The 72089-nt window shown below is 39.2% G+C and overlaps 2 long non-coding RNA genes across 2 annotated transcripts; one reads left to right on the top strand and one right to left on the bottom strand.

The window, feature by feature from the left end:
• The first annotated feature begins 2666 nt into the window (after positions 1 to 2666).
• LOC142105725 (uncharacterized) lies at positions 2667 to 10515 on the top strand. Its single transcript, XR_012679718.1, has 2 exons — positions 2667 to 2716; positions 10247 to 10515. It is a non-coding gene; the product is annotated as an uncharacterized LOC142105725 (long non-coding RNA).
• A 21096-nt stretch (positions 10516 to 31611) lies between these two features.
• Positions 31612 to 58903, bottom strand: LOC142105714 (uncharacterized). The gene is made up of 3 exons (XR_012679717.1): positions 58841 to 58903; positions 31792 to 31871; positions 31612 to 31692 (listed from the first exon to the last, which is right to left on the bottom strand). It is a non-coding gene; the product is annotated as an uncharacterized LOC142105714 (long non-coding RNA).
• Positions 58904 to 72089: the final 13186 nt, after the last annotated feature.

Here is a 72089-nt window from a genome sequence, read left to right as displayed (position 1 = left end):
CCAAAGTCTGCTTTATTTTCAGTGCACTCAACATACACCATAGAGTTTCAGCACTAATCTATATAAAAGAGCCTTAAACCTTTCAATACACAATGTGGGCCTATGTGAAAAGTTTGGTCCATATTTTGTATTGAATGGCATTAATGATAAGACACTTTATTGTAGCTTATTTTGTGTTTGGTACTTTACTACTCTTTGCAGGTGTGTTGTATATCTTTGTCTTTTTTGTTTTACACTTTATTACGATTGATCTGTAATGTTCGCCATGTAATATTCTTTGTACAACATTACACCTAAATGGTGGTTTCTATTTTGAAACATTGTTACTAGCTAGTCATCCTATCTCCCGTTCTAGCTCCAAGGAATAGTTCAATAGCAACTTATCCTGCAGTCCGCGGATTGGATCTTTTCCACATAAATTGCTATATTTTGTATATTTTATATTACATATGGTACCATATGTTATTTATTGTTGGCCAATTATCCTGATTGTGTTCCAAAGCCAGGTGTTTTATTATTCAGCTGTCTGATATCAATTCCATTAGTCTAATTGGTTATGTGCTTATCATATGTTCTATATTGTTTTTATTCAATAAATTGTTAATTTTTTAAGTACTTGGTGCTTTGCGCTCTTCTTTCTGTGGCCAGTTGTTTCTATGTAATATTCTTTATCACTAGCCGTGAATACATTTTGAGCACTGTAAAGTTTTGTAATTTGCAGGTATTCTGTTTAATGAGGTTTCATATTTTTAAAGAAATATTTGTAGATGTAATACATAACAGAAAACAAAAATATCTATTGTGCGTGGTCTTTCTCTCCCCATTTTTCTTGAGGGTTCAGTCATCCTTTGTCTATCTACTTGTCTAAATGCCTAGAGATGTTGCTATCTGCCTAATGAGCTCTGATTACCGCCTCTTCACTTTCCATGATGCAGGCTTTCTAACATTAAAAATATTGTGTCTATGGTCTTTGTACCACCATTTTTCTTCTGGGTGCAGCACACCTTCATCTATCAACTTGTCTAAAATGACCATCCTAACAGCCAGTGCTCTGACACTATGTTTCACAAAACCTGGTTGTTCATAATTTCTTAAAATAATGAAAGGTCAGTGCAGAAGTTGCTGTCTGTGACTCGTAAAATTTCTTGCCATTTTTGTCATTCAGCGACCGCATGTAGATCATTGCAGCAGTTACTAAAAAAATGACCTGCCCTGCCACCAGCAAGAGGGTAGGTGGTCGACGGCTAGACATTCATTTGGTCAACATTGAGAAAGTTGACAACATTAAGTCAATAATTCAAGTGTCGGCAGTATTATTAGGTTCACAAATCACATGGTCGACAGTATTATTAGTCGACAATTCAAATGTAGATTACATGATTAGTGCTAGGGTTAGGGTTAGAGATATTATTGTCAAACTAAAAATACTGTTTACATTTCAATTAATGACTTAATAATACTGTCTACAGTTCAATTGTCGACACTTTATATTCTTCTGCGATTTTCTTCAACCCTTTGGGGAGGTCGTTCTGAAAAGATCATTAGAATATAGACTGTAAATAACTGTAAATGAATGTTAATGCTATAAATAGTTTTCTCTCACAATAGTAATGTAGGAACAAAAACAGCTCAAAATCACATGATTTTACCTATTTTTCACAACTTTAATTAAATTCAGATCCAAAACCAAAACCAAAAACACATGAAGATTTTTGGACAAAACCAAAACACAGAGATGGTTTTAGAGCCAAAACCAAAACACGGGAGTCAACGTACAGCTCTACTCAGTATAATAATGCAACAAAATGTCATATACACAAGAAAGAATCTTGTCTTGACAGTTGTTCAATTGTTAAATTTGAAAGTTGCATGTCCCACACAAAATGTAATTACATACAAACACAAATTAAATACAAACATCTGTTGCCTGCTACCTGTAGTAGCCCGAATGGAAATGTCAATTAAGTAATGCGAATAGATGGACACACCTTCATATAATACATAATATAATGCTAATGAATTAAGCTGTAGAGGTAAATACACAATCAGAAATGTCTAGATAGTGCTGCTGATAGTCATCATCATCACCATATTGTCTTGTTGAACCTGATCTCTTGCAACTGCAAGAGATACACCTCCTAAAATGCATATCTGCGGATGCTTTAACTTCTAACTGTGTTGCAGTTTTGTGAACACCCCATTACTGTACTCGGTCTTGGCTTTTATGTGCCGGCCCTACCCCACTCCACCTCTCCATAAGATGATGCAAATCTATATGAGATCTATATGAGGACACATGCGCAGGCATTTTTGGTGCAGATTCACAGTATGGTAATGTGTATCTTGTGAAAAAAATAGACAGTTGTCCACTTCTAAATAATCCCCAATTTGAATAAATATAAAATTATTGAAACTGACAATAATAAAGAAAATAACTGGACCCTTCATCTTTACTCTTCCCTGTCGGAGACTCCTCCTCCAGCAATACATATGCACATTTGAGAATTATAGGACCCATAACCATTTTGCAGGGTCATCGGGGGGGGGGGGGGTATTACAAAAATTGGTGGTCAGTGGAATGCAACAGGCAATCGAGATGCTGCCTGTTGCTGAAAGGGGTCCCACAATACTGTGTGCTCAGACAGGAAGTATTCACTTCACTTCCTGTCTGTTTAATCTGAGGAACGATGCAACAGAATGGCCACAGCACCTAAAGGTAAGTGAGGGGGCTGCACATAGAAAATAATGGGGAGGGGGTGCTGCACATACAAAACTATAGGGAAGGGGGCAGCATATACAAAGCTAGAGGGAGAGGGGTTGCATATACAAAACTATAGGGAGAAGGGCTGCACAAACAAAACTATAGGGAGGGGAGTCCATATACATAACTATAGGGAAGGGGGTTGCACATACAAAAATATAGGGAGGAGGGCTGCACATACAAAACTATAGGGAGGGGAGTCCATATACAAAACTATAGAGAGGAGGGCTGCACATACAAAACTATAGGGAGTAGAGTCCATATATAAAACTATAGGGAGGAGGAATGCACAAACAAAACTATAGGGAGGGGAGTCCATATACAAAACTATAGGGAGGGGGCTGCACATAGACAACTATACGGAGGGGGGGGCTGATATAATGTGTGAAGGAGAGGGGGGGACTGCTATAATGTGCAGAGGACAGGAAAGAGGGGCTGTCATAATGTGTGAGGAAAAGGAAGACTGCTATAATGTGTGAAGGACAGATAAGCAGCTGCCATAATGTGGGAGGGAATGGGGGGCTGCTATAATGTGTGAAGGACAGGGGGGACTGCTATAATGTATGAAGGACAGAGGGGGGGCTGCCATAATGTGTGAAGGAAAGGAGGGTGGCTGCTATAATGTATGAGGTCATGTTCTTTTATAATATAATATGTGTGTCTTAATAGTACATGGGTGGGAGGTAGACTTTTAATTTAATGGTGTTTAAGTGGGGGCTAATTATTTAATGGGTGCTATTTTATTTGTGGGGTGATGATGAGGCAATTTAATTTATTGGTGGGCTATTTAATTTAATAGTGGGACCTACTAAATTAATATGGGGTGACAGGACCTTTAATTTAATGCTGGTATGGATTGGGGCTATTAATTGAATGTATGGCTGAGTTTGGGAAGGAGGATTATTTACTAAATGTGAATATGGATAATTTAATGCCTGGGATGGTTGTGGGAAATGGTAATATTAGATGTAAATGCAATTCATTTTTTGCTGGGTCTGGTTGGAGGGAAATTGGTCTATGTATAAAATGTGTGCTCTATTAATTTAATGTCAGTGCTGGTTGAAGGGAAATAGATCTATTTATCAAATGTGAGTACTACTTTTTTAACATTTGGGCTAGAGCGAGGCCTAATTATTAAATGTGGGTGCTATTGATTTAATACTGTGGCTGGTTGGCGTTTTCTAAATTTCATGTACCCATTATTTGTTTCCAAATAGGGTCTCCAACATTTTAGCATCCAGACAAGCAGCAACTAATCTAAAGACACCAGCAGCCACAAGTGGTGAAAGTAACAAGAACAGTTATGAGAGAGCAGGACAGTCTGCCAACTGTCCTGAATCTGGTGGGGCAGTCCCAAATTTGGGTTACTGTCTTGCTTAGTCAGAATTTGGTCTGACTACAAGGACAGTTGGGAGGTATGTCCTGCTTCACACTGTACTGCTTGTGAAAATGTCTTAAGTGCCGTGGGCCCCTCAGAGCCTTATTCCAGCTCTCGTATTTCTTGCATTGATTTCATTGGCTGCCTTTTACCCTGCACTGGTCCCATTCTCAGATCACTTTGTTAAACATATGGCCAGCCCCTATTGCACTTACAATATCATTAATCCTGACTCTTTTGTATTTAGTATATCACCAGCAAACCATTGGAATAGCTCTCACCTTCACTTATGACCTTGTCTGCTAGCCCTCCCTGCACTGTTCAGTGAAGCCATCCCCAATCACTAGTCACATTTATTGCTCTTACACAATTGTTACATAAGAAGTGTTTTCTTACTGATGCTATTTCACCTTTGTGGTGATCACACCTGGACAGTCATTTATTTTAAGGATTATTTTTAATGCATTTTTGAAACACACAGTACACATATTTATATATTATAGAGAGAGATTTAACTGGTAGTTTGCATTTCATGTCGTCAAGTAAAGATGCAACAGTGCTGTTAGGTTCTTATATACTGCTCTGGCAGATTGATCAAATATGATTGTGCCAACATGTTTAGTAATAGTAAAACTTATTAAACAAGTCAGATATGTTTCTATGCAGGATATATTGGAAGGATGTGTTAGTAGGCAACTAAACAAGTTGGAGCACAGAGACATAAACCAGTCGTAAGATAATGCAAAAGGATTAAGGTAATTTTATAGCACAGGACTGGCAGTTTTTTCCCTGTATTGCTTTAAAGATGACCCACTGTGTCTTAAGTCATTACATCCATAGTTTCCTAAACGTTACTACAACCAAATTCCAGTAGTTCTAAATCCAGCCTACTTTTGTGTTGGCCTCACCTAAAGTTGACTTGGTCCCATCCACATGAAGCCACTTCAATAATTTTGTCCAGGGCCACTTTAAATTCCATATCCGCCCCTGTATGCAGTGTGTAGGTAGCAAACCAAACATTCTACATAGCTCCACAAGAGTAGCCCTTTTAATTTTATATTAGTTTCAGCCTTGATTGGCTGCTTTCCTTTACTTTCAGTTAATGCACTCTACTCCATTCTCTCCACTAAACGAAGAAGTCATATAGGCCCAGGTAAAATGTCAGGACAACAAGATGCCCTTCATTCATCATCTTACTATATTTTTTCTTATGTATGCAGGGTGCATTACATAAATCAATGGCCATTCTATATTACTTGTAGAATATACTTGTTTATTTAGTATAGATGGTCTATGGTAGTGATGGGTTTATGGAGCTCAGCAGTAGTGAGGAGGGAGGTCCAGCAAAAGTGGCCATGGTAAAAAGTTAAATCCACACATGCACCCTTATTGAGGGGAAGGGCATTCTGGATTATTTTTACCTGACTTCATTTTATATAACATATCTTTTATATGCATGTAAAATTATTTTTAGCCCACGGCCCATAACTTCCTGGTAATATAACCGTTCGCATAACATATCGTGCTGCAAATTTGTATTCATTGCAGTTCTTGTCAGGTTATTTAAATGCAATAATTTACAATTACTTGGGATACACGTGAAGGAATTATTTACTGAGTTATGCCCATATCCGCTGCCAGCAAATATTCTAATAAGTACAAACAAATTTCTATAAAATGAGATGCCAAATAGACTTATATGACAGACTGGATTTCATTAGTTTTCTACATGAACTGATTAAATTTCCAGCCCTATTTATTTCTTTTTTGGCTGAATTGATTGGGCATAATAAAGCCCTGCATTGTACAAATACATCACCAAGTTCACAGCATTTATAACCTGTATTCTAGATCATTTCGATGAGTTTATATTTGTTTATTAACTGATAAACAATTTTCTATATATATTATTTGCTAATTGATGACATTGAGGAGACATTTTTATTGTAGAAGAAAAGGTTCATTGCTGCTGTTATGAGTATTTAAATATACAAAGATGTTCGCAGTCAGTCATGTTGTCATTGGAGTCAAAGGCTTGGTTGTCTTAGTCTATATTAGAAAACAAGGGCCATGCGCCAAATAAAAAATGAAAAGCAAGTTTACTGGCCAAACACCAAGGTCAGACAGCCGGCATTTTCCCCAAAGAAATCATTCTTTGCAGTTTTTGGCCAACTTAAAAAAAATTAAAACAAACTGTAATTATAGAGAATGTTGAATATGTTGTTAAATTAATGGCAACCACAAAAAATATATGCTACATTGATGCAGCAGAGTGACTCTTTTATAAAACCAATAAGATTAGTTGTTAACTTGGGTAATTTAAGTTATCATTCTCACCCGAGTGTCTTCCTTTTATTTGAGATTGCTATACTGTTCCTAGAGGCCTAAGGGGTAGATTTACTACACTTTGAAAAAGTGGAGATGTTGCCTACAGCAATCAATCATTTTCTAGTTAATATTTATTGAGTACATATACTCCATAGACTCGAAAATAGTTATCAATTGCAATTGCCACTTCTATAGTTAATCGCCGCTTATGTTTACTCAATGTTCAAGAACTCCACTATGTCATGATCTGCATTCTGCAACTCCTGTCTTCCAGGAACGATGTCGGAACTTTTTGTATATATGTTTGTGTGCATATATATATATATATACAAGTTAACCCGTGCATGATACTCATGCATTCTAGTCAAATCAAGCTACTTAAGGTGTTAAAAAGGTTCTTGTCATGCATTTGGGCCATAGCCCAGGCCTCAACCACCAACCACTCCCCACTGTCACCCCCGGCAACCACCAACCACTCCCAACTGTCACTTCTCCTTCAAGAAATATATATATATATTTTTTAAATCTTTATAAACACTTTTAACAATTAACAAATTAAATTAACAAATTAAAAACATCTTAGTATACCAAATTTCAGCCCTTTCTGAATTTTTGTTTCCACACACACTAAGAATTTAGTAGGTCAGTGTATAACTCCGACCAGCAGGTGGCGCTGCAGCTTGGTTTTATTTTTTCCACACACAGACAGACTAACACATGCCACTAGCCATTTATATTATATTTATATATATATATATATATATATATATATATATATGCATATATATATATATATATATATGTGTGTGTGTGTGTGTGTGTGTGTACATCCTGCCTGTAGTACCACTGTTCCACCAAAGGGGCCACTGTGGCACTCAGGCTGGTGTCTTACCTGCCAGAACTGCTTTGTTACTCCAGGATGATTAACACCTGTCCTTGGCCTACAAATGCCTGCTTTTCCCAACAGTCTTGGGCAGATTGCCTGTTGTCATTACCTGTCTTGCTGTTTCTGTGTGCTGTCCTGATTGATCTTCTGGAATTGACCTCTGTTCGTCTGTAACGCCCCCTGCGGGGAAAAGACAGGGACAGACGCAACACAAAAGAACTCACCTTGAAAACGATGGTCACCTCCAGTCCGCTTCCGATTTCCCAGCTGCGATCCAATCCCACAGATCCGCAGCCGCAGTCACCTCCAATCACGTCCCTCTAAGATAGAGGCAGAGATTACGGCCGTGCCTACCAGGTAAGGGCTGTCCGAGACTACGGCAAAGGACAAGGACACGGTCAGTCCAAGCTCCTTGCCGCCTCCTCACTTTGTTCTTGCCAAGACGCGGGGGACTACAGGCACTGAAGGCCAAGACTAATCCGAGGACTAATCCCGCCTCAAGTGCCTCACACACCTGCCGGTGAGGGCCTAACCGAAAGGGGGAATCGAGCGTGATACTCACCGGGACACTCCCACTTCCGATCCGGTTCTCCTGCACCTTCCCGACTCCTGCGGATGACAAGAACACACAGCCTCCCTCTACGCTCCCCGTGAACTAAGATGGCACCCACAAAACTGGACTAACTACAATGGCGACCCGACCCTAACAACGTTCTAATGGTCGGCAACGCAACTAAGTCAAACACTAGGACTAACTAAATGTGGTGCACTAACGGAACTACTAGTTACACGCTACGGGGAACACCAGCCGGTGTTCACAGCCTAAACCGGAGGGCGGTTCCTAACCCCCTCACCCAGGTCGTACCAAGAAGCTGCCTTCTTGCTATGGAGTCACACACAGGCCCTAAGTACGGGTTCTTTAAGCCCGGCTGAGGCTCAGTAAAACAGCACACTAACCCGCGGGCCGACTGCCGCACGGAACAGCCGATCGAACTGAACCGCCCGACTGCCTGTACTCGGGTATCTCACACGTGTCCCTACGTCCGGAACCACAGGTCCACCTGCACGGAACCGGCCTTGAGGACCCTTGATCAGAACCACGGCCGCCCCTGGAACTGCCTCAAGGTGTGCTGTACTGCCACCAACTCACTCAGCCACCCCCCTCTGGGTACCAGTGTGACCCCGGGGACCTAAGGGACAGGAAAACTACGCGTGTTCTCCCCTGACTATGTGTATGCTGGTACTTACACTTGTCCCCCACAGCACGGGTTAACACAGGAAAACCACAGGAAACAAGAGCCTACCTTTAATGGGGGCCTGACGTCTTGCCCCTGGACACAGTTAGAAAGCACACCAAAATACTGTAATGTAAACTACACTCGCCACACAGACAGAATAAATAGATACAGTACCTTGCCCGCTACTTACCCGAACACACCGCTGCTAGCCAACCAGCAGGTTGCTACAGCACCACAGGAGCCTACGCTCGACCGTACCTCCTAACCACGTGTGCTCACCTCACACAGGACCGCGCCTACACTCACAAGGCTCTCACGCCTCTACCTCACACCACCAGGGCCTTATGCCCTACACACCATGGGTCTCTGCCCAGCTACACACAGAGCCTTCTGCTCTGACTAATGGGCCTCAGCCCCCTCTCTAACTCAGGGCTCTGAGCCCACTCACTAGGGCCTTGTGCCCTACTACCTAGGGGTCCTAGCCCCTGCCTGAGGCCTGTGGCCTTCCTAACTAACCGAGGGCCTTGTGCCCTTAATAGCAGATGGGCTACCAGCCCCTAACCAGGCCCTCTGGCCTTCCTATGGCCTCTAGGCCACTAACTACCTAAGGGCCTTGTGCCCTTGTACCTCTGGGGCTCAGAGTCCCCCTCGCTATCTAACAGGGGCTTGTCCCCTTTTATATCAATATACTAATGGCCTACTGGCCCACTACCTTCGTTGGGGCCTAGTGCCCAGGTCCCTGGGCCTTGTGCCCCTAGTTTAGCGTGCCACGGGCCTTGTGCCCGACTGTGCCCACGGGCCTAGTGCCCGACGTTATTGTTGAGTCTACTTACCTGCTCTGCGCGGGATACTCAACTTGACACGCCGTCTTCTGTTTCTTTCTTCTCCGGGTCTTCCAGACCCTCCAGCCGGCGGCGCCTCTTCTCCTCTTCGGCGCTGTTGAAGGCTGCTTGGCGGGGGCGCTCTCAGCCCTGACATGGGCTCCCCGCCGACGATCTCCGCTCCGGCGGCTTGCTTGAAGTCTTCTGGCGGCAGGGTAGCTCACGGCCCTTACAAGGGCCCCCTGCTGCCGCTGCTGCTGCCTCAGTTGCTGGACGTCTGGACGAGACGTCCTCTCTCTTCCCCGCCGACGGACTTCTGCCAAAATGGCGCCACCCGGCGACTTATATAGACGCCGGCGTGACGTCATTTGCCGGCGCGAGCGCTGATTGGCTCGCGTCGGCGCCAATCTTTTGAATGGCCGGGCGCGAGCCGCGATTGGCTCGCGCATCCGGCCGCTGATTGGCCAGCGGGGAAAGATGAGCCCTGATTGGCTCATCCTTCCCCCGCGCACAGGACCTGCAAGAAAGAAGTTATACTCACCGCCGCTGGATCGATGGACGGGTAAGTTCTTCTTCTCTTCTTTCTTCCTGCTGGGCACCATCGGGGACCTCTTCAGCCCCTCCAGGGGCACAGCGCTGCCGGATATCTTCGCCCTCTTCACGGGCACCGGCTCTGGCATCTTCTGTCCCTCCACATTCCCTCCGTTTTTGCACCTCTGCGTGTGACCCCTGACTCGGCTTGTCTGTGACTCTGTACCTGCTTTCAGCTCTCCAGTGTTTCTGCATTATCCTGTTGCAGAGTATCATAAACAATACCTGTTTTCTGCTTTCCAGCTTTAGAGAGGGCTAACCTGTTGCAGAATGTTACCAGCAGTCTTCACTACCTCGTGGTAAAGTCTTACAGATCATTGCATCCTGTGTGCATTGCTCCGCAGACCATTCCACCTTGTGTGTTATCTCCACTACTTTGTGGTAAAGTCCTGCAGACCATCACATTCAGCATCTGTTGTTTACTGAGTTCTTGTGCTAGTACTGCCATTCCCTACCGTACTGCATCTTGAAACCTGTGTAACCAGTGTTTAATAAAAAAAACACTTTGTTAACTACTCTCTCTCTGTGATTTCATGTTGGGAATCCTGACACATTATACATTTAAAGGTTTACTTTTTATTATTTTAATTTGTTGCAAATCTTTCACTTTACTTTTCACAATGGACTGTTAAAGAAACATTTTTTGGCAGATTCACTTTTAACATTACAACAGCTTGGTTGGTATACATAACTATTATCTTCTGCTCCTGATTAATTCTCTATCCCAAAAAAAGTCATATGGCTTTCACTAGAAGACATGTGGCTGAAATGCCTTAATGTTCACTTAATTAAATAGTCCATGTCTTGAAACAGACATATTGGAGACACTTCATATAAACAGTATTTCAAGGATAACTCTAAATGCAGGAAAAGTTGTACTTTATGCCATATAAGTAGAAAGCTATAGATGTAGTAAATATAAAGGCTTGCCTCTGAAAGCACAAAGGCTATGTAAGTCAATGAATGGAAAACATGTATTTGCAAACAGAAATAATTTTAAATAAAATAAAATATTTTAAATAAAGATCAAGTGAAATGTATCTAACACCTTACTGGAAGTGTAGAACTGGCTTAATAGTTGCTTTTCTCTAAAGAATCCCAAGCAAATGCAAAGAGATATAAACAAATAAATAAACAATAAAATAATTCCATCTAATACAAAAAGATACCTATGTATATCTATTGTTAAATACAGACTATGTCCCCTTGGAAATCAAATAACACCTTAGTCATTTTTACAAGATCAATATGGCTGAAACAAAGGCCTATGTAAATCAATTTTATAGTTAATGTTTTCAGAATAAAATTGCTTATTGTGATTTATCTATTGGTATGTATGTATTTTATTTATTGATTTATAAATTGAAGTCATCTGCAAATTAAACCCAGAACAAAATATTAATCATGGTAAATGAAAAGTTAATAAGTATTCTTAGCAAGACCCATAATACATTTTTCATAATCTGGTGTGTCTAGTAAACATATCGTTAGCACTTTGCTGTTGCTGTAATAAATTCCTAAGGGGAAAGCAAATGTGGTAACTTCAGGAAATTTTAGATTCCCTTTCTTAGTCTTGCATCCTTTTATTCTCTTTTACCCCTTATGAACTCTCTCTCTCACCCTTTCCTTCTCTTTTGTTTTTACATTTCTATGTTTCTCTAGTCATCTATTTTTGTTTATTTTTCATTTTTAATAAAGCTAATTAATTGCCACCATGAATGCCGTACCTGCTAAAAGTCATCACTGATAAAAGTGGGTAATGTTGTTCATCTTTTTGTTTTGTATTAATAAAACTAAATTATATTTCATTGCAAATGATTTACCACTTACAAGAAATCAATGCTAAAGTCCACACATTATATTGTTCAGTCTATGCAGGTTGCTTTTTTTTCTATTTAACTACAAGTGGAGAGGGGGGGGGGGCTATAGAGACTGACACCAAACTGCCTTTGTCCATTTCTATTTACATTCTACAGTCTATAACGGCTGAATAGTTTTCTATTTTATTAGTAGTGGTGAGGGGGTCTGATACAGACTGCCACCAAACTGCCTTTGTCCATTTCTATTTATATTCTACAGTCTATAACGGCTGAATAGTTTTCTATTATACTAGTAGTGGAGAGGGGGTCTGATACAGACTGCCACCAAACTGCCTTTGTCTATTTATATTTATATTCTACAGTCTATAACGGCTGAATAGTTTTCTATTTTACTAATAGTGGAGAGGGGGTCTGATGCAGACAGATACCAAACTGCCTTTGTCCTTTTCTATTTAAGGTACAGTCAATGCAGGCTGATTTTTTTCTTTTTAACTACAAGTGGAGGGTGTAATATACACTCAAGGACGATGGCTACATTGCCAATAGTCAAAGATGGAGGGGAAGACAACCAGGTTTGTCTGTATAATTTGCAGGCAAGTGATGGAATTAAGGACGGCCTACCTGGAATTAAACTGTTTTTTCATAATTTATTAGCTTTAGAATTACCTCACTTATCCAAGAAACTGGTGGAGCACTAAATTAAGTTATTTTAGACCCAAAAAATTGTATTTTTTTCAAAAATAGCAGAACAAAACCAAACAAAACCAAAACCAAAACACGAAAGGGCGGTTTTGCCAAAACCAAAACCAAAACACGAAGGTAATCCAGATCCAAAACCAAAACCAAAACATGGGGGTCAGTGACCATCTCTAATTAAAATAAGCTACTGTAAAAGGGAAAGGAATTGGGGAATAGAAAAATAAGCACATTAGGAAGAGATGCAGGTTTAACATGGAAACAAGTATCCTAAGATGTGTTTCACTGTGAGCTTCAATAGAGCATTTATTTGTATATTAGTAGGAAGCATATTTAAATCAATAATTATAAAACCACCCATTTGATTACTTTCACTTCAGTAAAATAATGCTCTGGAACTGTGAAATCTTAGTGATGTCATCAGCATGTTTTGAGTTTTTAGTGAGTCTCAGAGATATGGAGGATTACCAACGCACACAATATTTGTTAATAGGTTATTGGTGTACCGTGCATTTGTTTCACATATGTTCTGTAAAATGGAACATAAGTGTAACATATAATTTTGTCACATGATTGATTTGCTCTTAATAATGAGTTTTTGAAGCACGGACTTATAACGCTGGCATTTATATGATGTTAATTTATATGACAAGTCCTCAGCCGGCAGAGCAGTGCCTTTATATTGCCATGGTACTGCTTGGTGACTTATCCTTATAATTACAATAGTGTGTGCATTGTTCCCTATATCATTTCTGCTTCACAAATATGCAAGAGAAAGTGTCATGGGACCATAAAGCTCAGCAGCTATATAATTACTTTATTCATACACAGATGTTCATGAATAAGGACCCAAAACAGATTGTCCATGGCTTTGTAATAAACAAATGCTGAAGTCATATTCCATGGCAGAACTTTGTTTACCATGGTACATTATCTTGTCTACATAAAGGACATATAACTCAGCAATTGAAAAATAGACTTATATATATACTTACCCCCAAGTAGCACAGCAAAAGCAACCCCCCAACCAATCATCAGCAAACTAGCCCTGAAACAGGGGCTTAACATTCCATCATGGGCATCAAGGCAAAATTTGGTGTATCCTCCATAGGCCCCCACTCTGCTCTTCTGAGCATGTGCAGTAAAGCTAAATTTTCACTTTTAAGTGGGGAGAGTTTAAAGGGGCTTCACTGAGTATGCACCAGCCCCTGCTCATGCACTGCAGAGTGGGGGTCTAAGTAGCAGATTCACACACATCCAGGCCCCTTAGCCAGCGCTCCCCCTGTAACCACTACCCTGAGACATGCATTATCCTATATAAGTTCTGCTTTCTGGAAAACACCAAAGATCCTGATAGCATGTACATATTATTTTTTACGCCAGCTCCCATTTAATAAACTTTAAATTTCAATATTTACATGATTTTCTCTGTATGATCTAAAAAAATATCCACAAGAACTAGAATCTTGCTGACTGGAAGGAATAATATAAATTAAGTATTAATATTTATTACTATTTTCATATTTCAATACTATCTGGGTGGAGTGACTACTTATAGTTGCTATTCTACTAACCACAGGGATCAGTAATTGCTGCAACTTGTCTTGTTTCTGTTTTTACAGGTGCCTGTTGTTTCTTTCATGGTGTGCTATGTAATAGATCTATGTATTATTTCTGATAGAACAGTGTGATTTTTACAGTTCTTCAACGTACTTTAGTTTAAAGTGCACATTCATATGTTAATATAATGTTGTATAATACATGAGGAATAAGCTACTACAGATGTGACCTACAGTAATTGCTATGTCATTATGATAGGAATGCAGATAGTTGATGCTTGAATACCCAGAAAACGCTTATGCATTGACCACATTTAAAATACTACAAAAGGCCATTTGAATAAAATATAATATTTCTCTTGAAAGTCTTACATCTGAGCAGATACCTTAGATATGTAAAAAAAAGCAAGACAATTACTATGTAATTAATATTAACTATTATGTGATGAGGGCAATATGTAAGATACACAATGTTTTTTCAATATTATTGATGCTGCAAACTAGTTGTGTATCATGTAATATATGAATAATGTCAGAGAAATAACTCATCTACAATTATTTTGTTGCAATATTGTTCTTATAATACATTTTGCACTATTGTAAATAAATATAAATGTACAGTAGTATAGTATAATATAGAATTAATGTTTAGAAAAAAGTACAAACACATATCTTTTTATATGTAAATTTTTTTGCAATTATAGTTTACTTCTTTTGTTCGTTTCTCCACCCTTTGTATTGTTGTTGTTCTTCTTCTAGATCTTCTTCTTTTTTATTATTATTACTATGATTTTAAAATGAGTTTGTATGTTACTGAGCAGCTCCTCATTCCTAGGTATGTTAGAAAAGATTATTTAACAAAAGCAAAAATTTGCTGTGTGCCAAGCATGTGCGTTTTAAGTGAAACTTTTTTGATTTTTGCCATTGAAAATGTATTTTGATTTGGATTGCATGAAATACTTTTAGGACTCATGAGGCAGGGAGTGAGAGGGCACGGGGGAGAAGTGGTGTGAGAGCTACAGACAAGGTAGGCAACCGGAGGGCCAGGATGGCTGGTAATAGTGCGACAGCGCAGTTCATACAGATCACATGGCTTGGAGGAGTCAAACAGAGCGCGTGAGGGAAGTGCATGATGTCATTTCTGTTACACAATTTCATCTCCATGAACGCTTTTCACCAGGTCCCAGCATAGAAGGTTCACTTCAAATCCACACAAAGAAACCAACCAAATGAAGCAATGTTTTTTGTGAGCTGCAGGATAGCATGCACAATCCAATAAAGTTGCAAAAATCACTTTAATAAAATGGCAACCTTACATTCTTTATTATTGCAAACTATTTAAAGTGTAAATCTAGGATTACAGATTTGTGCCCAATATTCTAATTGATTACTTGAGTGCAAGTAAAATTAAAATGTATTTAGTGTTTCTTCAAAAAGGAACTTAAAGTATTTTATATGTGTAGCAAAATGTTATAATATATATGTAGCATATCTACAACAGAGAAGAAAGAACAGGGTGTCCAATAGTGTGGTATGTACAAATAAATGTCCAAGGTGATGTGATTAAGCATACCTAATGTAATAGTGAATGATGCTCATCTATGTAGGGGTCCTAAGTGTTCAAGCTCCAATCTTGAGGGGATCCCAGACATATGGCCAGGGCCGGACTGGGACTAAAAATCAGCCCTGGCATTTAAAGCACACAGGCCCACGTGTTGTGGGCTTCATGCACTATATTGTTGCACACTGATGCTGGGGTAGTGTGCGTTGCTGGTGCAGTACAACATGATGTAGTATGAGTGTATGTGTGGGGGGGGGTATTTATTTCTCCTAATGACCCTCAACATTACATTGTTAGCAGCCATATTACATCAATAAATACCATGACAATACATTATTTGTACCAAAATTACAGCAGTAAAAAGCCCACACACACACTCATACTACATCAATACCCACCCCCATTACAGCAACCAGCATCACTCCCACATTACAGCAACCAGCAGTACCCCCCCACATTACAGCAACCAGCATCACCCCCACATTACAGCAACCAGCAGTACCCCCCCACATTACAGCAACCAGCATTACCCCCCCCCCACATTACAGCAACCAGCATTACCCCCCCACATTACAGCAACCAGCATCACCCCCCACATTACAGCATCCAGCATCACCCCCCACATTACAGCAACCAGCATTACCCCCCCACATTACAGCAACCAGCATCACCCCCACATTACAGCAACCAGCATCACCCCCACATTACAGCAACCAGCATCACTCCCACATTACAGCAACCGTTGTCACCCCCCACATTACAGCAACCAGAATTACCCCCCCCCCACATTACAGCAACCAGCATCACCCCCCGCATTACAGCAACCAGCATCACCCCCACATTACAGCATCCGGCATCACCCCCACATTACAGCAATACTCTCTCCTACTTATTAGCAATACTAAGCCCCAAACACACTACAACATTGTCACCACTATGTCACCTCATACTACAGCAATGCCACCAATTATACAGGCGCCACTGTAGGAAACCAATGTTTTGCTATTTTCAAATCTCCCACAAGATAGCAACAACAGAATACTTACACACATATAGGTAACAGGTACCCTTTTCCCTCAATTAAATAGTAATGGCAGAATTTTCATGAATCATTCCACATGAAATAAAACTCCAACAAATATATCAGAAAAAACATAACTATTGAACGATCATTTGAACCCACACGGCCGCATTAAAAGTATTTCCATCTACAGCAAAATGTCAGAGAAAAATATTTTTTTTCCTACAGTAACTGGATATGCGTCTTTTCTAGTCATTTTAAATAACACAGTATATAAATTAAGGGGGGTAAAGGAGGTGGGTGAGAGATAATTGGATGTGATCCATCAGTTTGATTAGATAGGAAACATTTAGATTATTTACCTGGAGACGTCTACCCCCTTGACTCACAGGCAAGGCCGACAAGAGGAATTTTGGGCCCCGGTACAGCAACTTCTTTGGGCTCCCGTCATATTCAACAATGAGAGACTTGCCTTTGGCAGAAGTTCATATTATGCCACACCATAGTGCCCCCAGCTCATAATATGTCACATTGCAGTGCCCTCAGGTCATATTATGCCTCATAATATTACCCTTAATTCATATTTGGCCATGCAGTAGTGCCCACAAATCCTATTATGGCATAGTAGTGCCCCCAAATCATATACCATACAGTAGTGCCCCCAAATCATATTATGCCACAATTGTGCCCACAAATCATATTATGCCACAATACTGCCCACAAATTACATTATGCCATACAGTAGTGCCCCCAAATAACAGTATGCCATACAGTAGTGCCCCCAAATAACAGTATGATATACAGTAGTGCCCCCAAATAACAGTATGCCATACAGTAGTGCCCCCAAATAACAGTATGCCATACAGTAGTGCCCCAAATCTATAGTAGTGACCAGACAAAAACTCATTCACAAATAAAAATTGGTACAGCATATCAGATACTGAGAGTGTGAGTACCAGGAGCAGCTTAATACCCGATTTACAATGCAAAGAATAAATAGATATATTGACACAATCACAGATAAAATGTATGACAAGCAGCGTTTTTTCCTCTTAATTAAAAATCTCTGGACAGATAAATATGCAAGAAACATTACAGCGCAATAATGAGCAATACATAGTGTTTTAAACATCATTGGATACACAGTAGTGCCCGCAGTTCAAGAAAGAATGGTGAAAAACACATTGGACATGAGAAAATATATGAACTTACCTGATTATGGCATCCTGTGTTCTGTTTTTCTACTGGGCATGCTGGGCAAGGAGGGATCAGCAGCTGTAAGCTCCCGGGAGCAGGGGCCGAGGGCAGTGGTCGAAGTGGGGGTATAGAAAATATACCTGAATGGAGTATGAAGGCTTGATTTTTTTTTTTTGTAACACTTGTCCCCTCTGTGCATTCCCATTCTTCATTACTACTTGTGTTTTATGATGGCTGCATCCCTGACATTCCCATTCTTAAGATGTCTCTCCCTTTACACTTTCTTTTAGCTATGCCCCTGCACCATCTTATCCTTTGTCCCTTTCACCCCTCTTCCTGCACCCCATTCCCCCTGGCTCTCACCCCTCTTTCTGCACCACCTTTTCCCCCTGGCTCTGTCACCCCATTTCCAGCACCCCTTTTCCCCCTGGCTCTCACCCCTCTTCCAGCACCCCCTGGCTCTCACCCCTCTTCCAGCACCCCCTGGCTCTCACCCCTCTTCCAGCACCCCCTGGCTCTCACCCCACTTCCAGCACCCCCTTTTTCCCCCTGGCTCTGTCACCCCACTTCCAGCACCCCTTTTCCCCCTGGCTCTGTCACCCCACTTCCAGCACCCCTTTTCCCCCTGGCTCTGTCACCCACCTCCAGCATCCCTTTTTTCCCCCTGGCTCTGTCACCCCACTTCCAGCACCCCTTTTCCCCCTAAATCTGTCACCCCACTTCCAGCACCCCTTTTCCCCCTGGCTCTCTGTCCTTTTCCTGCACTCATTCCACCCTGGCTCTCTCACACTCCTGACAACTCCCACCCCTTGCAAAAATCACGGCACCCCTCCCCCCCCCCGAAAATCGCGGCACCCCCCGCAACCCCCCCCGCAAAAATCGCGGCACCCCCCGCGACCCCCTCCCTCATTCAGAAAAATACCAATCTGCAAACTGTGTCCACATTACAGGGCACAGCCACAGTGCAGAGTGATCCAGGGCAATGGAGGTGGCTGGTTCCTGGGGAGGAGCCAGCCATCAGAAAGCCAGGGGACGTGTCGGCCGGCCCATCTAGCCACCGGCCCTTCTGGCATTTGCCAGAAGTGCCAGATGGCCAGTCCGGCCCTGCATATGGCATAAAAGACAAATAAAACAACCAAAGATATTGTCTTGTCTTCAGATAGAATATTGATATCACTACCTCCACCAAATGTGTGTAAGCATCAGGGGCAGGCTGGGCGGGGGTGACAGGGGTCATCTTCCACCTGGGTCGCTCCCATAGTTGGCTGTCTTGGGCTGGGTCACTGGGACACTTGCATTTTTTTCCTTTAAAATGTTCATAATAGGCTGCTGAGTTGAGTCTTTTCCCCCGGGCTAAAATTTGCCAGCCCTCCCCTGGTAACCATACCAAATAGATAAATAAGTCAAGCTTATCTGTTGAATATCTGGGTACTGCTTTGTCTCTTGGCTTTGCTGTATAACGGTCTGACAACGCTTCAGCATAGCTTAGGACAAAAGGCTTATATTATATATTTAAAATTCTAATAACGGTATCAAAATTGATCGAGGCATGACCCTATATAAGATTATAGCTGTGTATAGCCCTATATAACAATCGCATATATTGTAGTCACAGGCTCTATTCAAATTGTACATACAGTACACTCAGTAACAGTGTACATATATCCCTAAGACAAAACACGCAAAGGACCTGAGCCATTAAGGAAAAAAAAGAGTAACTTTGCACCTCTGAAAAACCATGTTGCATTGCAGTAGGAGGTAAATTTAAAATGTGGGGACAGATTTATAGTTGGGGTAGGGCATGTCCTAGTTCAACTTTAAGTATTTGTGTGCTATATGACAAAAAAGTCAGTATTTTCTTTATGTGCAAAAAAAACCAAACGTATTTCTGTAGTGACTAGATTCCCCTCACATTCGGTACCACTGTCACATCCCCAGGTCATGTGGCTGCAGCAGTCACATGGTACACAGTGCAAGAGGCTGCTGGAAATCATCATGTTCCTGTGTAGCTGGAAGTTACTGGTGGAGAAAAAGGTAAGAAGAAGGATAATGTGATGTGGAAGGGGCATGTGTGAGTAATGCATGTGAGCAGAGGGGACATGTGTGTGTAAAGCATGTCGTCAGAATGAGACAGTGTGATGAAAGTCTGCCAGCCAGCCCATGGACTGAATCCTGCTGTAAGTAAGTGTTATATTCTGTTAAATAGTAATTATTTAGATGTAGGCAATGATCAGTATATACAGAATATGTGAAATTTTAATTTACAAATTAAAAAGAAAGCTCATTAACAACAGCCATATCTTTCTTACTTCCAGTGTTTCTGCTCTATCCACATTTCACTATTTTCTTAAATTACAATGCTTTAATATAACACTACAAACACATTAACAAATAACATAGTACAACTCATTCAATCAGATAAACATTACAAATGGAATGATATCACACAAGTAGGCAGGACATTTGGCAACAAACACCTAAAAATGATGTGTCCACAAAGAAACCACATTGTCCACACTTCTTCCTCCTCTTTTACCTCACATCAATTCCTCTTATTTTTCTGTCACTTTTTAAAATTACTTTATTTCCCCAACACTACAACCAATATATTATCTTGATTATTATGTCAAGAATTTAAAAAATAATAACATTTTAGTGTTATGAGATAATATATCCTGTACTCTATGCGTTTTAAGTATCTTAAAAGTATTTCAGAGAGCTATGACCCATATATAGGCACTTGGCATGTCACGTTGTTCCTCTATAAGATCACAGTGACTTCTAATATTCTACAGTATTGGTCATGAAAACTCTGACTCACTACAAAATAACAGTAACAATAACATTTCAATTTTTTTAAAAAAAAACATTACAGTTGTTGCAATAATAAAGAATAAGCAAACATTCACAGAAGAAAAGATGAACGAGCTCTGACACATGGTGTAGAGTCATGTAACAAGGTAGCTTTTACCACTCATCAGCACATACTAATATAATTGTGCTACCTTATCCCCAGTGCTGTTTGTGTGTCTTAATGATTCACAGAAGACAGCCTCATACATCTTGACAAGTCAATTAAAATGAAGAAATTAAGACCAGTTAATTCTAAAGCTAATCTTAAATTCATGAAATAATGGACCTTGCCTGGGATAGAGTATAGAGCACATTCATCCATGCCGACTAAAGCTTAACAAATTTATATTTCCAGTTTCAATGTGCTTATATCCTTCTCTTATGCGACAGTGAGGAGTTTATCATAGCCGAACATTCCCTAATAGTGGGATCATCAGCGGTGATCTATTTCTTAGCTGCCAGCTTTCTAGCATGGAAGACCTTTTCAAGTATTAAGGATTATGTAGGGCACAGTAGATTCAAAGACAAAAGTGTAAACAACTTAATCTTCCAGTACAGTGCTGACACTTCCATTTCATCAAACAGGATCCAGTTGATTTGTTATGGTAATGGGAAAATCACAGGACAGTCCTGTAGACATAGGGAGAAAATAAAACCTCATTTTACATTTCAAAAAGACAGTTGTTGTCAGCGCTTATCCTTAACACTGCACATCTGTGTGTATCTAGCAAATGAAAACAAGAGGTATTAGTTCATATATTTATTAAAACTTTAAGCCTGCATCCCAGCATCAAGGGCACCTCATTATATTCAGGTCCTACACTGACCTATATGCCTTAAACACCATTAAAATTCAGTTAAAATCAGATGCACTTCCCAGTTATAGGGGTTTACATCTATCAAGGGCTGGTTTGTGAGCCACACATAAATGTGCCTTAAAAAGGCTTGATGGACAGCTGCTATGACAACATAAGGCAATATTTTGAGACAAAAACAGAGAAAAAACTTGCCTTACATTTTAGTGGAGTTTCAGAGGGATTTGATTTAAATAAAACAAATTAATCCTAATGTTTCCCAAACCTAATGATGTCAAATTTGCTCATTTCTCAGAAGTTAGTATGAACTTAAGATATTTCGAATAAGGTTCTGTTCTATAAAGGAAGCATTTATTTCTTTCTTCAATGCTCACCAGACATATTGAGCTGCAAAACATAAAATCATTTTCAAGTCTTAGAGAATCCTTTGTAGGATTACAGAACTCGCCGAGTCTCACCAATTATTCCGGGGTGTAGACTAAAAGATTACCATGATAGGAGAAAATAAAAGAAAATATCTTGTCATATATAATTGATAATAATAAAGATAAAAGAACAACCTGTGACTCTTCAATACACGTTATTTAAATTTAATAATAATTTAAAATATGAATGCAGTTGAGGTTTATATTTGAGGGAAGTGCAACTGAAACAAATATTGGTTAATGACATGTTTCATTTAAAAAACGAAAACATAACAAGGCATTTGTCATTTTTGACATGTGTATAGCTCCTCCTGAGAGTCTGTGTCATCGTTTTACCTATTTTTGCAATGTTTTGTGCATTGTGCCTGCTTGTGCTAGCACTAATGGTGTCTTTGCTGGTGTGCACAGAATCCAGAAATCCTAGGGTGCATTTTTAATACAATTTGCACAATAATATCAGATCATCAAGAGAGGATGGCACTCATGAGATAGATGTTCGTGTTCAATATGGTCTGAAAGATATTGCCAAAATGTTGCAACAACGGCCTCATTGTACTATTGCAATTCTGATCAAGCTTGTGAAATTGTCCTACATACTGGCTTACAGTCGGTGATCCCTGGTGGAGCGGAAGTGCTAGACCAGGGGTGTCCAACCTTTTAGCTTCCCTGGGCCACATTGGAAGACGACGAGTTGGTTTGGGCCACACATAAGATACACTAACAATAACGATAGCTGATCATCCAAAAAAACATAGAAAAAAAGTGATATAATATATATTATATATATATATATATATATATATATATATATATATATATATAAATAAAATCACTTTTTTTTCAAATCCCCCTATACTTACCTTTCAATCGCCCTGTTCAAAAAATCCTCTCTAGTTATTATACTATAATCACTTTTTGTATTGTTTCGATGCAATATCAATAAAGTGCATTTAAGCCAGGCATTGTATATCAGGGTGCCCTGACCAGGCCTGCGGTACCTGACATATACATCACTGTGACCCCAAATTGTGACCTGTTTTGCTAATTACACCACTATGTTAGTTAAGGGATAACAACTTATAATGGGCCAAAGATAATAATATATAATGCCCCGTTAGTATTACAAGTAGAAGTATGTAGCAGGGAGATAAGGTCCATGATGCTCCAGGACCAGGTGACTTTTATTCACTGGTCAGCATCCCTTGAAATAATAAAAATCCCCCTTAACTTACCTTTTAATCGGCTTGTTCTCCTGTCCTCTTCTCTTCTTTTCTCCAATTCTGTGCTGCTGATTGTTCTTCTCCCATGAGTGACTCCTCTGTGCTGCGCTCCGCAATGGATGTTGGGCGTGATGATATCACGCTCGACATTCACTGCGAGCACCGCACGGAGGAGGAGACAAGGGAGGGAGCCAGAGTACCAGCTGACGTGACCGCAAGGTAAGTATTTTCTTTTCTTTGTTTTTGCAGGATTTTTTTTTCCATTAACAGTGCTGCCCCCTTGCCACAACCAAAACTCCTTCTGGGCCACATTTACAGGCGTCGTGGGCTGCGGGTTGGACAACCCTGTGCTAGAGGCTGCAGAAGAAGCACACCCTGGCTCCTCAAATATTTTACAGAAAGATGCCAAGAAGGTATCACAATCATGAAGTAGAGGGTTACATTCCCAGAATGGAGAAGCCCATGTCAGAGCTTGACTCAAAAATAACCAAAATAATATAGGCTACTTTAGCATTTACAGTAGGACAATTACTGTGAAGCAGTTCAGATTTGATTGCACTTTGATTAGGGAACCCATGACAGGTATTAGGGTCAACATGATATTTGATAGGAATGGGTATACAAAGATTAGAAGAAGTTGCTAGTGTTGCTAAATCTGCAGGTGGTTCCAGTAGCTACTGAAGGTAATGAGGTTTTAACCAGCATGTTCTGGAGTTTGTCAATCCAGGCAGAGTCCTTGATGGCACTGTGTCGCCTAGTGTTGGGTTGCTTCTTGTTTTACCACTTTATCAAGGAGACGTTGAAGCAAATCTTTGAGAGATGATTACCTGCTAGATCCATTTATAGGCCAGATCTTCAGAAACAAACAGTAATTTGGTTAATCTGATGTGGTCAGTCTATTTTGGCTCTATCTGCAACTGAGGCGCAGAGCTTAGTGTGGTGTAAGTATGGTAAAGTCCAGGGCCACGCAGGAATACCGGAAAGGATAATGTTGATACTGGAGCTGGAACACAGGTGATTATACAGATGACTCTGGAACTGATAAACAGGTAAGAAGGAGGGAGTGCTTTTGTCTTGTTCCTGAAAACTATGAAAATAGTCAGACCATTCCTGTGGTGGATTATTTTTACATTTTTATTTTAAATAGAGGCTGGTGCACATTTCTATGTATTATTTAGTTTATTATAAGTATTCATAGCAATCACTGAAAGCACAGTCTGCATTTCATTTCCCCAATGCTGTTTTTGCTTTTGTTTTTTTTCAATTATTTAAGTATGTTTTGTTTGAGATAACTGAACCTTTATTGGACTTTGTAAAAATCTGTTTTCATATTGTCCATGCTCTCTGTTAAGCTGTTTTAACCCTATTTTGGGAGGAAAATCAAGAAAATTGTTAATTGATTGGCCTATACACAGCAAAACATAACTATTTTTTTCACTTTTGTTTTAATTTTATGCCTATGTGCTTGTATAATTTAGATAGTAGGCACAAGAACAAGCACTGTCACAGAAACGTTGGGCTGAAGTATGATTGATTGATGCACAGGAAGTCATTGGTAGCATTTCATGTAGCCATAAAGTGTGCTGTTTAGCACACAGTAATATCACTTTTGAAGCATAGGTAAAAGCTATGTCTAATCTGGTTTTGTTTTATTCTGTTATGGCAGCAAGTAAAATATATTAAAAGGCAGTGATATTAGTTGCTTTTGGGAACACATTTTTTTTTCTATAAAATATGTATCATTTTATACCAGAAGCAATGTTAAACCCATAGTTGTCTACCCTCCCAGAATGTCTGGTAGACTCCCGAATATCTAGGAGTCCTCTTGGACTCCCAGGAGAGCAGATCTACGTCCCGGTTCTCGGCAACTGCAATAGTACATATATCGAGTCAAGGGCTTAGTGACACGATTCGCGGGTCATCGTTGCCCCACCCCCTGATGTAATAGGCCAAGAAATATGTTGCCAATTTAGGGGGCTGGGACAAATTATGCGATTCGCAGAGCCCTGCTCCCAAACGCCCACCTTACCCTCGCTCTCCTGGAGCAGAGATTGCTAAAGCAGACAAGTATTATTTAAAACTTGGATAGTTTTATTATATTAGTGTAATATGTTCTTTATGTAAGGATCATCTGAGATGAATGTGCCCATCTGTAAACAAACAACAAGCTCTTCCTGTCTCCTCTCTGGGATGTTTCACTTCCTCTGCGAAGTGCTTGACTTCCAGTGCATGACCTTCCATCTCCTTCCTGGGTCATTCTTACACCTTTGTGAAGCCATATGCAAATCAATGTCTGAGTGAATTCATGTGTAGCTAATTTGTCTAAGTTGGATGTTTCAAAGACTATGTAGACCTCTATGAAATCTTCTAAATGAATCTAAAATCTCTTTGGAGGAAGGATAATTTTATGAATCCATCAAGTGAGGAAAGAGCTGACATTCCTCAAAATGATCAAATAATTTAGGAACGGTACAGAGCAGACAGAGAGATGAAAGTGGCCGGTCCTATTGTAAACACCAGTCTCAGAGATGCTGTAGTTATCATGGAGGCAGAGAAGAATTATGACACACTGGGCTTGATTCAAACCACAACACAACTTGCACGTAAGTTGCATTTTAAAAAAAGCATGGACCTTTAGTGTAGTACGGGCCAAAATCAAATCCAAGCTGATCTCAAAATGCAGTTCGATTTGAACCTGGGTGGACGTATGCTCTGACTTAACAGTACTTACTGTATGTTAACAGACATACACATGTTCTATGTTAGCATACATGTTCTGCACCTCAAGTAGTAGGTTGTCATATGTGTCATTTGCATTCAGACATGAATTGCAGGCAATTGCGCTTCTTAGAGTAAGGTCTGTTTCTGGGCATGCACAGAGTTACTTTACGCAAGATACAGCAAGCAAATGGACTTATGTACAAACAAAATTCAGGCCCCTTGTCTCACTGTACACCACTTGTTTGTGTAAATCCTGACAGCTCTAGTGTATCAAAGATAGGACTCTGTCCGATCCAGTATTGTCTTAAACATTTCCCCACAGTCACTTCTAGTTGTGATCTTTTTCCATCCACCATCATCTGAAGCAAAACTTCTGATTCAGTTGAACAACTGAGAGTGAGAAATGATATAATCAACATCAACATCAACTTTGTAAAAGACAATTATCTTAATTCTTTCTGCAAGTGATTAATTTCATGTTGATGAATAGTGAGCACTTCATTGAGTTCTTTACATATTCATGATTGTACCGATCATTCTCATAGATTCCAGACTTTAGGCATAGTATGCATAGCACACAATTGAAGCAGAGCAGTTATTTGTTTGGAAAGGTCAGATCTTTTTTAATCATCTGACTGGAACACATCGTGATGTTGTTTTTATGTTCTCTGATGCTCTTAGACCTGTTGAATGTAAAGCCAATTCTCCATGCTAGGAGTGGACATGAGAATGCTATCCTGAACTTGTTAAATGTTTACACACAATGAACGGGTCCTTCTAGAGTGCAATTTTCTCACTGTCTGACAACCTATCTCCAGTGAATTCTGGAGATCATAAATAAAATAGGTCAAGACCCTTATCTTACTCATTCAGGATTTTAGAATAGGTAATCGCATATTTCTGCTTGGTTGATATCTGGAGACTTAAAGGTCTGGAAGATGTCTCTTTTTTCCTTTCAACATAGTTAGAGACAATTAAACATCACAGTCCAGAACGGATATATAACACATTTTCAGTCTTATCTTAAGTCTTCTACTATTAAACCTGCTCTGTTTTCTGTTCATCATGTGGTTATGAAATGCTTAGAGTTTATTCCTTTTAAACTAGCAACATCCTACTGGAAAATTAAGACTGAGCTCCTTAAAGATGTTAGTTTTTTTCAAGGTTACAGAATTGTTGCTAAAGCCATATCCTTTCATTTGAAGTCTGAGTTGGCTCATATAATCCATCTGCATAAAATATTGACAAACTCAAATAGAATGTTTTATAACAATTTTCTAATATCATTAGGGAGTTGTACTAGATAGCAGCTATTTTGTTACTCTCTGCAAGAAAGGAGATTACAGTTCTGTAAAACGGGACACTATATAATCACGCTACCAACTCCTATCATATTGGACAATCTAGACCTAACTATCTTATAAACCGGTTAAGAAAATATGATGCTTTTGATTCTGTCTTAAACGTTATGTATTCAATTTTATTAAATTGTCTCTCTCCCTATCAATAAAGTATTGAGAGGATATTATTTATTTGCATTAGATTTATGACATCATATGTATGCAAATAGGAACTGCTTGTAACAGTATAGCTTATCTCTCTTGCACTTCAAAATAGTGTCTACACTGACTTGGTTAATCTGCTTATTATGCCAGACACCTGGACAGCATGATGATCGATATTACCCAGATATAATATAATTAGGGAAATTGTAATATAAATTACACAGCGAGGCTAGGCAGTTGGTTCTGCCTTTTTAATAAATTTATTTTGGTTATTATTCAGGTTTTATTTTTCGCTACTAGTGGTACTAAGGTACTATTTTGGGACTCTACTATCGTTTTAAATGAATCATTAAAATGTATGTTTTATATAAATAAACAATCATAGAGTGCCCCTAATATACACGTTTTCTAGCCTGCTATAGTGGCCGATCTACAGGCGAGACTGGAGACCATCACGGTCTCACACTACAGCTGGGTATCATAATATCATTTAGGTATTGCATTAAAAACGAAAACAAAAATACTAATACTACTAATGAAGATAATAACAATACTATCATCATCATCATCATCATTTATTTATATAGCGCCACTAATTCCGCAGCGCTGTACAGAGAACTCATTCACATCAGTCCCTGCCCCATTGGAGCTTACAGTCTAAATTCCCTAATATATACACACACTCACACAAAGACAGACAGAGAGGGAGACAGACAGAGACTAGGGTCAATTTTTGATTGCAGCCAATTAACCTACCAGTATGTTTTTGGAGTGTGGGAGGAAACCGGAGCACCCGGAGGAAACCCACGCAAACACAGGGAGAACATACAAACTCGACACAGATAAGGCCATGGTCGGGAATCGAACTCATGACCCCAGTGCTGTGAGGCAGATGTGCTAACCACTAGGCCACTGTGCTGCCCTAATACTAATACTACTACTCTAATAATAATTTGACAATCAGACATGTACACTTCTAACAATTATTTTTACAGCAAACTTACAGTGCTTTTTAAAACGAATGCAACATTCCTGACAAAGACACAAACATATGTGAATCTTAACCTTTTAACTCCTACATGGGTTTGTTGATGTATTGCCCCTGTAGTTGTGTTGGATAGCATTCCTTACAATATGTTCCCTGTGAAGTGTGCAGAGCGGCCTGTGGTGCTGCTTCATGGTTTCTCACATGCTCGTTCTCAGGAATTTATATCCGTTTCACATTTTAATCTCCTTTACCTAAGCACCTTGAGTATGTTACATGACCTGCTGCTTTTAATGAAGCTAAGATTCTGGAGAAGTCATGACATAGGCAAAACTTTTTTGTTTTCTTTGTTTTAAATTAAGTATTATCATTTATTTATATAGAACCAGTATATTCAACAATACTGTATAACAAGGGAACTAACTTCAATATAAAATGAGATAATACTTGAAAATATTGAAATAGAGTGTCTTGTATTTAATGAATAAATGACCTGTCCGGAATGCGCGGCAAGAGGAGCATGTTTTTGGAATTTTTGTTATGGGAATGTGCTGTCACTCAAAGAGTTTGTTGGGTTATTTTTAAGTGTATAAGCAAAACTTGTAATTCTTTATGTAATAAAAAAAAAAAAAATTTAGTTCAACATTACCTATAGTATTAGATAAATTATTGAGACAATAACTTATCACAATAATTAATAATAAATTACAGAATATTGTGATAAATTTTAGTACACTGGCCAGAGACTGGTGGCTCCCTTAGGCTCAGTCTGTGGGTAAACTGAAATGCATCAATTACTCATGAACAATTCACTCATTCTTAGCTAAAATTGATCGGATCTGGTCTTAGTGGTATAGTTCCTATTTTGTTTTGGGTGGGGACTGTAAATGACCAGTCCACTAATAAATGTATAAAACACATATCAAGCAAATACAGTAGCAGCATTGTATGTAAAAAATTAATATACACCTATCAGCCACAACATTAAACCACTTGCAAGTAAAGTGAATAACATTGATTATCTCATTACAATGGCAGCTGCCAAGGGATGGGATATATTAGGCAGCAAGTTCTTGAAGTTGATGTGTTGGAAGCAAAAAAAATGGGCAAGCATAAAAATCTGAGTGACTTTGAAAGGGCCAAATTGTGATGGCTAGGCCACAGTGTCAAAGCATCTCCAAAGCGGCAGGTCTTCCCGGTATACAGTGGTTAGTACCTAAAGTGGTCCAAGGAAGGACAACCGGTGAACTGGCAACAGGATCATGGGCGCCCAAGACTAATGTATGCACATGCGAAGCAAAGGATAGAATGTCTGGTCCAATCCCACACAAGAGTTACTGTAGCACAAATTTTTTACAAATTTAATGCTGACTATGATAAAAATGTGTCAGAACACACAGTGCCTCGCACTTGCTGCATACAGTGCTGCATAGCAGCAGACTGGTCAGAGTGCCCATGCTGACTCCTGACCAACGCCGAAAGTACCTACAATGGGATGTGCCAGAACTGGACCATGGATCAATGGAAGAAGGTGGCCTGGTCTGATGAGTCACGTTTTCGTTTACATCTTGTGGACATACCACCTACCTAAACATTGCTGCAGACCAAGTAAACCCTTTCACGGCAATGGTATTTCCTGATGGTATTGGCCTGTTCCAGCAGGATAATGCACCATGTAACACTGCAAAAAAATTTCAGGAATGGTTTCAGGAACATGTCAAAGTTCACGGTGACTTGGCCTCCAAACTCACCAGATCTTAATCTGATCAAACAAGTCCGAGCCATGAAAGCCCCACCTCACAACTTACAGGACTTAAAGGATCTGCTGCTATATCTTGGTGCCAGATACCAAAGTGCCCCTTCAGAGGTCTTGTGAAGTACATGCCTTGATGGGTCAGTGTTGTGTTGATGGCACAAGAGGAACCTACACAGCACTAGCCAGATGGTTTTAATGTTGTGGCTGATCGGGGCATTATAAATGTACAATAAATTAACTATTTCATAATCTTCCTTTACAGAAACAGGAATGCAATTTCTATAAGACATTATGTTCAGTAAGTGAGTTATGCAAGTGTAAATGTTTAGGATTTTACTTGGTTGTCCCCCATACCATGCATTATAAGGTGTCCCACTGCCAAATTACATATTTAGAAATAGTGCCAGTGTGTACATCAGTCACCATATCTGGACACTGGTAGTCAATGACATGCTGTGTGCTCTTTGGTCAAGCACAGAACAATCAAACCGCAAGGAAGCTGGGATGTGCAAGGTGGTTTACCCCCTAATACCTGCATTATTAGATTTTTCAGTAGATTGAATCTAATGGTAGATGAAATACTAGTAGAATACTAATAGCTGGAAGACTATTACATCCAGTTTGCACCAACTTTACGTGCTGGATGTAACATATGTTAAGGGATGTATAGTGAAATGTGTGGGGGATCCCACTTTCATACAATATGTTGTCTTACTATTTTATCTAAAACTCTCCATTAATAACATGTCTTCCTACTGGGTGTAGCAAACCCTATACAAATGATCTATAGTAGGCTTATAACATTTTCTTTGACACAAAATGAAAACAACTGGATAGTGCATACATCAGTCTGTAAGACCCTTCAGTCTTCAGAACTAAGTTACCATATATGGTAACACTACTGTAAATGTTTACTTTGTCTCTATCACATCAAATATTATAGAAGAATAGGGTATGATATCTAATACAAGTGTTTTCATTACATTAGATTAGCTGCTGGGAAAAAAAATATTAGTTAAATGCAGTAATCTTCATTCTTCACAATATTATTATTAGTAAGTTAATTGACTGCTATCAAACTGACCCTCGTCTCTCTCTCTCTCTCTCTCTCTCTCTCTCTCTCTCTCTCTCTCTCTCTCTCTGTGTGTTAGGAAATTTAGACTGTAAGCTCCAATAGGGCAGGGACTGATGTGAAAGAGATCTCTGTACAGCGCTGCTGAATTAGTGGTGCTATATAAATAAATGATGATGATAATGTTTCAATAAATAACATTTGAAAAATAAAAACAAAAAATGTTTTAACATATCGTCATAATTACTATAAAATTTTACTTTTTAATGCTGAAAGTTCCTAGTGCTTTGTGGCATAAGCTTCTGAAAAAAACCTGAAACATTTCTATTAAGTTTTTTTTTTGTTTTTTTTTTACATTATTGAAGTTTGACCTCAACTCTTTAAAATTTTTGGCAAGCTTTTCCAACTTCTCTGCCACACCCTGCAAAGGACTACCAACATTCTGTTCTCCCTCAGAACTTTCGTCTGATATAACAATGGTATCTACGAGAAAAGGAAAAAAAAAAAGTTTAGCATTTACTTCTATATCTGTAATAAAGTTTAGTTCTCTTCCAACAGCAAGTATAGTTCCAATCTGCTCACCTTCTACACTGCTCGTAATAATTTATGTTGTGGTTCCTCTTGTTTCATCTCTGCAAAGGTGACCTTTACCTCCATAGGTTCTGTAAAACAGGCACCATTTTGGCTATTATACCGGTATATGTTTCTCACCAAAGCATTTAGTGTCCACATGTGACTTCTAATACCTTTGTTTAATACATTTTATTTTCTTCAAATTTGGTATCTATTTCTTCAGCTTTAATAAGTACGTGCTCAGCATTAACATTTTCGGTACCTATGCAGCACGTCATCGTGCATTCTTCTTTCTGGAAATAATACATTTTTAATATACTATATACTATTGTCAATTGTTTATCTACAAATTCATTTACAAGTCCTTCAAGCTGTCAAACTCACTTTTTTTAATGTTTTCATAAATTCGCATCAGTGTCCGTTGTTCTTTATTTTTTAGGTCTGACCAACGCTTCAGTACTTGAAATTTATTTCTTTTCTTTCCAAGTTTCTCCTTAATTTGTTTTTGTAATTGCTACATTATTAGTTCTGTTCTGGTATTAACTCTTCGGTATTTTCTCTTTTGGCAGTCATAGTCGTACTGGTCCAGTACTTTTACCATCATCTCCGCCTCTTTTTGGCTCATTGCCTTTGGTCTTTTCACGCCCATTAATTATATTTCTTCTTCTTCTCCATCTCCCTACACTACTTCTACAAACTTTTTCTCTACTTCTCGCACCCCCACCGACACCTGCTCCTCATCTGCCATCTTCTTATGTCCCTCGGCACCAGACAGGCTCCTCTGTAATTTTAGACATGGGCGTTCGTTTCAGTTGTGAACCAATCAATGAGTGCTACCTGCACAGAAGGGAGCATTGTAGGTGAAGACCATTTGTGTATAATAACCTCATGTTTGGTGAATATATCACTATATTTAACCCCCAGTGGTCCAAGAAATACGAATGGATACTATGAACGTTTTACACTTTACATCCATTGCCATACAAGGCAAGTTGTGATTATTAATTTTTTCTTGTACTAGTGACTAGTGTACTTATCGTCACAACTGCATAAATACATATTTTGTGAATGTTAATATGTGTATATGCAAAATACTTTGGTTATACTTATTTGTATTATTTATGATACACTAGCACTAGTACATAAAATTATACTGAAAATATTTTATAAATATAGTAGCATAAATTGTAGAATTTTTTTTGATATTATCAGTGGACAAAAGATAACCATGACTCTTTCTTTTTATTTTTAAACAGAACCTGAAAATGTCATATGACCGCAATGTGGAGCTCATGAGGGATTTCATTGAGACTTATAGGGCGCACCCCTGTTTGTGGAAAATCATATCAAAGGGATATTGTAAAAAAATGTTACGTAATGTGGCTATGCAAGAACTTGTGAAAGCATGCCTGCCACATTACCCTGGAGTAAACTTGGAATGGGGAAAGAGCAAAATACGGATCCTTCGGACTGTAGACAAAAAAGAACTAAATAAGGTTGAGGCCTCAAAAAAACCAGGGGCAGGTGCAGATGATGTTTATGTGCCAAAGCTGTGGTACTTCGACCTTCTGCACTTCATCCGTGAAAATGAAATTACACGGCACTCCACCTGCAGCCTGGATACGGACAGTAGTTCTGATGTGGTCAAAGTAGATGACACACCTACTAGTGGTACTGTAAGTAAAATATATTATGCTGTGCAACAGGTTTATTAAAGTAGAAATACATAACAATAACATTTGCACACATAACATGCTTATGCACAATTGTTACGTACACTCATTCTGCTATGACACAGCACCCTCCCAGTTAAAATATTGAAGGTTTGCCTCCCTGTTTAATTTTGCACCGGCACTTGTATTTCTAAGGTGGCACGACTCTAGAGATGTCCTCAACATTATTGTCCTCATACGTATGTGAACTGCTTGCACAGGAGGTTTTACGTCTTAGAAAGTTATGCAGAACACAACAGGACATCACCACTTTTTCTATCTTGTCCAAACGCAGATTAATAGCAGAATGGAAAATTCTAAATCTGTTACTGAGAATACCAAACGCATTTTCCATACTACAGTAGGGAGTAGATACAATCCCTCATTTGCCTCTTTGGATCATTATGCTTCTATCACTCTTTCTTATCTGTCCAATGTTTGGATCTGATCTAAAGATCTTGTGGATAAACTCTTCCACTGGTTTCCCAAATTTTGTCTTCTATAAAGTATGTAAAATTGCATCCACCATGTAGGTTTTCCATAATATGTTTCTTTGTTTTCAGTGATGTTTTTATGCATAATAAGCTTGTTTGTAAGTCTACTGAAGTACTATCAAACAAAAGCTTGGTTTTGCAATTGGCTGCACAGTCAGGAGCATTACTGGGACTAGCACTCAGTCAGCAGTGGAACAAAATTTTTCATGTACCACAGGATATGCCCAATATATCCAGGGAATGAAACTCTATTTGTGTTCAATCTCCACTTTTTCCTGAATTTGTGAGTGTTGAATTCTGGATAATATTAGGAGAGATGCACAGTAATCTACACTAATAGAAGAATCCCATTTCCACACTTCACCTAAAATATATTTTTCCCAAAACATGTTTCCCCAAATTAACATGATGAGTTTCCATAGAAGCCATTCCTCTACTGCAAGGATTTTTGTCCAGACATTGATATCTGTTTGTAAGGTAGGTTCAAACAGCCCTGTATCAGTTTCAAAAACAAACACTGAGGGGTGGATTCAATTCAGCGCAAGGTGTAGCTGAACATTGCCTTGAAAGCTGTGCCTATATCCAGCCATTACAGTAAGAAACTTCACTAATTTATCTGTGCACCTCTATGGGGTGCGAGAAAATATGACCGAAGATGTCTACCATAACATCAGCGCGATGTGCCTCAGCGGACGTTCCAGAGACACCTCGCATCAAATTGAGTCTTCCCCTGTTTTAGTTGAAAAGTGACACAGTATTGTTGAATTTGAACTGCTTCCATTAGTCAATACCATAACAAGGTATGTTGTAAAATTCACAATAGTAAACTTCCATGAACATGGCTTGGAACCCCCACAATTCTATTAGGTGAGGATAGATGTTTGGAAAAAAATACATTTTAACTTGATTTACCTACCTTTAAATATACTGCAATGCAGCAGTCAAATGGGTACACATGTTAAATTAGAACAAAAGGTAATACAATATAACAATTACTCATAACATTCCATTACTTACCAACATATATCGAAAAGTATATCTATAATTGCACACAGCCTAAAACCACTTTCTATTAAGGAAATTTATACTTTACAGAATTAAGCCTCATTAGTCTCAGTCTATTTATTGAAAAATGTGTTTTCAAAATAGAAAGTTTATTTAGGCTTTTTCAAATATGTTATTGCTCACTAAAACCTGACAACTAGCTTCATCAATAGTACTACCGTAAAAATAAATAGTAGTAATAATATGGAATATAAAATAAAAATAAATGTGTTTCTTCAACAAAGAAACGTCATATCCATAAACTAAGGAAGTATATTAGGGCCAACTCGACAAAAGTGACTAATTAGTTCCATTCTCTGTGGGGATATGCTCTTGTAATGCACATTTAAGGAGCCAAATCTAAAGCTGTGACTTTGATTTAAAGTCCAAAACTGAGTTTATCCAAGAATCTAATTCTACATTGAAATACCCTGGAATGTGTCACGACTGTTGTTATGAGCTAAGCACAAGTGATAATACCTATTTGCTCCAATCTAATTATCTGTAATAAACCAATAGTGGAACCAGATTTATAGCATAAGCATGACATGGAACCGAAAATTATCCATGTTTCAAAACAAATATATAAAGCTCATAGAGAAAATGTTGCTATATTCAATGTACTATAATTAGTTGTTCACAGGAAGTATTTCTTTCAATTCATAGCTGCAAATGTGCAGATCTTGCAGGATTTGCAGATCTTGAATCTCTGCTCTTGGGATATGTAGCTATAGAGAACTTAGGTATAAAATGCTCTGCTGGCCACAAATGTTTGGCACAGGAAAGCCAGCTGCGGACTATAGAATGTGCTGCCAGCACTGAGACAATCTGGCTTTATGAGACAGCCTGGGCATCAAAGGTCAGGAACTACTAATTTGTATCTGGCACTTTAGGCTTTGCAGACACCATTAAAGCTGATGTCTACTGAAGTTGAGAGTGTTTCCATCTATACTGTGTCATTGTCCTATTAAAAAGGCACACAGGCAACTTTACGGGCCTGATTAATTAAGGAACTTAAATTAAGAAGTTTCTTATTTCAGTCTCCTGGACAAAACCATGTTACAATGCAAGGGGGGAAAATTAGTTTTCTGTTTTGCACATAAGTTAAATACTGACTGTTTTTTCATGTAGCACACAAATACTATAGATAGCTTATTTGTACACTGAACTTTAAAGTTGATATTTGTGTGCTACATGAAAAAAACAGTCAGTATTTAACTTATGTGCAAAACAGAAAACTAATTTTCCCCCCTTGCATTGTAACATGGTTTTGTCCAGGAGACTGAAATAAGAAACGTCTTAATTTAAGTTACTTAATGAATCAGTCCCTACATCTTTATAATATTGTAAAAGCACTATGCTCCCAGAAATACTAGAATCTGGAAACCCTTTTCTCTAAATAACTGGCCCAAGGAGTTAAGTCCCACACAACATGGGATATTCAAGGGAAGAGTGGGTGGGAGGGAAGAGAGAGTGTGAAAGGGGAGTGGAGTTAGGGTCCCCTATTTTTGACCCTGCATTCGTGTTGCGCAACTGGCAAAATGTAAATGTTACATGAAAATATTGCGCTCTAGATCCTACACCCTCACAAATCAGTAGATCCCTGTCTCCTGTGCCTATTCCAGCCTCGACTAATCTCTCTCTCTCTCTCCTGGTATTGTTCTATCATTATTAAAGCAGGCAGTGATTACTCCTATTCTGAAAAACTAAATTCTGACCCAAACACTCTCTCAACATAATGTCCCATGTCCCAGCTCTGATGCCCATCCAAGTTTCTTGAGAATTACTTACACTGGCATCACACACTTTCTTTCCTTGCACAACCTATTGGACCCTCTTCCGTCAGGCTTTCGTTCCCAACACTCCCCAGAGAGGGCACTGACAAAGATTATCAATGATTTGATCACTGCTAAATCTAATGGTAATTACTTACTTCCAATTCTCCTGGATCTCTCTGCTGCATTTGACACTGTTGACCACTCTCTTCTCATACAAACGCTGCAGTCCCAGGGCTTGAGGACACTGTCCTATCCTTATTCTCATTCTACTAATCCTTCAGTGTAACCTTCTCAGGATTCACCTCTTATCCGCTTGTGTTATCAGTTGGAGTACCACAAGGCTTAGTCCTAGGTCCTCTGCTGTTCTCTATCAATGCCCCTCTCTTGGAAAAGGAATAAGATCTTTTGGATTTCAGTATCATCTCTAAGTGTATGATACCCAAATATAGCTATCCTCTTCGAATCTCTCACCATGGCCCACATTACTGACTGTATTTCTGTCATTTCATCTTGGATGAATCTTTCAAAAACTGAGCTAATCATTTTTCCACCAGTCAATAGAAGTTACCTACCTTACATTTCTATTTCTTTTTTCAACACGACAATAAATCCTACCCCAAAAGCTCCTTGTCTAGGTGGGTGTGATCCTTGACACAGAACTATCTTTTGCTACCCACATACAATCTATATCTAAATCCTGTTACCTGCATCTAAAAAACATTTCCACAATATGCACATATCTCACACAAGGCACTGCAAAAACTTTAATTAATGCACTCATCTCCCACATTGAATATTGCAATTCTATCCTTACTTGTCTTCCCCGAATCAGACTCTCACCGCTACAATCTATTTTGCACACAGCAGCTAAAATATTTTTGCAAATCATTCTTCCACTGTTGAGCCGCACTGTCAGTCTTTACATTGGTTGACTTTTTTTTTTTTACTGAATCCAATATAAAATACTTCTATTAACATACAAGGCTATCAACAAAAGTGCACCAACATACATTTCTTCACTTGTCTCAAAATATTTACCAACTCAATACCTTCATTTTGCACAAGATCTGTGTCTCTCATCCACACTCATTAACTGCTGCCATTCCTGGCTACAGTAATTTTTTTGGACTGCGCCCACTTTCAAGCGGTCTCTGAAAACCCATCTCTTCAAGCAAGCTTATAATATTCCTAAACCACTCTCTTAACCTCTCTAGGTTACCCTATTATCACGATTTACATAGTTCACAAAGACCACAACTCTCTGATACCCCTGACCAATATTGCTGTGTTACTGGATCATATAGCGCTCTAAGCACTTTTTCCTTTTATAATCTGGCTGGATCAATATGCAATATGTATCACTTAACCTCATGTATCAAACTCCCATTGTCCAATAGATTGTAAGCTTGCAAGCTTGACCCTCTTACGTCTCTGTCTGTCAATTTTGCCCAGTATTGCTTTATTACTGTGTTTTTTCCCCAGGCGTAATGTGCTACGGAATATACAGGCACTATTAAATTAAATGTTGCATTTGATGATGATGAGGATGATGATGATGATGATGATGGTCAGTAAGTATTTGCACCTGACCTATAACAGGTGTAAAAGATATGGCTCCTAACAGGTGTATTTTGGCAACATTAGAATGCCCCTTCCCTCCCCCGTTCCTGCCTCTCCAGATGCCAACAGGCACAAGTGCCAGAGTCTTGCAAATGTGCATAGGAACTTATTCGGGCAAGCACTTTCTGGGAATGCACAGAGCGATTCCATGCATGATATGTTTTGCAGATTGGTGAACGTACCACTCTGCATCAACCCCAAAATATCACTGTTATCATTTTATAACATAACATACATTTGTACCTTGTGTAATGGGCCATGACACTAATCTACCAGTTTTGTCTGTTTAAATCAACAATGTGGACATAAACCTCTGACAGCAAAAAAAACTCTGAATAATAAGTGAGCAAGAATAATAAATTAACATTAATGAAAAACATAAATAAAATGGGGAAAACTTTCCTACCATAGTTCTTTATCACTGTAAGAAAACTATACTAAGAGCAACATGTTGCATGTATGTTCTGGCACTTCTACAAGGCCACAGCCAGAATTCCCCCCTAATGTAGAAACAACTTTCTTTTCCTGTTGGGCTTATTTTTTGAATAAAACACAAAACATAATGAATGAAGGAAATACTGTAGGAAGTTACATGACATTTGAGAACAGCCAAGAGGCCAGTGTTTCCCTGTATACAATTACAGGAAGACATTGCTAAGTTTACAGCACGACTCAATCATGCATACATAACGATAATAATAAAAAATAAAAAAAAGAATGTATTGTCAAAGCTAAAGCAGGTATGACATGCAAAAATATTGATAAGAATATTAATTTTTCTAAACTACTTTAGAGGTTTTCAAACTTTTCATTAAAATTGTGTTTTTGCAAACACTTAACTATATATTTTTATTAGCAGTATGTCCTATTGAACATTAGTAAATGTACTAATTGCAATACACGGGATGTAAATGTTCAGTGATAAATGTTTATAAAAGATAAAATAATAATAACGGAAAGGTGGTCTTATGTTCAGTTGGCAAAATGGGTGGATATATTTATCTGCAAATGTATTTGCATAAATATGCATAGGTTACAATGTAAAGATATACAAGTATAGAGATCATGCCTCCATCATTACTTTTTTATTTTGATATATCTTTTAATATAATAATGATAAATTAACTTAGGATTGTTTATTAACCTAGGTGCAAAAACACACAAGGTTAGCAACACGAAGCAACCAATAAGCAATCAGCTTTGATTGGTCTAGTGAAAGCTATGTCTTATTGGTTGCTATGGGTTATGGATTTGTACTCTTGCTCCGTTAGTAAATATTTCATAAGATCTCTGTAGTTGAATCTTTGCCTCAGAGACCTGATTGCTCTTAAAGTAGAACAGCACATGAAACATCTTCTGCAAGGTGAATGGGCAGAAAAATGAAACAGACAAATGAGCTTATCTACTCATTTACTCCCAGAGCTTACATTTGGTGAGGGAAAAGTAGGCCATATTGTCCTGCACGTAACCTAAACGACAAAGGGTAAATGTATCAAGCTGCAAGTTTTCAGCATGTTTGAAAAGTTAAGATATAGCCTACAGCAACCAATCAGATTCTAATTTTCATTTTGTAGACTTTACTACATAAATGATAACTAGGGGCCTGATTCATTAAGGATCTTAACTTGAGAAACGTCTTATTTCAGTCTCCTGGACAAAACCATGTCACAATGCAAGGGGTGCAAATTAGTATTCTGTTTTACACATATGTTAAATACTGACTGTTTTTTCATGTAGCACACAAATACTTGATATCTTATTTGTACACTGAAATTTAAAGTTGATATTTGTGTGGTACCTGAAAAAACAGTCAGTATTTAACTTATGTGCAAAACAGAATACTAATTTGCACCCCTTGCACTATAACATGGTTTTGTCCAGGAGACTGAAATAAGAAGTTTCTCAAGTTGAGATGCTTAGTGAATCAGGCCCTAGAATCTGATTTGATGCTGTAGGCAACATCTCCACTTTTCAAACCCGCCAGAAACTTGCAGCTTGATACATTTCCCCGCCAAAAAATAGATATAATGTCAAATATTGAATCACTGCCTGAAAAATAATTGTAGCTCGATAAAGAGAAGGCTGGTATTTTTAAATATTTTTTTTTTACCTGTTTTCACAAAGGAAGAAAATACCAGGACATAGGTTGTGTAGCAAATATCATATGTTCAGAAGGAGGTGCATTTAGGCTTAAATAAGATTAAACCAGATAAAGATGGCAACTGTTCATGTGTGCTAAATTAAAGTTCAATAATTGATGGAATACTATTTCCTATGTTTATGGACTCCATCATAACCAGGTCAGTACAAGATAATATATCAGATTAATGCAGAGCAGAATATTAAAACTGGGTCATGAATTGGCAGACCATATGTTTGGGACTCTCGGAGCAGTCAGTGTGACTGCTTAAAGCACTCAAAAAGCTCTTGATTGGCTCTTGGCTGCAATTTCAAATGGAGAGACAGAGAGTCAGTAGGGGTAAATTCTTGATCTTTGATTTGGACAGTGTAGGGTAAGCACAGGACTGTGCATTGCAGATTTTAAACTTTCATACAGTGGGCAAAGACTTCAATTACAACATGAGACTTTTGATGTTCTGAGGACATATGGTTGTTATGCTGGTTTGAGACTCTATATGGTTGGCATAAACCTATATGTTGTGCATTTGCGTTGCATATGCTATATCGGTGTTTGGAATTCCGACAACCGGTATTACAGCAAAATAATGCCAATGGTATTAGTTCCAAAATGTATAACATGTAGACTTACTATTATGAAGACAGACCACATATCTGACAGGATTTATTGACGGCTGCTATACGTTCCGAAAGAAGGAAATGCCAGCAGTTCAAAATGATGTCACTTACAATGGAGATACAGAGATTTTAGTTTTTAAAGTAGCAATGCCGCTTTCATTTTTTGGGCAGTTAATTTTAACCCTAATCCTAACCCTAACCCTAATTCTAACCCTAACCCTAATCCTAACCTTAACACTTTGATTACTTTATATAGGCGGAGGGTCCTGGCATTGCCGCTTTAAAAATGAGTGTTTCCATTGTAAGTGACGTCATTTTAAAGTGCTGGCATTACCTTTTTTCGGAACGTATAGCAGCCCTCAATAAGTCCTATTGGAGATGTGGTCTATATTCATAATAGTAAGTCTACATTTTACATATTTCGGAATTAGTACCATCAGCATTATTTTGTAGTTATACCGGTTGTCGGAATTCCAACCACCGCTATAATGACTACCACCGGTGCATTTGGCTGTATATGAAGACACAATGGTGGCATGGAGCTATGTATGGTGAACATGGAACTGTAAATCGGGGCATACAGTTGTTACTATGGGACTGTATATGGCGAGTATGGAGATGTATACGTGAGTAAAAGACTTCTTTGTTGGCATGGGACTGTATGTGATGGGCATTGGCCTGCATAATATGTTTGACATGAGGCTATTCTTCACTGTACCATTCACCTTCCACAGCAAATGACACTTGTACAGGTCAGGGCAAAGCCATGGTTGTTTTAAAGATCTACTGGAATACCGTCTCATTTCACCTGCTGGAGCCAGTGAGTTCAACTCTCATTGTTGTTGCCAACTCTCTTCCTCCTTTGGTGATCCCTGTGGCCTCCTTGGTGGCAGTAGCTACTGCCACATCTTCTCAAAACTTGGGGAACAAATGTCCTGTCTGTACCCAGCATTGAGCATGATGGCAAATAAATATACACAGCAACAGGTGTGCGCGTGCAGCTCAAAATCAAAAGTCTTATGCAGAAGTAGAAAAGGATGGAAGGGAAGTTCAGTTAATACAAAAGGTGAAATACTGTCATGGTAAGCATTTATTTGTATTAAGATCCCCTCAATGTATAAATAAAGGATAATAATAATAATAATAATAATAATAATAATAATAATAATAATAATAATAATATACATCAACAGTAAGCTAATTGATTTAGTAATTTGCTTATGAGATTTATTATGGGGACATTACTTATGACAATTATAACATTTGTTACTTATCACTTATGACATTTACAATGGGAACATTACTTATGACAGCTATTACTGGGGCATTGAATGCTGGTGGTTTAAGATCTACAAGTGCCAGCATGCAAAAACACTCATGGACTGTCAGTGCTTGCTGGCACTTATACATTTTTGTGCTATATTTTGAGAGTTTTTCCCTGGTACCCACTAGTTAGGGGTTCCAGGAGGGGCTCAAGGCTACTCAGCATTAGGCTCTATGCGTGGTGCCCAACTCAGTAAAGGACCGGGATTGACTCACGAATGAAAGGAACAGAGCATTTAAAAAAAAAAAAAATAGATTCTGATTGAATTACATATATCTCATATATTTCTGAAGCATTATATGACTTACTTATAATTGTAATGTAATGTTAGCTGTCGTGCCAGCTAGGAATAGACTATTACAAGAGAACTTTTGCTGCAGATATGCAAGAAACACCTGGCTTGGTTCTCCCCTGCCCTGTCCTGATATAGCTGCCATCAGCCATCTTCATATATTGATCAAATACCTGAGAGCTTGATCAAATTATGTTTGTTTTTTTTAAAACTCTTTAGTTAAAGAGGAAACAACTGGAAAAATACAATCAACATATTGAACATAAGAGTATTAATATACAAGGTGTCTCCTCTATGTTTTATACATTATATCAATGGGGTATGGAGGAAGAGGGAGGGGGAGAGGGGGTGGGAAGGGGTGGGAGCGAGGTAGAAAGGCACAAATACTATGAACGATATTGCTAATATGTATACATGGAACATGGCTATGAAGAACTAAACCAAATGATTAAATAAGCGATTAAATAACAGACAGGTATTACTCACCAACAGCCTGGGGGATCCGGAGGCGGCCCAAGAACTATATTCCAACTGCGGGAGGGATAGCCGTATTGGATAGGCAACTATGGCTTTCTAGTGAATACCATGGGGCCCACACCTTGTCGAAATTATGTGATTTATCATGGAGGTAGTATGTTACACTCTTCATGCTTCCGACATGCCAAAATCAAATTATGTTTTTAATTTTTCATTTGTCATCCTGAACAGAATTAGTAATTCATTTTTCATCTGTGAGAGACTGCTCTTGAGTGGCTGCCCACCTTTATCTGGGCGGCTTACCGGACATGAACTCATTGAGAGACAGGAGCTCTTTGGGAGCAGTCCCCTTCTTCCTTTTTTTTTGTATGTTGTGCCATATGGATTATGTCAGATCAAGTCAAGAAGAAGATTCCAAATAAGCATTTAGTATGGGTACTGCACTACAGAAAATATTATGGTCATAATTATATTACAAAAAATGATAGAGTCAACATATTTGTATATTTCTATTTATAAAGGGGCACACATATATTTCTATTGATGTGGTGCAGGCAGGGGCAGACTGGCTATCTGGCACCTCTGGCAAATGTCAGAAGGGCCGGTGGCTAGACCAGGACCTGAAAGCTAATTTGGCCGGCCTTAGCCTATTAGAGGCCGGTTGTTTTATAGTGGGGGGTAAGGCTGGTCGCTGTAATGTGGGGGGTAAGAGTGGTCGCTGGAATGTAGGGCTAATGCTGGACGCTGGAATGTGCGGCTAATGCTAGTCTCTGGAATGTGGGGGTATTGCTGGTCGCTGCAATGTGGAGATAATGCTGGTCGCTGTACTGTGGGGCTCATGCTGGTCACTGTAATGTAGGGGTAATGCTGTCACTGTAATGTGGAAGGTGATGCTGGTCCCTGTAATGTAGGGGTAATGCTGCTCGCTGTAATGTAGGGGTAATGCTGGTTGCTGTAATGTGGGATTAATGCTGGTTGCTATAATTTGGAGCTAATGCTGGTCGCTGTAATGTAGGGGTAATGTGGGTTGCTGTAATATGGAGTAAATCGGGTTGCTGTATAGTGGGGGTAATTTTGGTTGCTGTAATGTGGGGGTAATATGGGGATGCTGTAATGTTGGGGTTCGTGATTGATGTAATGTGGGCGTTTTGATGTTAAGTGTAGGGGTATTACTGATTGCTGTTATGTGGGTGTGTATTGATGTAGTATGTGGGCGTGTGTGTGTGTGTGTGTGGGGGGGTGTTATTTGCTCCTGTAATTTTGGTATTAATAATGAATTGTCATGGTATTTATTAATGTAATGGGGGTGCTAACAATGTAATATTGGGGTCGTTAGGAGAAATATTTGTTAAATGTGAATGCTATTGATTTAATCTTGGAGCTGGTTAAGATGCCTAGACTGTTTATTAGCTGTGCAGCCTTCCAGAAGGTGAACAGTATCTAATTATTTTCCAAACAGGGCCCTAGCTTTCCAGGATCTGGCCAAGCAGTAACTGAACGAAGTAGGGGATGGGGGAATGGGGTCTTAATATAATGTGTGAGGTAGGCTATTAATGGTGGGTGCTATTTATAATTTATTTGTGGGGTAATGGTGGGTCTATTCAATTTAATAATGGGGCCTATTCATTTAAGGCAAGGTAAAGGGACCTTTACTTTAATGCTGGAGTTTGGGGTTATTAATTGAATATGGGGTTGAGTTTTGGGAGGAGGGCTATTTATTAAATGTGAATATGAATTATTTAATGGTTGTGGGAAATGGTTATATTAAACGTAAATGCTATTTCATTTAATGTTGGTGCTGGTTGGAGGTAAATAGGTCTATTTATTAAATGTGAACGCTATTAATTTAATGTCAGGGCTGGTTGGAGGGAAATAGATCTATTTATCAAATGTGAGTACTATTATTTTAATGTTGAATCTGGAGGGAAGCCTAATTATAAAATGTGGGTGCTATTGATTTAATGCTGGGGTTGGTTGGAGTTTTCAAAAGTTCATGTACCTATTTTTTCCAAATAGGGCCCCCAACATTCCAGGATTCAGAAAGCAGCAACTGATCTAAAGACATCAGCAGCCACCGATAGTGAAAGTGACAAGAACTGGCAGGAGAGAGCAGGACAGTCTGTCAACTGTCCTGAGTCTGGTGGGGAAGTCCTGAATTTGGGTGACTGTCACTATATGTGCACCTAATAGTAGTGCATGCAGTATTGCCTGTGTACTGTATTTGTCTAAAATGATAACCATGAGACATCAGAGGACCCCCCTTTCTTAAGTACCCCAGACCCCCAAGAGCCTTAATCCAGCTCTGGGCCAGGGTGTCAGATTGACATCCAGTGCTCTGCTCCATTCCTTTTGCTTGCAAAAACATCAGTGTTTTGTTTTTTTTTAAAGCAAAAGGGTTTTTCGCACTTTTATAAATCAGCCCCTGTGTTCAGTACTGTAACAGAACAATACTATATAATCTATTGCTATAGTATAATATAAATATATACCCCATTATATTCAGCCAAGTATGTAAAGAAAAAGGTGCTGTAGGGGAAGGAACATATTAAATAAAATGCAATATAAAGAAAGCTTTGTTTTTTGTTGAATTATTTTTTCTCATTATTTACATTTATCATGTATAATAATAAAGTACCGCTGGTTAAGCAACAATAAAAAAAGGTTATTTTTTTAAAAAAACTTTATGGTATTATGTATTTTACTGGTGACCCAGGTGCTTTGCACAACAAGGGAAATGATCTGGTGGGCAGAAGACTGAGCGTAATCAGGGCTGGATTAACCATAGGGCTAACTGGGCTACAGCCCAGGGGCCTATGGCATCCAGGGGGCCCTTGAAAGTGCTCAGCAGCAGTATTGATCGGTCGGGGGCAGGGGCGCCCCCGGCGCGATCAGTGCTGCTGAGCACTTTCACTGCGGTCCTTCTCCGGCGCGCTGTAGTCTCCTTACTGAGAAGATCTCGTGAGTCTCACTCTCACGAGATCTCCTCAGTAAAGAGCGCACAGCGCGCCGGAGAAGGAGGTAAGTGCCGGGGGGTAGGCGCTGGCAGCTCGGATCACGAGGGGGGCGTGGGCAGCTCGGATCACGGGGGGGGCCTTCACGGGGGAATGGAGGCCCCTTTGGCCCAGGGGCCTCCATTCCCTTAATCCGACCCTGAGCGTTATAAATAAGTTTGTGCCGATGCCTCAGGTTGCACTGCACCAGCATTGCCACATCAGCGTGCAACAATATAATGCATGGAGCTCACAACAGGTGGGTCTGTGTGTTTTAAATGCCAGGTATGATTATTACTCCCAGTCCGGCCCTGGGTGCACACTTATATATATTTATATTATTAAGGAAGCACACTTATATATTGCTATTAATGTGGTGCACATGTATATATTTATATTAATAAGGAGGCACACTTATATATTTCTATTAATGTGGGGCACATATATTTCTATTAATAAGGGGGACACACATATATTTCCATTAATAAGAGGGCACAGCATTGGACTGGCATCTCTGGGTGTGGGGGCTCAATCAGTTAGTCACCTAGATCACCCGGTCCAATGCTGAGTAGTACATTCTTTATTGTTTTATTTATACCTACACAATCTGACGGTCAAGATATCTCAAACAGCATGCGGTTTGAGCTATCTCACCATACAAAACCATTTGGATTTGTGGAGTTTTTCAAACCTCAGCTTGATAGTGTTGTATATGTGGACTAGCTTATAGTTCTGCGGAGGTAGACATTATCAGCATGTTCAAGAGATGTATTTATATATCATGCCAACTCTCATCTTTTATGATGTGCATGAGCTCAGAAGTAAACAGTTCAGCGGTTGCTGTTCCTAATCTATCCAAGTGGTCAGTGTGTTTATTTATAACTACATACAGTACACTAAAGATAGATTCAAGAATTTGTATTCTTTCCATGAACAAAAGTCCGGACTGTGATATCTAATGGATACTTAATGTGATGTTTATTCAATGAATTGGGCTTTAGTAAATCTGACCTTTTTAAGACCACCAACAAAATCACTGAAACAACATTGGATTTAACATACAGTACTTGCACTTTAACAATATGTTGATTTATAGGCAAAATTACACCTGAAAATCAGTAAGAAATTGAGTTCTTAAGTTCTTGCAAGAACAATATATTTTTTGGGACACAGTTATGAATAATTGAAAATGTGTATTGACGTAACATTATTAACAACAGCATACTGTTTGCCCTGTATTTGTTGTTTGAATAATTCTTTTTTATAGCCAAAATGTGAACGCTTAATGTAATCTATCCTAGGAAAAATGAATGAAGCATGAACTACATGTCTTTGTAGTCAGGCCCGGTGCTAGGATCCCCGGCGCCCTAGGCGCAATTTTGAAATCCGCCCCCTCCCCCTCAAATAAATCCGCCACCCACCCCCAAAATATCCGCCCCCAGGACTTTCCTTACGTTAAACTCCATAACGCTGCTCCTCTCTGCAGGGTCCCGTCCCTCACTGACTGACACTGTCGGGCCCTGATGATGTCACGCCCGACAGTCAGTGAGGGGAGGGGGAGTGAGGGGGAGTGAGGGGAAGTGAAGGAGACGGAGGTGTGCCCGCCCCATCAGCTGTTGGAGGGGGCCGTTGCGGCGATGGTGATCCATAGCTGTGCGGCGGCCGTGGAAGGTATGCCCGCGGTCGCCGCACAGTTTTACAATATAAAGTATATCTGCTTTTTAATCCTGTGGCGCCCTTCAGAGCCCGGCGCCCTAGGCAACTGCCTAACGTTGCCTAATGGGAGCACCGGGCCTGTTTGTGGTACTTACAGATCAATGGACAAATGTCCATTCATAAAGCCATTTTTACAGAAGCATTACAACAGGAGAAAATAGGCACACAGCAGACCATATCTGTAGTACCATACTGCATATTAAGTCCTTGAAAATATAGGTTTTGCTTTGCTAACTAACAATGCAAGTAATTTGAAAGCAGCATGGGAGATTATAATGGACAAATATCCACTTATTACAGCAATAAAATGCTTAACAGTTGATGTTTTCACATAATAATAAGTTTGCCATTTAATATCCCTTCTTACCAAGCTATTAATAATAAAGGACACAAAACAGAGGCAAATGAAGGAATTTATTAACATACAGACATTGTATGGTGGAGGCGAAAACAATAAGCAGTGCAGCTAGGACCAATGCGTCTTATATCACATTGAGGGTCATTTACCTTCTCAATATCAATAAATGGGGAACTATTTCACCCGGGTGCACCCTTATTTTTAAACCTGGGTATCCTCTATCCAATGCACTTGTGAATCTACGTTCCTTCTGGGCTGACAGAACACAACCAACAAACCCGCCACCGGGGCGGTGCCTGTACTGAAACCAAAGCCTGAAGGGAGGCGGGTTCTGTGATTGCATAAATTAAGCTAATATGCGCCCACCAAGCATAGGTCGCTGACTGCTCAATGTTTTCTGACAATGCCTGGCTCCCTCAAGAACCAAGGCCAGCTACCATACCTAGCAAACAAACATGCTAAACTCCCTTAATTCTGCCCAACTAACAAACCTATACCTTTCCTAGCAAAGTAAACTCCATCTAACCTATAAATACGAGCACAATAGAACTTAATTAAAGGCCACCACAGAACTCACTTTCCTATGCATCTTTTCAACCAACCTCCCATCAGGAAAATTCCTCCACACCCTCCGGTGAACTATATCGGACCAGCATACGACTAAGTCAGGCCATAAGGAACATAACCAAGCTGTCACGAGCCGTAGCGGTGCGCTGCATCCTGGCGTGATCTAGCAGCCGTGCGCATGCTCTAATTTCTATGCTCTGTTTTTATGCTTTGGGATTATCCTTGTTGCATGGATGTAGGAGGGTGTAGGAACATCCTCCAACTCCAGGGGGAGCTCTCATATGATTTAAACTGGTTCATTTATATTTTTATACATGCTTCCTGGTATGTTATTACCTATGCTAGTTCTAGCTAGTAATTAATTAGCTGCCTCCTGAGGCTGATTGTCAGCCCTGTCCTCCTCTGTCCTAATTGGCTCTTAGTACTATTTAAGGCAGTGAGGTCTGAGCTTCACTGCCTGCTACTTTGTCCCTGTGTTTGGTGTTTAACCTGAGATTGATTACCCGTGTATGACCCTTGCCTGTTCCTGGACTCTGAATCTGTGCTTCTGACCCTGATCTATTGCCTGAACCCGGATTCTGAACCTCTGCCAGTGACCCTGATGTAACACCTGTCCCTGGATCCTGAACCTGTGCCTGTGACCTTGACTTTTCTGCGTATACCTGACATTTCCTCTGCTGCCCTGCCCAGTCCGCTGACATCTGGCCTGTCGCTACTCTGTGTGCAACCTCCTATACCTGTGCACTCCTGTGTAAGCATAAACTCATACTACTCTGAGCATAAGACCTGGGGGCATCTGAGTACCTGTGAGCACAACCAGTCTCTACGGGAAAGGCGACTGCTAAAGGTGAAGACCTCTTCTACCTGTTCTATGAGTTTAGGACGCACTGGTGGCCATAACACCCAACAGTCAATCAGGCCCACGTCAGAGGAAAAATCAGGTAAAATTCCTTTGCGCCCTTGCTTCAAAAACCAACAAGTGACCAAAACCCTGCACCTCCCCCAGACAGAAAGAGAAGAAAAATCAGAACAGAAAATCAGGACAACAGAGAAGGCTGCACATACCTCTTAAAAACTTTTGACTTCTACCTTCCGAACTGCTAGATGCATTGCATTGACTCGACATCTACAGCTGCAGATATGGCCTCCCCTATCCAAAATAAATGCATGCCAATAAACCTGCTAGCCATCCCCATTAAGTCTACGTCTGCTTAAAAACAACCGTAAACTGGGGTAGACGACAAGTACACTACATGGATCATATGAATATATTTAAACACATCCATGTACTTGTGAGGCCTGTGAGCCTTCAACTGGCCAAATACCATCACAGTGCTCCCAAGCCATACTTCGCGACAAAATGCTTAAGCAAAACTTTTACAAGCTTGTTGGGACACGCACCGGAATCCTCGCTAGAACTGCAGCAATTGAAGGATTCAGGTATAACATCATCAACAGAAATCAAGTCATCCTCACCCATCCGATCGGAGTCATCCTCGGAGCTGGAAGTAGCAGCCAGTTCTAAGGCTACATATGACAAACCAGTAATGTCCCTTCAGTCAACTGATAATGTACTGTGGAAACACCTAATGGAAGAGTAGAGTAAGCACTACCAACAGGGAACACAGTAATATCACCATTTAACAACAAGGAAAGGGCCAGGCTGAAAGTGGAGCTCCTAGGTAAGAAGGGCCTCTGGAACCCAAAGGCAGCCATTGCTGGTAGGGAGGTGCAGGGCTCACAAATGGTGGGAAGTACAGTGGAAATGATGCAAAAGGGGGTCGTAGCTTATGGGAACGGCTAAGGTTGGGAAAGTGGTCCTATGTGGGGCGCAAAAGCACCGGGTGGAAACAGCCAAGCACTTGCCTGGCCGCCAGTAAAGGCAGGACCTCCAAAATGGGATGGTAAGGCCAAAAAACTATGCCCAGGGAGGAGAGTACAAGGAGGGGTGCCCCTGAGCCCAGCTAGGACACTGTCCATGATCTGTAGAAGCAGCGCGGTGGCACGTGCAGAGTCTGTTCCAAAAAGATCCTAAAGGGCAGAGTGGAGAAGGAGTCCCTCCTTCTGGGCCTACCTTGCCCATCAACAATGTCCAAAATTGCGGGAGGGGGTGGTGTAACTGCTTGACAAATATACGTGGCTGGGTAGCAGAGGGGCTGCCCCTTTGAAATACTATGCAGGGCTGGGGAAGCAGGGGGGGCCTACTCTATGACTTCCAGCCCTATTACTTTGCAACACTAACACTACTGGCCATTTAAAGTTACTTGAAGCGGCGGGGGGGAGCACCTTCAGCCGCATGGGAGGCAGCTGGGATAGGGCCTTCAGCCCATCATGTGCACCGGGCTGAAGGAAAACCTTTCACCTCAGACACCACTCATTTGCCTGGAGGCAGAGTGGTGGTCACAAAGAGGAGATCCAGCCAGGTAGGCAATAAGCTGAAGGGGCAGCCTAATGCGGAGGTCACGTCTGGGAGGTGTTGCTAGGGCTCATCATCAGACCAATGCTGGCACTAGGGACCTACAAGGAAAACTGGGCAACGGAGATGGTTGTGGTGGGGGTTGGGGGGGGTGTAGCGGCAAGGACGGGCAGCGGGCTGGGATGGAAGTGGAAGGAAGAAGCAAAATGAAGAAAGAAGGAGTCAGAGAAACAAAAGACAAGAAAATAAGTAAGCAGAAAAAAGGGCAGGAGACAGGAGAATAGACAGAAGAAAGAAACAAAAAACAAAAAAGACACTGTCAGTGGACTAGGGAAGTTGCAGTGCACTTAAACTTCAACAGTCCTACAGACTAATAGAACCAGCCAGGGAAATTTATTATGTGGCCATAGTGACCTCCCACAGTGGCACAACATAGGTGTACACAAGGCACACTTTACCTGTCCACTTTAACTCCTTTAGAGAGAGGACACATAAAGTTACACACCTTAGCTTTTAACTTCCCTCTGGCTCAATCATTCCTCAGTTACAATTGAATGTGAATGCCAAGAAATAAACCTGATTTAGAGAATAACAAATAAAATAATCAAACATATAAAATATACTAACAATGTAGCTATTATAGTCTTTAAGAAAATACAGGAAATATAGAGTACAAAGAATAAAATAATGATGCACAAACTTTGCAGTTAAACTAGATGTAGTGAAGTGGGAATTTCATTTGACCATTAGCAAAAAACAAGCAGGTTTTTAAGAAAGGGTAACAGGTGAGGGATGTAAAGTGACCAGAAGCCTATGCCTGAGAGTGACTTCTGGGTTCATCTGCAGAACTTTCTGAAGATTCTAAAGCCAATTTATTCAGCAATAAAAACAGATGGAAATAATTTTGTGTTCAATCAGTTAATACTACTGGAAACCTCCTGAATCCAAGATTCAAAGGAATTTTGTTTAGTTATGATAAAATTAAATTACTACCACATTTCACTTTATCACAAACAAGCATCACACTTAGGACTTGATTTTGGAAAGGTCTACAGGTGCTTGGTCCAGGCAGGGCCGGTGCTAGGGTTCTCAGCGCCCTAGGCAAAATTTCAAGATACCGCCCACCCCTGGCGAACACACTAAATACGTGCCTCACAGACCCTTACCTACTCGACTGTGTGCATTTGTGTTTAAAAAAATAAATAAAAAATAAGCCTTACCTTCTCCAGCGGTCCAGATGCCGTGATGTTTGATGCAGAACGCTGTCCAGACCCCACTGCAGACACAGGATTTCTGGAGGGGAGGTATCCAGGTGTTAGGTTTCGGAACACCTGCATCACACCACTGCACTCCCCTCTGAATCACACCACTGGACCCCCTCTTCATCACTTGCAAACTATGGTGTAGAAATTGTACCCCATAGATTGCAAGTCAAATATAGACCATGAGGTGCCAATCAAATAGTCGTTTTCTCCACCATAGTTTGAAATTCAAATATAGAGCAGGAGGTGGCAAATAGTCATTTTTATGTTGTAGAAAAACTACTATTTGCCACCTCATGCTCTATATTTGACTTGCAAAGTATGGGAGAGAAAATGACTTTTATTGGCACCTTACGCTCTATTTTTGACTTGCAGCAAGTCAAATATAGAGCATGAGGTGCAATAAAATAATTATTTTATCCACCATAGTTTTTAAATCAAACATAAGGCATAAAGTGCAAAATAATCAAATCCCACCCCCAACATTTTTTTTTACTCCACACTTGGCCTTTGGGTACCCCATTTTTTAGAAAATAAAATTAATAATACAAAAAAAATAATAATTATATATACTTACCGTTTTGGATCCTGAAGGCTGGTCAGATGCAGGGAGGCTCTTCTTTAATGGCTGCCCACCACTCCTCGCCTTCTTTACAACAAAGGAGAGGGATGGAGCAGCCTGTGCATGCTGGGAAGGGAGGGGGGTGTTGGGTAGTAAACTTTATTCACACTGTCTGTCAGTGACAAACAGTGTGATAATGCAGCACAGCACAGGCGCCGCCGGGTAAAGACATGTCACCTGATCACTGACATCAGTGATCAGGTGTGCGATGCACCGGGCAGCCCGGGTGCATTGGAATTGACAGTGGCTGGGGACGTTGACAAAACAGCAGTGGCACCCCACCGCCGCTGCACTTCTCTTCCACTTCTCTCCGCTGACTAGATTTTCAAATCTAGTCAGCGGCAGCGGCGCCCTGCAGGTCCCGGCGAGTTAGGCATTTGCCTAAGGTTGCCTAATGGGAGCGCCGGGCCTGGGTCCAGGAATTCAGTATGGGACCCTGAGAACTATATTCCTCCAAGACCTTTGTACAATGCAGCCTCAGATGCTTCTTGCTTCTCACTAGCTTTTGCTACCTCCATCTTCTGCACCATGTGAAAAAATTGGGTATATGTTTGGAAATACCCATACAACAGCAATGGATAGACCAACATGTGAAAAAGTATACAAGCTAACTTGTCTACCTCAGTTTTCAATTAATGAAGTTGAAAAATCAGAAGAAGCAGAAACTACAACAATGTTGACAAAGATTTTGGGCCTGATTCATTACTGATCTTATCTGCCATTTTTTGAGGATCTTAAGAAAATCTTCTCTGAGCATGCCCAGAAAAGGGAGATAAGAAGGAAAATCCACTGTATAACTTACGATTTTTAAACTTAAGATGAAAATCCTTCTTAGCTGCACTTAAGAAGTTCTCTGACCACTTAGGAAAAAAGCTTTGGGAATGGGAGGGGAGTGGGCAGAGACCCGTGCGAAGTTAAGAAAAGTTGGCGTTATTAGTACTGACTTAAGAAGAGTAGGCGTTACCTCCGTATCTGCTGGATAGTTAAGAAGAAAAGCTGCGAGTTTTATTTTAACTTCTTGCTTAAACTTATGGAAGCTCAGGGTCATGTTTAAGTCCAAAGAAGCTAGAGCAGTAGCGCTGAATAACAACACTTAATTGTTCAGAAAGCATTGTTCATTTAAAACACTCACAACTAAATATGCACAACATAGATCTTAATACACTTCACCAAGTTTTTTTTTTTTTTTTATTTATTTTTTATTTATGTCAAACATTACATATTGTGTACTTTTTTTTAAAAGCAACCTTATTTTTATTACAACCACAGCTATAATAAATTGCAATGTAATGTGGTTGATGTATCTAACAGTTACTTGCTGATATTTGTAAAAAAAACGGTTAACAATACGTTAATAATAATATGAAAGACAACAGCTTAATTTGTTAAAATTGTTCGGATAAATTGTGCAAACTTAAACCAAGCATACTCTTGCATAAGGGACACATAGGAAATCCACACAAACATGGGAAGGATATATAAATTCCAGAGAGATAAGGGTGTTGGTGAGGATTCAAACTCAGGTCTCCACTGTTGAAAGGTGGATTGTCCAACCACTACGCCAACATGCAAGCAAAAACAATATGTGAATGATATAGAGTAGAACTAAAAGCTGAACATGAACTTCTCTCATAACAAGCTTTTTTTCTTTTAAATTTTTTTAATAATGTGAATAATTATACATTGAAATATTATAGCTCTAAATCCTTGGTATGTGCACAGTTTAAAAATTTGGATATGGAAATTCATTCATGTATAATATAATAATAATAATTGGTCTTAAAATTGTATGTCATTTTTTTGGGCACTTTTTTTTTTTGCTTTTATCTGTGAATATTTCCTATGTCTTTGGAATCAAGTTATTTTGAACAACTGCTTTTCTGTGTTGTAGCTGCACACAATTTTCAACATTCAAATTAGCCATATTCCACAAAATAGGCCATGAATCGAACTCATGAACCCACTGATGAAAATTGGATTGCCTAACCACTAACCGAACCTGCAAGTGGAAACAGTAAGTGCATAAAATAGACTAGAAGGAAAAGCTGAGCATCAACGTCTCTCATAACAAACAGTTTTACTTTAATAATTTTAAATAATGTAACAATCAATCAATTATATTATTATTATTATCAATCCTATAAAGAAATATTAGAGCCCTAAATCCTTGGTAAATGCACAGTTTAAATATTTGGCTATGGAAATTCACAACACAAAACATGCATTACTGCCAACATGAAGGTTTAAGGATAAACAATAAAGAATTACACACACACACATTCTCTCGTTCTCCAGCATGAAAAATGTATCATCGGAAATTTTAAAATGTAAATAAACATGGATGCAGATGTAACGGCTAATAATTCGCAATCGTAAATATGTACGATACTCTATAGTCAACGAAAACACCCAAATCTTATACTAGTGTACTCTTCTATAAGTTGGAGTAAATCCACAGAAACTTGGGGATATACAAAGTCCACACAGATACAGGCATGATTCTGGATTCAAACTCATGACCCGGCTGTTGGTAGCTCATTTCTCTAACCAGTAAGGCATACTTCATATTGAAAAAACATACAACATGATAAAGGCACTAGTGGCATCCTAAAGTGTTAATGACCATAATTAAATGAACAATTGCATTCAGCTTTTTAGTAACAGACATAAAGGATCATGTTTTGCAATGTAGAATCTGTTTTTAACACACTTTTTAAAATTTATGACATCCTAAAAATACAATTGTTTGGGGATGATAGTCTGTTTCATTTTTATAAACATATATCAATGCATGCACCAAATAGTTTGGACTTAAACAAATGTTTACCTTTGAAATCTGCAAATTTGAATTTGTGCTGTAAGGGTTGTCTCTGCCTCTGCGGAGAATATCAGATGTGACTTTTATAGCAATAGAAACATAAAAGGTTGCGCTGTTGGTCGGCACAAAGTATATTAATTAGTACCAGAGGTATTGTTGTGAGATACAGAAAAAAGGCACTAGTTTAAATGTATATGAAGATGTTTTATAATCAGCCTCAAAATTATGGCATATAGTATACAAAAGCTTCAACATTACATAGAAAATACAACAAGTTAAGGTATAATACAGTCCTAACTAAAATGAGAACAACCGCGGCTGTAAATTAAAAATCAATAGAACAACTGAATGCGCTACAAATATAGAGTGTGGCCATTACTCATATTCTGATTCTTTAGTATGGAAGCACATCCAAAAATAGCACATGAGAAGTGCAAAAAATCTCAGTCCATCACAGACGTGATATGGTTCAATAATATCCACGGATATAGACTCCTCCTCCAATGATAAATAATTAAAGAGGGTTAATCACCCTATCATCTGAATCATAAAAATCCGTATCGGTAACCTTGGAATTTTCACGGTCTGTATTAGTATCGCTCCCTTCTCACATATCCGGACAAACTTCACACAGAACTCACAAATAGCATATAGTTCCAGTGGTGTAATCTTTTCACCACCTACTCAAGCGTGGTCAACGCAACAATGCTGCAGAGTTAGTGGCTAAGTAAGGTGTATACTTATCGTATATGCCGGCAGTGGTATTCGGAGCCTGACAGGCCAATTGAGTAAAGATCAAAACAGGTATTTCTCCCGTAACGGAAAACCGATAGTAAGATTCAGAGTCAGGAGGCACTTGAACATCCGGATCTAAACTCACAGAAACCCCGCTGACGCGTTTCGTGCCCGTACAAGGCACTTTCTCAAAGCTTTTATAGCAATAGCACTTAGAAAAATAATGATGAAGCTTGATTGTTAGAGCCTTGTTTAAAATAGACCAAAAAAACGCTTTCATTGATGTACTACCAGGCCTAACGCAGACATGTCTGCCTCACCTGAAACATATTTAGTAATTAATAATAGTCTGTTATTCATATCTAACTCACTATGTGAATTTTCTTTTCTACCCAGGTAAAGTGCATAAACTATGTGTTGTGTAATTATTGTTTTTAAGGCAATGATTTGTCAATGTTTTCTAATGGAGATACCTTACATTCTCTTTCATTTTGAGGATAAGTGAGAAACCAACACCATTTTAGGAAAGCGCTAAATGTTTGTAATTTATTCCAACAGACCTTATCACCCAGCTGTCAGCTAGAGCACAAAGTAGATGTGGCAAAGATCATTTCATGAAGGAAGAAAAAGATATGAAGGAGTTGCCTTTTCAAGCATGTATGTATGTATCTATAGTGAACAATGTTATTCCTTTTAGGTTATTGGGGGACCTGCGTTACAGTTAAGGCAACAAATAGTAGATTTTACAGCTTGAAAATACAGGTGTGTACAAAGTATACAGTCAACTAATATTTTGTTTCTAAATAGCCTAAGGTTGATTGCTTTGTCTCTTATATTTTAAGCAGATAAAGAAAATGGGCATTATGGGTTCCAGCATGACCTGCCTTTGAACACCTATAACCAATGGGATTAAACCAACATGCATTTGTTTATATATATTTTTTGTATTTTTACAAAGGAGCTTGCATTTCCAGTTTGTTTTCATGTAGTGTTTCATTTAATTACTAAAATTGTTTACAAATAAATAATATTTATTTTTGCAATACTCATTCTCCTGTAACTCTTTGCTGCTTTTAACACTGTTGAACACCCTCTTCTCCTACTCATTCTTGACTCCATTGGCCATCTAGACACAGTTCTCCCTGGGTCACTTCCTACCTCTCTAACTGCTCCTGTAGTGTACACACCTTTGGCACATTCTTCCTTCCACTCTCTATTGAGGTCTCACAAGACTCCTTTTTTTTTTTGCTAAATGTTGTACTTTAATATTGTACATCTCTTGGGGTACTAATTTGTTCAATTAGCCTCCAATACCACCTCCACGCGGAGGACACCCAAATATACATTGCTTTCCCGGACTTATTTCTTTCAGCACTATCTGTTTTAAACCACAGTCTTTCTGTATTTGCCCCATGGATGTCACAACGTTAGCTAAAGCAAATCATGTTCTAGACAGAGCTCATTCTTGTCCCTCATGCCAGAGTCACCAAGTGGCCTCCAATCTCACTCACTGTCATTTTACACCACTGTACCCTCTGTGTTGCCTAAAATTGAATTCCTCAGTAAGTTTGAGGAGGACTGGAGTACCAGATTTATGAGGAAGGGTCCAAAAATGTATTACTTTGAACCTTACCAAAACCATATCACAAGTTATGTTTGAAATTAGACACATGGTTTAAACCATAAGTAAATTACTGTCTGCTTTTTGTGGTAGTAACCTGAAAATGTTACACTTTATTTCTACACTTACATTTACAACGCAGCTAGGAGAAAAATTATCACACTTACAAATCTAATGCCTGTTATCAGGTGCCTGAAATTACAGGTTTCTATTATAAAGTGCCAGTAATTGTGAATAGCACGGTACATTTCCCATCTATCCGCCCCCTCTGTGCTACGATACAATGAGTGAATGACAGGCAGATATTTTGCACACAGGTGTAGAAAAGATCCGCGAGTGACATGAGCTTGCCCACACGTGTTCTGAGAACCAATCACAGAGCAGAATACAGAGACAAAATGGACAGAATGCCCGCAGGCAGGTATATCTTCAACAAGATAAAATTGCGGGCATACCAGAGGGTGCGACTACATTTGGAGGAGATTCCACAGCAGGCGCTCCATCGTCCAACTGCAGAGGCGAGGGAGTAATCTGTGACAGGAGAGTAAGAGAAGTGAGTTCTCTATTAATGGCGTAAAATAGTGTAATCCATATACTTGGTTTTTTTTGGAGCAATTTTTTTATATTTCACCAAAGGACATGCCCTACCCCAAAACTTAATCTGTCTCCAGATTTTTTTTATTTTGGGTTAACATGGGTTAACATTTTATTTAGTATTACTGATGGAGGCCCAATCTACAGACCGATAAGGCATGTTTGCAATTTAAACTCATTACCACAGGGCTGTACCGTAGAAGTTTCAACGATTAACCCACTGTGCTGCTGATGTATAGTCTGCAATGATTTGCAGGAAAGCTGAATACATAACATACAAGTGGTACAGGAATAAAATATTAAATGTTTGCAGTCAATATTTGCATTAACCTCAAAGGAGCATGTCCCCTCAAGATCAACTCCCTCCCCCGCAAAAGTCTAAGGACATTCATAGTAATGTATGGCAGCATTCAAATATTGTGAATGAATGTGCCCTGTGGGCCAGATTCATTTTGGATCCAAAAACATTAAGAATTATAAATGCTCCTTGGCCTTGTAAAGTTGCATTTGAGGGGGAGATACATCTAAAATATGAGGACAGATTTATCATTGTAGTAGAGTGTGTAGTAGATCACGTCTGAACGACAGAGTAAAAATCAAGCAATCAAGTGTTTGTGTGTTACATGAAAACAAACCATTACTTTCCTTATTAGCTAAAAAATATTCTAATACTAGCCCTTGCCAAAAAAAGCATAGGCTGGTTTTGACAAAGTTCCTCTTGTGTTTCTTTCATTAATTAATAAGGCCCACAAGCTGCACACAGATGCTAAGGCCATTCTTGGTATTCTAACTCATGACGCCAGTGTTGTGAGACAGAAGTGCTAACCACTAAGGTACCTGTGCAGATCTTGACTGACATATCTTTTTGTTTAATAAGGAAGAGTGGCTGTGTTGTGTTGTTTTTTTTCTTGAAGTACTATTATCTAGTTCTTACGTCTGTTGCACACATGCTGTATTTTTGAGTTTCTCGCTCTAGTCTATAGAATGTATTTATTTTTGTAAATGAACGTTGCCTTAGTGGTTAACCAATCCACTTTCCAACAAAGGAGTCATGAGTTCGATTTCTGACTCATTTTGTAACGGACAGGACACAAATTTTTAGCATATATTAATTTGAATATATATATGCATTTTTATTTATGCTAGCAAATTATATGCATTTGCATCCACATGCGCTCAGTTCAACTTAAACACATTATATGATCTTTCATGTTGGTGTGTTGATTTAACACTTTAAAATCATTTGTCAAAGGTAATCTTATTATATAAATGCTAACGTGAATAATAAGGTAACAGGAATTCTATCATCATCATCACCATTTATTTATATAGCGCCACTAATTCCGTAGTGCTGTACAGAGAACTCACTCACATCAGTCCCTGCCCCATTGGAGATTACAGTCTAAATTCCCTATTGAACACACACACTAGGGTAAGTTTGTTAGCAGCCAATTAACCTATCAGTATGTTTTTGGAGTGTGGGAGGAAACCAGAGTACCTGGAAGAAACCCACGCAAACATGGGAAGAACATAAAAACTCCTCAAAGAAAAGGCCATGGTCAGGAATTGAACTCATGACCTCAGTGCAGAAGTGCTAACCACTTACCCACCATACAACATACACTTCACTGATTGTGTTTTAACATTTGTAAACAAACTCTTCATACCTCCCACATTTGCAATTACGTAATACCATCTTATCTTAAAATAAGAAGCGGATCTTAAGAAGTGGATCTTAAGATGAGGATCTTAAGATAGACTGACTGCTTAAGATCCATTGCATCTTATTTTCCATTGCTTGGGCGTGTCTTTGAACTTCCGTTCCTTGTTGAATTGAAAATTTCTTATCTTCCCATTTGTCCTGAAAATACTCATAGCAACTTACGCACAAGATAAGATCAGTAATGAATCAGGCCCTTCGTGAGCAACTTTTTAGCACACTTGAAATTACTGTCTAATTAATCTACATTTTTAAATGTAATAAAAACATAGAACATGATAATCGTATAAGCAAACTTTCTCAATATAGTAAAAGAAAGGCTTGAAAATAAATAATAGTTTTTCCATGTCTTTCCAAACATTTTACAATAAGACCCTAATATATGACACATATTTGGTATCGTTTTGATGCTTGGAAGATCAAGAGTAAATGTAGATTGAACAAACTAGCCTAGAAAAAAAACATAATTAGGACTAAGTACATTATTTTCCTTGTGTTCATGTTTACCTATATAACCGAAGCAAATTCCATTATGCTGCTAAAGTGAAGTACATAGTTTGTGATAATACATCAGCTATATACTATTAATCTTATTATTTGGTTTCTTTAAATATCAATTAGTGTAATTTTGTTGTTGTTTTTTTATTATTGCTGTCACATTGAAAACGACTGCAACACAAAGATGACAAAATACATGTCACAAAAATAGTGAACTACAAATCAACAATGAATAAAAACATAGTTAAACAAAATGATAACCCAACCAGACAAATAAAAGTGTAATTAAAATGGCAGACTATATACTGAGTGTATATATTATTTATTATGTATTAAAGTAATATGTGAACATTTCAGTTTGTTAACCAGATGGACAGCAGTGGCTTTGACAAATACTGTATCTTTAACTTGACCTTAAGGTGATACATTGATAGATGTGTAACATAAATGACTTATGGGGATAAGTAACGCCGCTCTAATACAAGACTGTAACCAAACAGAACGATGGACAATGTCTAATGGAGTCTTTGGAACACATATTATCTACACTAGGAGCATAAGTGAAATTATTAAACCTTTAATATGCCTAATATATATTTTATTTATTTTTTCTCAAATGCTCTTTGGGTAAAGTATGAACATAATTACTGCTATAAAAAGGTCATAGTGATGAACTTTAACTGAAAAACAGCCATCCATTTGAAAGTTGCAGTTTTAAGACATAACTCTGTCATAATATAACACAATATCCATAATAAGTGAACTAGAGAAACATCTCCTTAGTAACTTAGAAACTTTCTCATGAGGGTGTCTCAAAGGTGTGTTTTAAACAGTGTTGGACGACCTTCAATAACTTCTCACTGCGTATTGAGATCCTTTTCATGTATGTTACTCTTGGTTTGCAGCTCTTAGAAGTATTGTCATTGCTTAGAAAAGTGCTAACTTCTTGGGAGGGAGGGCCACATTTTTGACTTTCATGTTGGAGTGCCAGAAACCATGAGGGACATGAGATTATTAAAAAGGAAATGCCATACGTGTTATGGCAAAAAGGACATATCTTGTGTGTCTCATATAAAATGACACAAGATACATTCCAGTTCTAAACACTTAGCATGTGTGGCATGGAAATGAAAACACCAGCTAGTAAAGTTGTAATCTGTGTTATGTACAGTGTTCACTTATTGCTCAGTTTTCCATATTTACATTTTCCAACAGGTCCCAACAGTCCAGGATCCATACAAAAACCCAGTACCAGGTTATTAAACCAATACAGGAACAAAAATGCAGCGATAAAAAATACATATAAAAAACATTTGCCCTGGAGGAATAAGCAAGGGATGGTCTCACACAGTGATATAAATATAAATATATTATTATTTATTGTAATAGATGGATACAAAGATAAAATAAGAGTCAATACTAATAATAAAACTCTACAAAAGAATACATAGAAAACAATCTGGACAATCATACAGCAGAATATAATGTAGCTAAAGCACCACAAAATTACTAATAAATACCTATAAAGGAGTCCTTATTAATGTATTACTGTGATGACGTCACACCCGGCATTCAGTGCGTTCAGAGCAGGGAGGAAGGGCGCTGCAATGAGGTAAGTATTTTTTTTCCCATTACCCTGCTCCCCCCACCAAAGAAGACCCTGCCACCCAGCACTGCCAAGGCGGGGGAGTTGGGGTTGGAATGTGGCACATTAGTCAGGTGACTGGTTCCTGGGGAGGAGGCAGCTACCAGCCCATCTAGCCACCGACCCATATGGCATTTGCCAGAACTGCCAGATGGCTAGTCCGGCCTTGCCTGTGCCCATATACCAGCCTTCTATCCACCACAGTCTCAATCCTCTTATATCATCCTCCATTTCCCCAGTTGTGTCACCCTTTCCCGTTTTCTTGGTGGTGGCTTGTGCTCTATCAACATAAGCAGCAATGAGACCTCCCAACAAGTATATGAAGCTAACGGAGGTGAAATTAAGTAATTTCAACCAATGAAAAAACAGGTAGTTTCAGCCAATAAAATGACAATGCACCAGAAGGAGTTTTATCAATACTTTACAATTATATCCATGTCGAATATTACAAGATTTTTTAAAAATACAAATATTATTAGATAATCATTGATAGTGCCCCTGGGATAACAAAAAAATATGACTAAATGAAAATAGAAGAAAGTGGTTATCTTTTATCAATGGAACTCATGGGATATTTTAAGTAGAGATGCTCAGGCTCAGTTCCTCGTAAACCGAACACACACAAACTTAGGTGATCCGAGTACCGAGCCGAGTCGGCTCGATACTTTTGCGCTTTTTCGGATTGCAAAACGTCATTGTGACATCATCGGATCTCTGGAATTTTCGCATCTATAAATACCGCTCTCCATGGCGATCTAGCGCCATTTGAGAGAGGGATACAGAAGGGGTAGGATAGAGTGTAGAGCAGTTGGGCAGGCAAACTTACAGAATTAAAAGGGGAGGGTGGTAGCAGTGTTAAAGAAAGCTCCATTGCTAATTGTCATTGCTGAAATACAAATATACAAGTCCTTGCAGGCTTTTTTTCTGAATTTGCACCAAAAACTGTAGGGTGTTATATACACCCAAAGACAAGAGCTCCATTGCTAATTGTCATTGCTGAAATACAAATATACAAGTCCTTACAGGCTTTTTTTCTGAATTTGCACCAAAAAGTGTAGGGTGTTATCCAAATGAATTCACAGCAGTACACAGAAGAGCAGGAGCAGCAAGCAGCTGCTGCCACCAGTCCTGATGATAGTAATCCCTGTACATCATCTGGTAAAGCCTATGTAAATGTACATAGGGGTAAATGTATCAAGCTGAGAGTTTTCTGGCGGGTTTGAAAAGTGGAGATGTTGCCTATAGCAACAAATCAGATTCTAGCTGTCATTGTGTAGAATGTACTAAATAAATGATAGTTAGAATCTGATTGGTTTTTCTAACCCGCCGGAAAACTCTCAGCTTGATACATTTACCCCATAGTCTTTTTAAGTCAGGGAAAAAAACATAAAAATAAAATCTTTTACCGTGGTGAAGAAAAAAAGAGCTGTAATCCATGAAAAGTCATCTGCCAGAAAAAAAAAATTGCCAACATGCCATTCTACACACCCAGTGGCAAAGAAAGAATGAGACCTTCGCCTTTCTTTATGAGTGAGAGATCTAAAATTGTTACTGAGACATCTTCTTGTAAGGTCACTCGTGAAAGGAAGAGAAAAGAAGGTTCTTTAGAATGTAATGCACTGCTTACTCCAAAATATACAAATAATTATATTGTGGTGGTAATTTAAAATTATAATACTTACCTTTTATTGTTAATAATTAAAAGAACAAATTTAAATAAAAATCTCAGCAAAATATGACAAACAAGTGCATACGTGATAAATAAGTGTATATTTAAAATAACTGGATGTCTCCAAAATGTCTCAAGTAGTAATGAAAATAATAGTAATTTTCATTACTACTTGAGACATTTTGAAGCCTGTATAGCTTCAAAGCAATCTTCCACTTAACCATTTCACCATGTAGTATACCTCACCCTTTTTCATTTTCCATCCCTACCACTCTTGCTTCTTGCCTTCAGATCCCCTTACACTGACTCACCCCATGTGTCAATCATTTGTCTGCCCCTTTCCCTTTAGATTGTAATCTCTAGTGAACTCAGCCCTCTACCACCCTGTTCTCATACCTATAACTTTTACTCACTAGTTATACTGTGCACCTCCTCCTTGATTCCACTCCTCCATTGTCTTTGCACCTCTTTCAATGACTCTAAACCTGTAAGTTTCGCCCACCCTAATGGGCACAGGTTTCAGCCTGCGCTGAATATACCCCTTGCACCCCAGTAGCTGTGCTAAGAGTTGAAGTGTTATTTATTTACTGTATTGTACTGTTATACCACTACTGTCTTGTTGTTTTCCCTCTGTACGGCTCTGCGGACTTCATGTGGTTCCCTTTAAATCAAGTTTAATAATCAAGAATAATAATAATAAAAATAATAATAATATTAGTAGAATATCTAAAACCTAATATTATTATATGTATGTACTATATCATTTATTTTTAGTCTCTGGAAAGTGCAAAGCTCATGCCACCACCTAGACACATCATGGCACCCCCAGACACATCATAGTACCCCCCAGACATTTCATGGCACCCCCAGACACATCATGGCACCCCCAGACACATCATAGTACCCCCCAGACATTTCATGGCACCCCCAGACACATCATAGTACCCCCCAGACATTTCATGGCACCCCCAGACACATCATGGCACCCCCAGACACATCATGGCACCCCCAGACACATCATAGTACCCCCCAGACACATCATGGCACCCCCCCCAGATATATTATGACAACCCCCAGACACATTATGGCACCCCCAGCCCAATATGTGTACTTACCTACGCTGTGCTGGTGCTACTGACATCCACGGTGTAAACTTCCTGACTTGGAGCTCCTTGGCTCACTCTGTAGCCTGCAAGAAATAGCCAGACAGTGTGAACTGTCTGGGGACTGGGGGCAACTAGCAGCTCCCTCCCCCTTCCCCCATAGATTTAAAAAAAAAATGTAGAAAAAGGCAGCACCCTGCCTGTCAGCACTTGTTTTTTGAAAAGTGACAGCAGCCAGTATTCATTCTGTAAAAACACTTCAGGGACTTCTGTTGCCTATCAGGCATCCTTCAACAGTATCAATAGACATGTGTTTGCTTTTTTTACCTATGTCTCTAGGGTTTTGGTAAACATTTGGGTAAATAACAAATTTTATTGGATATTCGAAAACTCTTGGCAAACTTAATAGCAAGAATTTGCTTATATGGCTGAAGAACACAAACCAAATCGAAAATGTAACATATACACATTGTTCTAAACTTACGGACAACCTCCACATTATCTTGCAGAACTACTAGTTTAACTTATCAGTAGCACATCACATTATCTAAATGCAGCATACTGCTTTAGAATTTGAGAAAGAGCTAAAATCAGCACTTTAATAAAATTTTCAAATATTTGACAATTACTGTGAATTCTGAATGGCTGCTCTAAGACAAATTTTACCTGAATTTTCCATAAATGTGTAAGTTAATTTCAGAGACCATGAACTAGCCGACATAAATATTAGGAATTGCCGCATCTATCCACCCATCTCTAGTCAGGAGATTGGTGAAAATGCAAGGTACCAAATCAATAGACAAAAGCAAGCTTGAGGTTACAAAGGAAAACAATCAGGGAAGGTAGCAATCAGACAAGGTTGGAGATAAAGCAAGGTCAAGCCAGGAATTCACAACAAAGCACTCCCTGAATTACCCATAGGAAACGTATACTTAAGTATAGAAAACACTGGGATTACATAGGAAAGGATCTATTCTAATTGGACACAGGGGGCAACAGGTGTCAGTAATAATTAATCACATTCCCGGAAAGGCCATGTAGAAATAAACATTACAGATTCAGGAATCCTGCAAAACACACCTTATTGTTGGTCATACAGATTTTAATTCTTACAATTTGTTTTGCAGCTACTCTTCTTTATCTGTGGACATGTTCAACAACTAATCGTACTCTTAAGAAAAGCACAAAAAACCTTCATTCTACATATTTTCTAATCACTAAGTGCCATTTACAAACTGCAAACATGGAAAACTGCAGCACAAATGCTCTTTTGTGACATCACACACCTACTTTTGCAAAATTGTACCTGGTTTTCTGTGAAGAGCAAGTATAAATGGTCCACAATGGTGGCATGTGTGGCAGCACAAAACTGTGAATCAGCATATAGTAAGATTAGTAAGAGTTGAATCGAACTTGAGAGTCGAGAAGAAATATCGCACACTTACTTGTACGAACATACAAAAACAATTTTGATTTTTGTATTATTTAAATGAGATAATGAGAGGGTGGAGAGTGTGCATTTAAGGGAGTGCTACCTGTTTTGTGTGAGGGCACACAGCCTTTTTCTTCCTGCAAAAGAACTTTTCCAGCTCCTCTCAGGTACCAGAAATGAGAACTTGTCCTATTCTTATAATGGCATACAATATGCACCTTCTAGAAAAACGCATATCTAAGCATACTTCAGCCAATATAATAAAAAAATCTTTAAAACACAAAATGAACACATGAAATTAAGGCAATCCCTTCTCATAATTAATTTAGGAAATGAAGCTTAACAGAGTGTTTTTGAAGAAACAATTTAAAGCTTAATTCAACCCCTTCGATATAAAGGTATTTGTTTATCCTTGTGCTGGGCCAAAATTGCCACTTTTGGGCTCGCTCACTCCATTACAACTTTAATATCAGTAATTTTTCTGCCGAGTACCAGTTTTTCTGACCAGTACCCATACCATGTTTTTTATTTTCCGAAAATACAATTGGTTCCTTTATATCCAAAGACTAAAACTCATTATAGTTTCCTGAAAGTGTATCAATATTGAAAACATTTTCATGTATTTACTTAAATAACAGTTTAGCAAATAGTTGTAAAAAAAGGTTTGCATGTTTGTGTAACTACATATTTCCCAATAACTATTCCCCAATTTTATTGGTTGTCTGTCCAAACTTGGCATGCCCTACTCCACTACCACTACCACTTTTGATGGGATTTTTATTTCTCAGAGCTACTCAAGCCAATAACAGCTTCCTTTCCCTGCTCCCCAACCAACAAGAAGCAGTTCACTCATTTATTGGACATTGTTACCCGGACGTTTTTGCACTGACAGGGGCATGTGGAAGTGATACTCCAGGAGAAATCTTTTACCCAAGAGCCTCAAGGAGTTCTACCCAGTACTTTAGGCACAGAGGTAAATAGACCTTTGAGTTGAATGGAGGTTACTTGAATCTGTGAGGAGTGCTGCACAAAGACATTAAATCCAAAGACAAGGTAGGTGCCGCTCCTCTGTTTATCATCCTTCTTATCTCTGCAATGATTCCCTTCCCCCCTCCAAACCAGGCTCCAAAAAGTTTGTTCTGTCAAACGTTTAAACTTGCAATATGAACTCAGGTATAGGTGGCCTTTTGTTGAGTGGCTGAGGTGTTCAGTGTTTTTACCTTCATTAATAGGTTATGGTTTGAAGATGGTGATTTTTTTATACTTACAGTACAATAAGTTTTACATACCTGTTGGAAAATTAATTTTAAAACTGCATTACTAGCCAATCAGGGTAGATATGTTTCCAAGATTGTATGTGAACCACTCTCTCCTTCTGTTTCCCCATGTTTGCCCCCTTTAAATTTATGTGTATCCGTCTCTAATTTGTACATGTACTCCCCTGCTCTTTCTTTCCGTTACTGTCTCTAAGCTTCCCAATGCAAATTTAAGTGTTTTGTCAGGCACTTGTACTGCTGCAAAACCTGTTCTGTACAGTGTATATATATATATATATATATATATATATATATATATATATATATATATATATATATAATTAGAGATGCTCACTGAAGCCCGTGAACTGGTTTTGGACCTGGATTAGCTTCGCGTTTTGGTTTTGTGTGTTTTGGTTTTGGATCTGTATTTTTTAGAAAAATTGCTAAAATATGCTAAAATCACATAATTTTGCTCCTTTTTTTGTTCCTACGTTATTATTGACCTCAATAACAATAATTTCAAGTCAATTTGCAGTCAATTTTGACCATCTCACAGGTCACAATATTATTTTCATACATTTTCAAACAAAGACTGCAGCAGTTCTTGCCAGTGATAAGAAGGCCATTGTCATGCCTGGGCATAAGACCAAAAAATCCACCTCTTATGTGTAGAATTATTTTTACCCTAATTCTGACAACAGTTGTCTAGCCATTTGTAGCGTTTGTAAAGCCACAGTCAGTAAAGGTAGGGACTTTAACCATCTAGGATCCTCATCCATGTTACGCCATTTGAAGCGAGTTTATGGAAAGCTCTTGGGAAAATTAGAAACTTATGCTAAAAAAATAACAGCAAGCAGTCCAGCATCAGCTACCTCCCTTCTCTCATCTAGATCCCATCACCTGCAATCTACACCCCCAACACCTTCATCATCAATATCCTCACAAGTGATCGGAGTTAGTCCTGCATCCAAGTTGCTAATGCGAGATGACTCCTTCCCTACCCAGGACTCCTCAGAAGAATCCTTGTGCATTAGGCCCACTGCTGCTGCTCCTCGGGGTGGATCTTCAACCCAGGAGCAGACCAAGAAGAAGACTACTAGTAGTTTACAACAATTGACTGTTAAACAATCCTTAGCAAGATTGAAAGCTGTCACCCAGTCGCAAAGCGGATCACAGACGCCATGGTGACTATGGTAGTATTAGATCTGCATCCAATATCCACTATTAATGCAGCTGGTGTTAGACAAATACTTCAGGTCTTGTGTCCCCATTACCAAATTCCATCACGACACCTTATTACTAGAAAAGCTATTTCTCACATCTACCAGAAAGTTCGTAAAAATGTAATTATTGGGCTACAAAATGCCATTCTTCCAACTGTGCGGATAATCTGTATATCATCTGCTTCACTGAGAGGCATATTATTATTATTATTATTATTATTATTAACGTAGATTTGTAAGGCACCACAGTGTTCCACAGCGCCATACAGTAGGGAAGACAAGGACATACATAAAACAAGACGTATGTAAAACAAGCACAGACAAGTCAGGCAAAATAAATGGACACATGAAAACAAAGGGTATGGAGGACTCATGATTTGAGAGCTTACATTCTAAAGGGAAGAGGGAACAGATGAAACAAGAGGAGTGAGTGTGGCTCAGAGTGGAAATTGGGATAGTTGTGAGGGTGCATTAGTGTGAATAGTGTTATCAAGTATAAGGTCACCTCTAAAAAGAGATGGGTTTTCAAAGAGCATCTAAAGATTTGAAGGCTGTGGGAAAGTCTGATTGAGCGTGGTAGGAAATTCCATAAGTGGGGAGCAGCACGGGAAAAGTCTTGAAGGCGGGAGTGAGAGGTGGTTAGCAGAGACGAGACAAGGCGCAGGTCAGAGGTAATACCGTTGACAACCTGTTTGAAAAACTAAGGGATGTCATTGCAACATGGCTTATCCTGCTTGGACTCTCCTGAGGATATGTGATTCCTGACAACAGCGGGCAGAATTCCATCACATTTGCTGTTTTGCTCACACAATCAACTTGGCGGTACAGAACGTTTTAAAAAATGACAATGACATGCAGGAGATGCTGTGTGTGTTCCGAAATATTTAGGGTAATTTTCGGGATTCTGCAACAGCAAGTAGGAGAATGCAGAAGCTGCAAGAAGAATAGAATTTGAGGGGGTATGTACTTTAGTCCAACGAAATAGTCACCTGGGAAAAGAGTGCAGACAATGTTAGCTTGAGTCAAGTGATTCCCCTAATTAGACTTTTTGAGAAGCAGCTAGAGAAATTGAAGGAGGAAATAAAACAAAGCAAATCCGCTAACTATATTGTAATTGTAGATTAAGTACTTAATTTGTTTCGCCAGGATGCAAGAGTTATCAACATCTTGAAATCAGATCACTACATTTTGCCAACTGTGCTTGATCCTAGGTTTAAGAGCTATGTCTTTATTTCCCACTGTCCCAGATCACAAGAGATGCAACAAGCTCCTGGTTGGCAGGCTGACAGCTCAAGTGGGACATGACACAACGACATCTCCTCCTTCAGTTTTTCTACCAACTGTTTCTAGTAAAAAACTAAACTTTCCCAAGACACCCAGTGGTGATGCAGATGAGTCAGCACAACATTTTGACATTTGGGGTGGTCTAAAAGAATTGCCCAAAAATCATGACAGCTCTGCCATAAAATCAACTACAAATTCCATGAGGAAGGCCTTTATTTGCAATTACATCAAAATACACAGACTTTTGTGATGGTGGATTCCAGCGGGGATGAGTTAGGATTGTTTGAGGAAGATGTACACAATGATGAGGTGTCATATGATGACAGTGTAGATTGCAGGTGCTGAAATCTAGTTAAGAGAAGGGAGCTACATGATGCTGGTATGCTTGGTAATATTTTGGGTAGAATGGCATCTTGACAATTTTATGTTTTTCTACAGTAAACTTTCACCTTTTTTAGATAGGGTTTATTTTTCTTTAAAAAGGTACAAGCATTTTATTTACATTTTTGAAAAACCACTATGCACTTGAACATAGACTTTAGCACATGAGGTAGAGGGATTAGTATAATCATGACTGAGACTGGAGAGTGACAACAACAATGTCACCCCTCCTATTTCTGTATGAGCTATGGCACAGTAGAATGTCACTAGAGACTTTTAAGAACACTGACAGCCCTATTATTACAATTTCTGTTTCAGCACTGAACCCTGCCCCCTCTCCTGTTTCTGAGTGAGCTATGGTACAGTAAAATGTAACTGCAGATTTAGACCAAGCCTGCCAGACCTAGTATTTGTATTTCAGCAATGACAATTAGCAATAGAGCAATGGAGCTCTCCTCTTTGTGTGCAACCTATTTAACACCATACAATTTGACTGCAAATTCAGAAGACCAAGCCTGCCAGCCCTAGTATTTGTTTTACTGCATTGACAATTAGCAATGAAGCAATGGAGCTCTCCTCTTTGTGTGTTACCTATATAACACTGTATATTATGGGACTGCAGATCTAGAAGACCAAGCCTGCCCTATTAATTCTATTTCAGCAATGACAATTAGCAATGGAGCTCTCCTGAATGTTACTGTAGGCTTTGAATAACACTGCTACCCCCTCCTCTTTTTATTCTACCTATGTTGCTACCCAACTGTTCTACAGACTATGCTACCCCTTCTGTGTCCCTCTGTGAATTGGCATTGAGGGCGGTACTTATAGAATCCAAAACTCCCAAGATCCGACGACGTAACGATGATGTTTTGCCTCGTTTTCAATTGTATGAAAGC

The sequence above is a fragment of the Mixophyes fleayi genome, chromosome 1 (assembly GCF_038048845.1).
Source record: "Mixophyes fleayi isolate aMixFle1 chromosome 1, aMixFle1.hap1, whole genome shotgun sequence".
Lineage (NCBI taxonomy): Eukaryota > Metazoa > Chordata > Amphibia > Anura > Limnodynastidae > Mixophyes > Mixophyes fleayi.
The sequence above is the reverse complement of the archived record's forward strand: the minus strand, read 5'-3'. Positions and strand labels throughout refer to the sequence as shown.